This window comes from Acipenser ruthenus, chromosome 13 (genome assembly GCF_902713425.1).
Source record: "Acipenser ruthenus chromosome 13, fAciRut3.2 maternal haplotype, whole genome shotgun sequence".
NCBI lineage: Eukaryota > Metazoa > Chordata > Actinopteri > Acipenseriformes > Acipenseridae > Acipenser > Acipenser ruthenus.
The window spans coordinates 7566765-7638853 of record NC_081201.1 but is presented as its reverse complement, the minus strand read 5'-3'; the positions used below and the strand labels follow the sequence as shown (position 1 = coordinate 7638853).

Below are 72089 nucleotides of genomic sequence, written 5' to 3'. Positions count from 1 at the left end.
CACGTTTAGAGTCCACGAGCGCTGAATTGCTGCTGCCTTCGAGAAGATACCGCAATAGTTTAGCTGTTATTAAAGTGGAGTAATCATAAGGAAAGTATTCCAAAGAGGGATTGAATCACAGAAAATTCAGAAATCAACATCAGTAAAAGAGAGGGCGGGCCTTGCAGATAATGGGAAGTTGCCAGTATTAGTAGAAGGACCAGTCAGGTGGAAATCAGTGTTAATCAATAACATACAGGAAGAAATATGTTATAGTCCAGCAAGCACTTTAGGTAAGAAGCCACAGGTATTGAGAACATAAGAAAGAATACACGTCAGGCCACTTTATTGGGACCTGTGCCAAACATCATTTGCCCTGCCTTGACAAGGCTTGCCATAGACTCCACAAGGTGCTGTAAGGTATCTTGAGGGATGTTATTAATATGTCAAATGCAGCAGTCAGGTTCATTCCAAACATGCTCAACTGGATTAAGATCTGGGCGGTTTGGTAGCCATGGAAGATGCCTGAAGTTTCTGTCATGCTCCTCACATTGTCTGCAAACGATTCTGGCACAGTGGGCGGGTGCTCGATTGTTTTGATAGTAACCATTGCCATCAAGGTTCAAGTGCAGCATTGATGGGTGGGCTTGATCTGCAACAATACTTTAGTAAACCACAGCACCTTAATAGTGCTTCAGGGGTGCCAAATCCAGTCAGGGAGACAGGACCCAATACAATGGGCAAGCCGAGTATGTTCCCAGTTTTAGGGGCAGAGCTATTCCAGGCATTTATTATTATCCTGGTTTGTACTTTCTGTTCTGAACAGCTTATTTTTGTGTTCCCTCTCTGGACTACGAGTAACTTGGACTTCATAAACTTAGAACTGGAGGATGACATTCATTATTTACCACTGAAAAAACATTATTCTTTCCACACATTAAAGGGTCTTTTTGTAACCAGTCAGAAAATCAGCCTCATAAATAATGGAGGACCAACAGAAAGTGTATTCTTCAATTTGCCATGTAAAAATAGCCCTGGTGCAGTCTGCTGGTCCATTCAGCAAAAAGAATGCATGCCCCGAAAGCAGTTTAACGGACCCAGATAATCCACTTAACATTCAAGACCAGTCTAAGCCACTAACAGAGGTGTAGGGATCTAAATAGCTACCACTGAGAATAAACTAGGGAAATCTCTTAATAAGAATAAAGCAGAGCAAACAACCACCAGGCAAGCCAACAAACTGGTAGGACCAACCAGAACAAGGGACACTAGTCCTGCAGATGGAGACAGTCTCCTGAAGAACTATAAAGACTGAATGGCAATACTAGAATGGATCATACTGAGGATTGGGGAAAAGGGATAATCTCTGTAACAATGTCATGCCTAGAAATGGTCATTATGAATAATAGCTACCCACCAAAAGTATGGCCTTTGCACAGCCATCTGAAATTGCATTTGAATTGTGGGCTGTCATGCTCTGTATGTCTCAACCTTGGGATTCTTTGGGTTTCTATATGGCAATGTCTATAAGGATGTTAATGAGGGGGTAAGGACTATGTGCTGGGTTTCAGTATGCTGAGGCCACTGCATCTGAAACAAAAGTTGTGAAACCAGCTGCAATCATGTTTTTTGTATACCGTCATTTTGATCAACAAAATGTATTAAGTGAAAATGTATATTTTGAAGAGCACTTCAAAATTAAGAGAAAAGGCCATTAAAAAGAGAATATATATAATACATTATTAAAAAAAAAAATCATGTTTAAATAAAAAAATAAACACTGCCAATTTCACTGCTCCAATATCTACCGAAGTGAACCTACTGTGTCAAACACAATACTGATCAAACAACACATGTCCATACTGTGCCTAGCAACCAGCCCTCACCTTTTGAGGCCACAACATAAAATGCAAATTGCAATTTGCAATGACTGAACTACTGGATTTGCAGTGCCAAATCCTTCTTCTCTTTACTGAAGCCCATTTTAAAATCTTCCTGACTGCGCTCTTCCAATTGAGTAGCATAAAGCAGTAATTAAATGTTTCCAGAGCTGTTCGCAGGGGCTGCAGCTAGGATATGTGCCCAGAAGACAAGAGAAGAAGTCACAAGCAAACCAGAAGCACATCCCTGTCCTTATTATTCAACCTTGAAGGGCCAAACCAATTAACATTAGGATTTACTAACGACACATAACCACAAAGCAAAACGGAGGGACACAAATATCAGGGAGCTGTTAGCATTTTTTTTTTTTAAACAATCTATGTTTCTAGTTTTCCTTGAAGGAAAATACAGTAATAAGGTTAGTATGAAGTCACTGGTTTGAAAATATTGATACAACATGTACAGTACCTCTCTATGTGCCTGTGGTGCTGTTCTGAGGAAAAGTGGCTTAGTAGCATTTGCATATGGGGTTGTGTCAGTGTGCTTTGCCCCTGCCATCTTGCCACTGGCATCCCCCAATCTCTGCTCCAGCAGCAGCCAGGGGACTGTGCAAGAACCCAGCTCCTCCACGAATATTTACTCTCCATCCAGACAGGCAGCCAGACTGTATTCAAGACATCTCAACAGCAAACCCAAGCAGAATTTCACACACACACACAGAACGTTATAAATCACTTATAAGAAATCTACCAATTCCAGTCTTGTTTTTTTGTCAGAATTCCAGTACAATTTATCCAGTGTTTATAAAACACTAAATCACCAAGAAATCCTGCGATTTCTTTTTTTTTTATAGCATGTTATTTACAAACATCTGAACCGGTGTTTTCCAATATAGCTCGAATAATTGTGTGTTTCTATTGACCTGAATAAATTAACATTTATTTTTTTTGTTTGACAGTGTTGTATTTGAAATCTAAAATATATCAAACAAGATGTGTTTCTAGACCTGCTTGCTGTTGCTGTGGACTGAGATTCAAGGATACCTACTGTAGCCTACCACACTAGATTTGTCCAATGCCATAATTTAGTTATAAAGCATGAGAAATTATCATCACAGCAGAAAACGAGTTATAAAAATATTTGGACTTAAGGATGTCGAGTTAGCAACACACTGTGGAGCACAAAGCAATGAATCAATAAATAATCGTCACATAACAAAGAACAGCAAAGAGACAAAAAGGACAAGATTCTTGTACTGTATTAATAAAATGAGGTAAACAATCGCAATGGCAAAACGTTTCTTCTCTGTATCAATACACGGGTCATATGAACGCAAGTCATTCCAGGATTTAAAAATAAATCTTAATAAACCGAGTCGCTTGAGTCGCCTCTCACTTCTGACTGGTAACCCAGCGGCTCGCTGTCTCCCTCTCTCTTTCTGAAACCAGGTTTTCTAAAGATTAAAACTATACACCACACAGGTCACTTCATTTACACAAAGCTGTAAATCTGCTCAATGGCTTTAAGAATTAATCCCACTGTAAAGAGAGCCATCAGATTCCATTAAATGATACAGATGAGATTAATATTCCCAGCACCCCCAACATGCCCACGGATTAAAACAGCATGGCAGTACAATGCATGGTCCCTCAGCCTGACTGTTTGGAATGATCAATGTTGAAATGTTAGGCAACTTTTAAACAGGTTCAATTTTAATATGAAGCCATTGTGTTGGCTTAGGTGTATGATTTACAGAGTATTATACATACAGGGTAAGTCAAACAGTCTTTTTCTATGTGCACAAGAATGTAGTCATTTATAAATGCCCCAGCATTCCGTTTAATGGCTTTTCATGATGGGTTTTCTGATTGGTTCATCCATTACTTTGAGCAGTTAAATCTTAGACACAGAGCGAAACGAAGAGAGATATTCAGAAACAACATTTGAGTGTTAATGCCTGCTGACGCTTCCTAATGTGAAATTAACTTTGCACACTTAGGTGAGCACTGACACCCATGGTTTTGCAGGAAACAACTCCACAGCACCACCACCCACTCCAGTGAGCAGCAGAGTGGGTGCCTGTGGGAAATGTAGAGACAGTGTCCCCAGTCATGACCACATTATAACTGGGTAGTAAAATAGAGGCATCCTGTCAACGGCTATCTGATACAAGCCACCTGATACACACTACCTGATACAAAGAATGTTCAGATAGTTGTATCTCATCCATATCAGGATTAACTGTATATTCAATTACTGTAATTGGAACCTATATTAATTATTACCAATGTACAGAATATGGAACCTATAATAATTGGACACAAATGTGGAAATGTCAAGGAAATGCATGCACCGTGTAGTATACTTCAGGCTTCTGATTTTTGGTTTTAACCAATAAACCCAGATAAAACACCCCCGATACAAAAAAATGAAATTGGTGGACAGCCAATAAACACAGGAAAAACAGTGGAAATGGTTAATCAATTCACGTTGTCTTTACCCTTCCCATTAAAAAATAAAACTTACTACAAAAATAATAATAAATACATTTCCCAGTGCTGCTGAGCAATGTCCCGCCTTCCTGACTTGTATCTATCATTGATTCGTTCTGAATACTTTAAACCGCCCCAACTACTGAGTGACAGCACATTCCTACATTTCTATTGGAGACTTGAGATTACAATCAGGAATGGAGGCTTGTTAGTGGGATTTAAAGCTGTATTACAGTTAAAATACAGAGGATTTAAAACAGAATTGTGGTGAAATGTACAAAAATACCTACACACAAAAAACCCAGAAGAATGTGCCCGTGACCATAGCGATTTCATTGTGGAAGACAGCAAAGGAAAGAAGGTACAACTTAAGTGTGCAAGTACTTTCAAGTTACTCTATATATATTTGACGGAAGAAAAAGCGCAAGCATTTTGGTAAGTAATCGAAAACACTAATTTCATACAGTATATCAAAAACGAAAGCCCCCCCCCCCAAAAAAAATTTTTTTTACATAAAACTCAAATAGCTAAAAGCACCAAAAAATACAATTAATAAAAACCAAAAAACAGAAGCCCTAAGTATACTGCATTTTATTTTATTTTTTCTCACAACATTGTCCTGCTTTTACTAAACTAGCTCATTTTGGCCTTGACAAATATCATTCAGGTATAAAAAACATAACAACATCTGTCGTTTATTATCACAAGTTATTTATTATTTTGATAACAGACTTTATTTTTATTTTGCCTCTGGTGAAGCCAGCTGCTGATAATCGATAACCCAAAACTTCATTTCATTGTCATCCAATCCTAGTCATGTGGTAACCTATTACCTTCTGCACAGGAAGTGAATTTAAAGTGTGGTGGTGGTGGAAAATAAGGGAGTAAACAAGCTACAGACAAATGCTATGAAGTCTGCGAGAATGTTGGGGTGATAATGACAGGTAAGAAAATCAAGCTTATATTGCTCTTCTGTGAGCTGCTCCACACTGTTTGGACACTCATATTTCTGTCCACCACAGCACAGTACATCCCCTTACGATTGCAGCGATGTGGTCAGTGGGAGCTATTTCAGTAAATCAGCAAGAACATGGTATAAAAAAAAAATATATATATTATATATATATATATATATATTCTGCAAGAGAAAATAAGCACATTCTTAAAACTTTCTCTCAAGAGAATTTTTAATAATAGATCAAGTGTTCCGTGCTCATTATAAACCCTTGATTAAAATGAAGGTCATTTTAAATGAGATTCAACTCGCAAGGGACCACAGTGGTAACATTTACATATAATGACTTACCAATGATATTACTGTAGTAACCCAATACACAATGGTAATGCATTGTAGTACCAGGAATTGTACCATATCTATACCACCATGCTAACGTATCATGAGTGCTGGGCAATACTGTACTGCCATTGCTACAGCTGTAGAGTGATAATGATTTTTTTTGGGGGTGTGTGGGGGGGATGGGGGGGTTGCAGGCAATACGCTGGTATTATAATGGCATCCCGATAGCATTTTTCCAAATTTTTCATAAAAGGAATTGCCAGCTTGCCCTATACCAAGTTAGAAATGGTTTGGCTTTGACCCACTAGATTCCGAGTCACTAAGTTGTTCACCCTTACAACCTACATTTCATTTTAACACAATTAATCTGGTTACATTGGATAACATCAAATCTGTGCATACCTTGTTTCACTGTTTAACATTCCTCAAGCTGGGCTGGATAATTGCCCGAGCAAATGGAATACAGCACCCTGAAGAGCAATAAATTCCATCCTCGCGCTCCTATAAGAATGCTTTATATACTCGACTATTTCTCTGCTCTAACACACAGGAAATATCAAATGCAAAAACCCCTAAGGTCAGGGCTGGGCAAGTCCACTTTTCAGTTAAGGTAAACTGTTTTCCCTTCATACCTAAAAATGGTACCTTTCTTCTCTGAAGGCCTGGGTTCGAATCTGGCTAAATGAAATTCGTTGGGTAAGCTCAACTTGGCTCCCTATAATTATTTATTGGCATACTACTTGTTCAATAGAAGTCTCATCTCTTTAATGACTGACACTCCCTATCTGTTTTTACAGATCAGGTACATACTGTACACAGCTTAGAACCAGACAACGATGGCAATCTAGTGTTTTTAGACAGTACTAGATTTTTTTTTCCCGTAAGAGTGTATTAAGCAATACACATAGGTATTTTAAATAGCAGTTTTGATGATATGCAGGACATGGCACAAGTAAACTGATTTATCTATCCAGGATCAAGCCCATCAAAAGATGATTCCCTTATAAAAGTGTCCACTAGTAAAAGCATAGCAAATTGTAATGTATTGTATATATGTAATGTAATGTAATGTATATATAATAAGTATTGTAAAGACCAGCGAGGGATGGTAAAGCTTATTACTAAGCATGGAAAACCAGGATAAACTACGGTAAATATAGTATAACCATGGGAAAAGCATGGGAAAACTGCAAAAATACTGCGTAAACCTGTGTAAGATTTTTATAATATCAACATACTGTACGTCCTCATTGCACTTCGCTAACTGTCAGTGTGGTTGTGTGGTATGGGTAGCCACATACCGTACAGTACATATGCTCTATCAGGCCATGCATGTACTTACATCTCTGTATGTGTGTAAAATATGAAGACGCACTGTACATTCAAATTAAATTAATGCAATGTACTTCCCTATACAGCATTATAATAAAAAAAAACGCTAAGTTTGAATATTGGTGTTGTTGATATATTGGCTAAAAAAACAAATTCAAGGAGTGGATACTGAAAGAGTTACATTGCTACTGAGATGGTCACGTAATGTTTGCATCTATGACTGTATCCAGTTTGGCTACCGTTTCAGATTTGTATGTATATATACACTGGGGACATGCTCAAATATATGTATGCAAGTATGTATGTATGTATTATAAACACCATCACTTGATACAGCAAATGCATATTACTATTTGGTACGCCCAGTTATTTACCAGTTGCATTTATTTATTTATTTATTTATTTATTTATTTATATATTAAAGGATAACAATGTGTACGTGCACTACTGTGTAATGCTGTACATTCTCAGTATGCGTCGATCGTTATTTTAAGCTGATTTAATGACAATTAAGTACTGGAATCTGTTGCTGTAATACCCCCAAGCAGTGTCCATAGAACTAGTAATACGTCGTCCAACACAAACCAAAATAGGACCAAAGTCCCATTCAAAACAAAGACCGCATTCTTACCGTGTTGTTCTTGTTTCCTTATGCCATGCTGTGCCAATCGATGAGGTTTGTTACGCGGCATACGGAGCCGTTATCTTCTTGCAAAAAATAAAGAAAGAAAGAAAAAAATTTTTTAATACAGCCGAAACAAAAATGTCTGATCAAGTCAATTGTTTTCAACAGGGAAAAAAATCCTATTTATGGATTTATTAATTTTTTCCCCGCCGAAAAGCAGCAACGAAGCCCCCAAAACGAAGCTCAATTCCAATTCACTGTATATTCATCATCAGACAAAACTCGCCTCCTACACACTTACACACGCACACACACAGACAGACCAAAACAATTTAAAGAGACAGCTCCATATATCAGTTGTTCATCGCGTTAACTCTTTTTGTATTGTTCTTTTTTTTAAAAAAAGTCTGTTATCATGGCTAAAATAAAGTTGTGCATGCCTGTATGCTAGATTGTTCATGAATATCAAACTTTATTTTACCCCTAGAAATGCATGATACTTTTTAGAAGTTGTTTAAGATGCCTAATTAGAGAACAAAGAAGTCCTATTGTTTAGTTATGTCACTGATTACTGACTGTGAATTCTCACACCCAGAGGTTTTCATGCAGGTAGGTGTATAAAGGATATCAATGACTAATACATTTGCACACGACTATATACTTTTTTTTAGAAAGAAATAAAAGGTAATTTACACAATCCTGAAAAACAGCATCCTCTGTCCCAATTGTAAAACCAAATGAAGACCAACTGTTTTTCTCCTTCATAAAACAGGAGTAGATCAGCAGCAAAATACTCAGATTGGTAATTATAGACCAGCAAACCCTTCTACACCAGTGGGGTAACAGGTTGATACCTGGTGAAGATCAAAGTTGTACTGGCAATTGGATATAGAACTATACAACAAAAAGGACACCTTTCCAGGTATTAAGGTCTTTAAATAATCCTGTAGATCAGAGCCCTGTGCCCTCTATACACAGTAGCATCAAAAGAGAAAGCCTGGAGGTGAATAATACGTCTTACTTAGCCACCCCTAACCCTGACCCTAATTCTGTCTGCTGCCAAGACAATATTTTTCCATCGCTCTGATTCTCTGAATTTAGCATTAAATTGAAATTCATTTACAGGACTACCTTTACAAGAGCCGTTATGCATTCTGTGCGCATCCAGTAGCAATCGCCACTGAGAGAGAGGAGAGCGAGCAAGCATGCTTTCTATTTATAACTTCCACACTGATCCCTCCATCCTCCCCCTCGCCCCTCCCCCACTCCACACAGCATATTTAGAATCCTGCTCCCGGTCTGGTTTTTTTTTTGGGGGGGGGGGGGGAGGTTGGGGGGGGCAGAGCACCTTTTTAATAATGCATGACAGAGTGGATGTAACAGAGCTTCGAGGTGGTGCGTGTGTGTGTTTGTCTTTGCATGTGTACTGGTGTGTGAGCATGTGTGTGGCTGCATGGGCGTCTGGAGGTGTCAGCAGTAAATGGCATAAGTGTTTGGTGTACTGTATCTGTTTATGAGTGTTTATGTATATTATGTATGGATCCTGATGAAGGCACATTTGTGCCGAAACAGGTAGATCGCTATGTCTTTTTAGAAAAAATGCAATTCAGAAAGTATTTAATATTAATACTTTGTGTGTGCCATAAATCTGTTCTTTGCACATGCAAGAAATTGGATGTATGTTTATTCCGCTTGGCAGCACCTAATTGAAGATAATGATATACATTTTCTGATGAATGCTTTTGTTGAAGAACACATGTAGTGCAGTACGGTTAATTCCTATATATATATGGGGGGGGGGTTGAAAGGAGTTATAACTGCAGTGTATAAAAATGAAAAAGGTACAACTCGTTATTTTTTCATATATATATATATATATATATATATATATATATATATATATATATATATATATATATATATTTGAGGAAAGAAAATCCTTGTAAGTACAGTGAACATTTCCTAATGTAATCATGTTATAATAACTTCATTTTGATCACATAAAGTGGTAGATTTGTCGGAGGTTTTGTATTAGTTGAACAGCAAAGGGAATGGTTTTTTTTTATTATAACAAGCAGTTGATTCAGTTAACCAACTTAGCAGTTTTCTAAGTTGTTAAATTCGCATTCTAAGTGTGCCGTTTACCATGCATTTCCTATGCTTCTGCTATTCATTTATTAAGGCTGTGTAGTCCAGTGGTTAAAGAAATGGGCTTGTAACCAGGAGGTCCCCGGTTCAAATCCTACCTCAGCCACTGACTCATTGTGTGACCCTGAGCAAGTCACTTAACCTCCTTGTGCTCCGTCTTTCGGGTGAGACGTAATTGTAAGTGACTCTGCAGCTGATGCACAGTTCACACACCCTAGTCTCTGTAAGTCTGTAAGGTTAATTATGTATTTGTCTATGCGTTACCTTACCAAACTGTGACACTGCTTTCTCGAATGCTATAGTACACTTTGATATGCGTTGGCATTTGGTGATATTGGTGTGCCAGGCTTCCATAAAGGCCAGTGCAGTAACTTATCTCTTGGACTGATTCCTGAACAGTTTGTGGAGTGTCTCGTGTTAAAATCCTTAGAAGATGTGTGTAGCAGTGTGTTGTCCCGGTCTTTTTGACATGATAGCCTTTTGATTTATTTCACTAAATACCTTTGACTGTGACTTAAAACCCAATCAGATAGTGGCTCCAAGGACACACTGCACTGCGGATGACTCAGGCATAGCCGTTGCCAAGGAGGCCAACTTCCTTAGTAACCACAGTCTCCTAGTAACTCCGGTTGCTAGGAAACGGGATGTTTTTGTATGTATGCTGTTGTTTTACTTCCACAGTTTTTGGATGCAGAAGTGAGAAGAGTGTGTTTATTTTTAGAACATTGTTGGGGTTCACTTAATTGCACATGTTTTCCCTCAAAGAACATTCATTTTTATGTACAGTATGCTAACATTTCAGTACACCAATGAAACCCCCTCTGTCTCATCGGGTCAGGGGGTCAGTGCTTGCGTCAGGCTGGGAATTGTAGTAACGGGATTCATTCAGATCCCAACAAACCAAGGAAAACAAGATGTGTTCCTCTCATGGGAAGCCTTCGCAGTAAAAAACAATAATAAAATACAGTTTTAAGAAACACACAGCACCTTAGTTATTAATAAAACACCCAATTCTCAGTTCTCCAGCATTCTCAGTGTCACCCTGCACATTAATAATGAGCACCACACTCCATTCTCAACACTCAATCACTGTCACTCTGCACATTAATAATGAGCACCACACTTCATTCCACTGTCATGGAAACACACTATTGCCATTACTGCAACTCCAGAAGCACCACAGCATTTTTTAAAACTTGAATTAAAATGGGTTTAATCTGAGATCTGCATCTGGGTACATGGCAAGCTAGAAATTCACATTAGATTTGTCAGAGCTCCAGTGAAATCTCTTTTAGTGATATGTTTACAGTTCCATGTACAGCTGCTACATTTTTCATAGGGGTGACCATTTTTCTGCACCTACTCGTATTGTAGATGTAAAGGTTTGAAATTGGAAAGGACCTTTTGTACAGTATACACTGCATGCCCAAAGAGGCTGAATAAATATCTTTATACAAACAAAAGACATAAAGGGGGCGGGAGCAGGAGCACCCGGTTATCAGAACATGCTGATTTTCTAGTTGTTTTTTCATTCAAGCCGCTGCTCAGCCCACCCACAACCCTGTTTACCTACTGCAGGAGCCCCTCTCAGGCTGGATTGACGTCAGAGCTGACGCACACAGCTCCGGAGTGGACTGCAGATCAAAGACAGCCTCGTGCTAGGCCTGGGAGTAAGAGGAAGGAGGGGCTGGTCTTTGTCTGACACTTCAGTGAGCTTGCAGTCAGGCCATTGTTCAAGCCAGGACCCTTTCCTTTCTTATTATATATAGCTCAGGTCTATCTGAGATGCCTAACTAGCTGCACGCATGGTACTTTTCAGCTCAGAAATCATTTTCAACCTCTAATTTTCTTCCTTCCCTCCTTCTTTAGTCCCCCATCTCTCTCTTAAATTATTACAGCACACTGGGCTCCAATGCATTAGTATGATTTTTTTCCAAACATGAATGTATTTAATAGAGGAATTAAAGACTTCCAGAGATTCGGACAGTCCTTTGGTAGCGGATTCTGTAAGTATGGTGCTCTGTAATGCAATGTTTCCATTTTACTAAAACAGTTTTGGAAGGGTCCTGTGACAGGGAGGACCCTGTCGCTGGTTCTTGCTCGGATGTGTGCAGCTGGGATGCGTAGCAAGAGATGCGTTGCTAAGCAACCAATTGAGCAGGTAGGCTCGCCCGTCACTGAGCTGATTGGCCAGCTGGGGTGGGGGGCGTGCCCGGGGAGGCTGTGCGCAGCTCAAGGTGATGACATCGCCATGCTACACAGCTTTGTTTACATAAAGGAGGAGAGCGTCCGTTCTGCAGGATAGCTATTATGAACCCTTCAACTGCAAGACGGTGTCTGTGAAGGCTCTGCTCAGCCAGGACCGCCGCAACAACCCGGAGTCGCTGGGGGCCGGGACTTTGAGAGCAACAGCAGTAGATTAGTTTAGGGGATGTTGCTCCCAAACAGTATAGAGAGGGTTTCGTAGTGTAGTAGGTTCCTGGAGAGGGATGTCTCTTTTAGTGAGAGTAGTGCTCGCTTTGTGTGGCAAACTTTTATTTTTAGCTTGGTTTAGTTTTATTTTCTTTATTAAATCTGACACTAGGGCTACCTTTGCTGGTACCCTAGTTGCAGCACCTGTGTTTATTAAATCTGCACGCATGTGCAGCGCGTCAACAGCCAATGCTCTGTGTCTGACTCATTATTATTCAGTGACGACCCACGCACTCAGCACTTCCTCGTTACAGGTCCATTAATCTGCAACAGAAGAACGTAGGTTAGCTGAATGTACATCATCAGACAGCAGATCAGAAAGATACCAGGGAGCTACTGCATAGATTGTGTATGTTTTTTCATGATTACTTATGTCTACAACTCTCCTGTATCCCGGCACCCTACACCTCTATTCTTGTGTGGAATATAAAAACAGAAATACAGTATTTTTAAACTAAATTATAGTGATATCAGAACATTATATTCTCTAGTCCTCTCATTGCAGCTTCTTTCTCCCCCATCTTTGTACTAGTGTCTCTTTCTGTCTCTCTATGAATTCCTCTTCTGGTACTTTGCTTGCATTTTATACTTCAATTCCAATGCTGCTGTGCCTGTGATATAGTCCAAACTAAAGCAATCAGACCATGTGAGCTATAGCAAAGGTACCAGGGTTGAAACTATAGCGCTGCATTTTGAAATGTACAAACCAACAAAAGTAAAAAAAAAAAAAAAAAAAAAATACAAGCAAAGAACTTATTCTACACACAATAAAAGGGGGCCAGGATAATAATGTTAAAACAATGTGTTTAAAAGCCTCAGTGTTCAAGCTCTCCTTCTTTTCTCGCTGGCACTCAGCACTCCCCCAGTTTTGCACAGAACCACGTAAGTGCTGAACTCTTCAGAATCTCCTCACTCAGTTTCAAAGGAAAAATTAATTCCGCCTCTATCACAAACCCTCCAGGAGACAGCAGTTGATTAGTGAGTTAAATCAGCCACACGGCAAACAATCGGAAAGGCTATATTGGGAAAGAAAAACAAGGAAGGAAAAGGTCACATTAAAATAATTATTCAGCTTTCCATGCATCAAGGTGTGAAAACCGTATCAGAGACATTTTGAAAACAAAAACACCACAAAAAACCCACTGAATAAACACTGACAAACGACACACTGTAAAAGACACCTCTGCCAAATGTTGTGTTTCCTCATTATATAGTTGCTGGGAATTTACTTTATATATCGGCAGGTCAAAATGTAGTTTAAACAGGGATGCAAAGCAGTTTCACCCATTCCAGGTTTTATGATGAGCTTGATTAGTCACCGTGTATATGTAAAAAGCTCAGGCGTTACTATAGTAAAACCAAGAATGGATCAAACTGCTATGCAATGGGAGTCTTATTTCCATCCCTGTCAAACAAATTGTATGAAACTTGTGAGAAACCATTTTGGAAGCAGCAGGACTTCGCTGGGGGTCGTGTAGTGCAGTAAGGTATCTCAGTCCTTGACGATATTGCCTCAGACCTGCACTCCTCTGACTGTATGACTGACCCCGCACACCAGGTGAACCACTTGGGGAACCTTGACCAAATTATGTTGTGTGTCTTTGTCTTTGCACTTAAAAATAGGGACCTGCATGCCTTACCCACTGCCCCAATTCACTCTAACTTTGAAATGAATCTGCCTCTCCAGTCGAACCCCTCCAGCATTTACGCAATTGCGAGAGAGAGAGAGAGAGAGAGAGAGAGAGAGAGAGAGAGAGAGAGAGAGAGAGAGAGAGAGAGAATAAGCTCTCCAAGTGTCCCATGCATGTTGTCTGCTGGATCTGGTAAATGTCAGTTTCATAAAATGCATGTGCGCACACACACACGCTTTCTCCCACTTTATGCAAGAAAGAAAGGGCTTTTTTTTCACAATCTGCCTCAGTCCAGGAAATACACAGCATAGTGCTTATTTCAAAGAGAATAGCTTCTAGCCTTCAGCTCTTTCAATTCCCCAGTTTCAATATTGAAACATGTTTGTGTATGTTAAAGTATATATTGCTACCATAGTTCTTTGGTGACATTTTTATATATTTTCCAGAATAACAAATTAACCGAATTCCCCATATTTTGTTTGCGTGTTTAGGTGTGTCTTACAATGTCTGGATGTTTGATTGAATTTCACCATATATTTTTAGATAATATGTAGTGTTATGAGATTTTAGATAAGACTGTAGTATCAGCAAGTATTTACTGTAGTCTTTGTAATCCAAGCGATTCTGCCTCAATAATATGACTAAGCAACCCAAAACTATGAAGTGTTTGTTTCTCTTTTTGTAACATGAATCGACAGTTTAAGACTGGTACTGTAAACGCACCAGACTTCTTTAAAACTGACTAGGCGTTGGTTTTAAGACTCTTCCTGAATTATTACTCATCACTGACATCTTGTGGCGTATTGCAGTAATTTCTCCAATAAGATGGACACTGTAGAAAGCTGTCTCGTTTCTTTTGAAAAGTTGAAAAAGATACTTCAACAAGTGGAAGTAGGATTCAAACCTAGGACTGACAGATACAACTTTTGATCACAGGCAGTCTTTGCAATCAGTAGATGGAGTGGTTCCTATCCCCTCCAAGGAGAAGCTTGTAAAGGCAGAGGGGAATTTTGACAAAAGATTGCATTAAGATATTAAATTAGCATTGGCACTCAGCAGGTGGCACTCTAGCTCCATCTTGTGGTGACTTTGCTGCCTAGCCGACAAGGAAGACGTTTGACCAATAAAAGAGCAGACATGCTATTTCCGATGCTGTTGTGTGGCGATAGTCATGCTTGTAATGATGACAAATAACTGTATATCTGAGATCTCAAAAAAACTGAGAGATCCTTTACCATGTACTAGCTCACTAAGAAGGCAAACAAAATGCAAAACTGAAACAATTATAATTTTGTGCACAGTATTGACACAGCTCACAAAGACTGTGCTTTATCAAAGATCAAGAAAGATAAATGTGCGTCTGTGTCAATCGAAACTTACAGTACAGTGTGTTGTTTGAACAGTATATACATTTGCTACAGATCTGGGATATTTACCAAACAATTTTTCATGTTCTCCTTATACCGTGAATTTACAGTGCTTCACCATGCCTAACAGGAAGGGCTGTTTTTTTTAGTTATTAAAAATATATCAATTTGCCAATTTTGGATAAATGTAATATTAAAAGTCTAGCTCATAGTTGGATAATTGGATAAATACATTAAAACGCAATTTCCTTTGTTAACCACTGGGGGCGGTAGAGTGTAAGTAATGCTTCGCAGAAACAAACCATATGAAGGTCTGATGTTCAAACTACACAACACCACCTTTCACCTGCTGTGAAGACCATTACATGTAACAAGTGTAATTTCAACACGGCAGCTCTTATATTGAGGAGACAGACAACAGCCTTCTATTACAGTGTTAGAGATCCTGAATACTCTGTGTAAGGATAGGTAAAGAGGGAACATACAGTACATACACAGTATCTAAACTGTGGCTGTATGTTGTGGTCTTTTCAATCCGTGTGTACTGAATATCTTTGAGAGAGTTGTTGTTTTTACTGACAGTTTTCATGGGTCTGTACAACTAAAAGCACCTGCTGTGATATGTCAGCAAACTGTCAACAGGGATGTCAACAAGGCCTACTTTCTTTTTGATAAAGTAGAACAATATAGAAAATATACACCAAATCATTGTATTGTTATTTAACTAGAACATGATTGTGGGATACTGCAGCTACTGTTTCCTCTGCTCCCCTGCTCTGTGCAGATTAACGTTTCTTTTCAAATGATATTTCTCTACTCTAAATTCTGAAACAAAACAAGCAGATCTAGCCTAAATGATTAATCTTTTTGCTGGGCAGAGAGTATTTTCCTGTTCCGCTTAACATGTAGGGCTGGTTTGACAGACCCGGATTAACATTAATCTACCCAGTGGTGGAGTGGTAAAAAAAGGAGGTAAACTAACATTTGTATTGGTGTTTCAGGCCAGGCAGTTGCATGGTAGGCACTAAGGGTGTGCAGGGATATTATTATTATTATTATTCATTTCTTAGCAGACGCCCTTATCCAGGGCGACTTACAATTGTTACAAGATATCACATTATACATTATTTCACATTATACAGTTATCACATTATTTTTACATACAATTGCCCATTTATACAGTTGGGTTTTTACTGAAGCAATCTAGGTAAAGTACCTTGCTCAAGGGTACAACAGCAGTGTCCTTCACTGGGGATTGAACCCACAACCTCCGGTCAAGAGTCCAGTGCCCTAACCACTACTCCACACTGCTGCCCTATATCCTTCGTAGATGATATCCTTCGTAGATGACATGCCTGTCAGTTGTCGTGATCGTACAGAATTGGGGGTTCAAGGTTAATCGGAAGAGATTCTGCCCATCATTAAATGCACTAAGTCACTTTATCTACTGTAATACATTGGAATATGCCTTGGCTTTAACCCTTGGTGTAGCCATGCTATTACTCAAATGAGAAGTGGGTGAACTCAGTTCACTTGCAGTCACCCTCGATTACACTACTGAATCTGCCTTACTGGAGGTAACATTAGGAACAGTAGTCTAGTATTAGTGCTAATCAGGTCTGTGAAACCTTACAGTGGTACTTTTCTGCTGCTGTGCGACCCAGAGTTGCCGATCTCTTCTAAATAGGTAGCATGGCGCAGAGAGGATCTTTTATCAAAAGCTTAAATCTGGTTTCAACTTGAATTAATGCCCTGTTTTGCCCTGTTTAGCATTGGTGTTGCTGAACAAAATGTGATTTACGTTTTGAGTCCCTGTTCTATTAGCAACCATTAAAGACAATTCAGCTTTAGGCTGTATTTCTAAACACGATTCATTCAAAAAGACCCTGAGATACCTACGCTTGAGGCTTGTCTGGCATGGGTGATATTTGTTATTACTGCTATCTAATGCATTTTTGACAAGCAATAACTCCTGAACGAGGTGATGGAATGGAATGTAGGTCAAAGGTTTGGTGTTGTGGACACCGATTGCTAGCCCTGGAGGAAAGGTCTGTGTAGACAATGAATGAGACGCAGCAGTCTGGGTGTCATAGCCCCCATTTACCTTAGTGATTGTTGCTACATGGTTCTATACAAACTCGTGTTTACATCTGAACCACCTGGCTCGGAATCAAATATCAATAAACAAATTAAAATACAGTCAAACCCATTTAATATAATTTTGTTAATGTCACCCTCTGCTTAGTACCACCATATTGAAATGCCCTTATGATATCACTTTGGTTACTGTCACACCTCAGGCAATTCAAATCCAATGAATGTCACTTTTGGAAATAAAAGCATAAGAAGGTTTACATACAGTATAAGTAAGTTGAAATGTTTCAACATTAGCGCAATAGAACACCCAGAACACTGCCATGGGTATGTTTATTCTATATTAAATATACTTTATTAGTATGCAAATGTTATCTTTCTATCTTCAGCCCCTCTTTTGTGTCTTCAGAAAACAGTAGCAAAACAAAAACTAAACAGGAACTAGAATACTTTTCATATTTTTTTTCCCCCAATGACACTTGGGAAAATTTAAGACAAACATTAATCTAGTTGCTGTAGTATTTCTTTTATCCCAGCTGTTGCAGTTTCTGCCTAAATTAACATAATAAGCTTAGTTGTCTCAATGGGAATATTATTACTATTGCAGGGACTGGAGTGAAGGTTTGTTTTTAAGAGAGTAAATAGTTATTTGACCAGCTGTCTCAGTAAAGGAACCTGTCTATATGTACTGAGCAAAGCAATTAATCCGTGGAAAAAGCTTGCAATTAGGCATGTTTCTGTAAACTCAGGATATTTTGGAAGGGATCACCTGGGACCCAGTCTTGCATCAGTTTCTTTCTGCTGCCCTGAAGCCTGAATGCTGCTGTTGTCTAAAGACGAAATATATAATAGATTGCGGGCCATGTTTACGAAGCTGTTGTTAAATAAAGCTGTCTGGTCACCTTATTCAAACAGTTCTGTTGTCTTAGTCCATAGAAGAGGCTATGTGGCCAGCCATCAATTCCCCATTCGGTTAATTAAAATTCTCTTTGAAATCCTGTCATTTGGTCTTAATCCTGCTTCCTAGCCAGTAGATCACTTTTCCCCTGTTTTAATTTAGCTTTAATTAAACCTGTAATTGCACAATAATTACCAATCAGGGTCAAAGCACGCCACTTATTAGAGGAAGCAAGTGCTTTGTTAATGACAGGAAAGAAGACATTAAAAGGGTGGGGACAATTTCACTCTCCAGGTTAAATGACCAAGGTCTACCTGAAAGTAGGGCATGCATTTTTTTTTTTTAAAGTGAAATTATATGTTTGCTATAGCAAATGCTTTTTCCAAACTGTAAATACAAAATCTACAGATTTTTGAAATTATTTCATTAGGTATCACATTTTTTTTGTTTTGTTTATTGAGGTTTTTCATTTAGAGTTTATTATTTTTATGAAAGCTAACTCAATTGAGTCTCATTCCCTGCTTGTAGTTAAATCAGGGTCTTCAATAATTCCTGTAGGATGTTTGGACCCTGCAAGCCCTTTGCATTAATTTGCAGCTTTGCATTCAAATACCTAAGCAGCCAGCATGCTCCAGAAAAAAAAAATCAATGTACTCATATAGTACTAAAGTTTTATGATCATACATTGTTATTTGGCTCAAAAGGCATTTTGATTAAGGATAATTTGCACTTATTTCCTCAACAGATGGTATCCGAATGGCATCTGCCACATGCTTTAAACATAGAGGAGTATGGCTGATCCTCAATTTAACACATTAAATCAGCTATCATCATCAACATTGATTACACGCTGGATGTATTTACAGGAATACAAATTGCTAGAGCTGCAATAGTGAATATGATATATAAGCGCCAACTACAGAGCCTCACCGTTATTAGCAATAAGCAATGCAGATCCGTCTAATCCTGTGATTGCAAAGGGCACTGTTGATTTAGGGTTCTAAATAGTTTGCTTCTCTTGCCAGGAGTATGTGTGACATGAATGGTATGCACAGGCATTTAAATTCACTATTAGTGAGGATCCTTAATATTTACTTCCCCCAGTTAGTCATCCAGCTAATAAATGTGTGTGAGGGTAATAAAAAGCTTGGTGCATCTTAATGTACATGATGGTGCCCTACTGTATGTGCATTAGAGCTCCAGTGTGGATTGAGCCTTCCATCAGATTGATAATTCACCAATTCAGAATCAGTTTAGTCCCCCAAATAATGTGCATCTCACCCGCGCTTCTCAACCACAGAGATGTTATTTTTGATGAAGTGAGCCTCTGTTCGTGACTATCTGCTATTAATATGCACGCATCGATAATCAAATACTGAGTAAGTCTTGGATCAGACTCCTTATAATTAAGTGTGCAGGTCCATTGTGACTTTATGATATCGCACCTATTGAGTACTTCATTTGACCTGGATTTTTATGAGCGTAGTCATTTTGTGACGTTTGATAATTTAATTCCAAAATCCATCACTAACCAATCTCTAAAGCAAGTTCATTAAGCCTACATCCATGGACTGTAATCTGCAGGCAAGATTCACAGTCTGTCCAGGAAGCAAGCGCTCTACTCACACAGCCTCTAACACTTTCCTATGGATCAGGATACATAATGACTGGCTGTGAATAAATTGCATAGAGAGGACTGATGGGACCCATTCAGGACCTGCTATTTTGAGAGGGCTACAAATCAGCATGGCAGGTGTAAATTGGCTTTCAGGTCGTGTCCCTGAACCTCCCCTGACCCAAAGACAATCTCCCTTCAATTTAGAGCAAAGTGTTACTCTGAAATGGTTTGCAGCTGATTAGCTGATTTTAAACATCCTTTAAATGAGGGCATGTGGAAAAGGTGAATTGAGAGATGACACCTACAGTAAGGTACATGTAAATGTAAGTGCTAATAAAGCATTGCTATTTTGTGGGTCCTATTCACAAATATTTAACTCGAGTTATTTTAAAATATATTCTGTTGATTTAAATAAAGCTAATCCCTGATTACTGTAGTGATTCCATTAATTAGGACAAATAACCACATCACTTCATAAACTCTGTTGGAGTATTCTGTTTATAAAACAAGTGCAACGTATGGACAAGAAAGTATGTTTAAACCTAAATTAAACAGCTGAAGTTGGAGGATTACTTTTCTTAGATCAAGCTCTGCATCTGCTTAGCAATGCGGTGTAATGTGGTTCACCCAGACATCCTGACGTTGGATTTGAACTTATGCACGACAGATCCCAAAATAAGATCCATATATATATATATATATATATATATATATATATATATATATATATATATATATATATATATATATAATTTTTTAATTAATTAATTATTTTTTTTAAAAGCATTAATTAAACCTAGATTAAACAATGAAATTTGTAGCTTGGACATGTTCATATTTCCTTTTGTTTATGTATCATTGAACTGAGTAAGAACAGTTGGCATAGAGCTAGCTAAAGCAAATTAATAGAGCCTGTGTCAGAAACTGACATAATAAACCCAAAAAGCAAAGGGACATAGCACAGAATTAGCATATATCTAGAGTTTATATAAAATGTTACACAGAAAAGTTTACTGCCTTTCATTTGCCCTAAGATAATGAACACACCAACTCGCGCGGGCACTTTACTCTATAAATGTCTGCTCAAATAATGAGTAATAAACTGCACATACCATCAATTGTTTGCAGTTAGTTTTTTATGACTACATTAACAAAATAGGAAATAACAAAACAATGCAATGCATATTTACTAACTTGATATACTAACTTAGTAATGGTAGTTTTCATTCATATTAAGTTCCAAAAGCTCCTTGTCATTGCTTTTAAAGTAATACCATTTTCTATACCCAATGCATTTGTATAACCATGGTCATATGAAGGACTCCACATACAGTGCAGATGGGAACACATAGGTAGATACTACCCTTGAACACCATAGGGACACTATCATTATACCAGCCTATTATCCTAAAGAAAGCAGGATCATTCAAAGACCACAGCATTTTCACCAAAGGCAACGCAATGAATTTGTAATAAATGTTTGGTTTTTTTCCTGGCACAGTATCACACTAGCACTGACATTGTGCATGATACAGTACTTCAGCGTGTGGAGTCATTGAAATGCTGGTCATTCTACCAATGGTCTTACTCAACTTTAGCTTTAAGAGAAACAGAGTAAGTAATTAGGAATAAAATAAGTACGAATTTTTTTTTTTATTTAAGTCACCTGGTTCGTTTGGAGGGGATAATTCACATTAGAGTTCAGTTAAAACCCAGGTGTTTTGGCAGGTGTGAAACGTTAAAAATATTTGTTTCGCATCAGAGTGCGCACTTTATCCCCTTTGTGATAATGACGCTAGACCAATGCCTCTCCAAAATAAGTCAGTCTGTCACCAGGTGACAAATCACTGTTTGATTATTTTTTTTCTGCTCACTTGTGCTATTTTTTGTTTTTCTATATCTCCACTTTATTTCTAAGTTATTCTTTCACAAGCAATGATTGTTTTGTGTTTTATATTTTTCATGTGTGTTTTTTTTTCTTTTTTGATTTGTTTGGATTGCACTAATTGATTTTGTCACTTCCTGGCAGGAATCCCCGTGCAAAATGCACGTTGCTAACTTGCATATTTTCATATTCCAGCGTGCTTGTGCCAAGCAGGTGTGCTGGGAACACCAGCCTGCTAGGATCAGCTTTGCTTTCCTACTCTACAGTTTACCACAACTTAAAAAAACAGGGCTACCTCCCTGTTTAAACCCCCAATGCTGAAAGCAGACTACAGTGCCACGTGGGTTGGCTGCAGTGTTCTTTGTCTTTTAAAAATGGCAGTGCAGAAGACCAGCTCTCTTTTTTTTTTTATAAACCTTGAAGGATTGGCTGCACACCAGCAGCAATTTGACTTTTTTTTGTTTGTTTTGTTTGTTAGTTTCTTTTAAAATAATAATTTTATCATTTCCAGACTTTTGGATTTTTTTCTTCTATCTGCACTTTGTAATTCCCACTGCATGCAAGTTTTTTTTATTTCCTTGTTTTTATTTAATAAAAATACTGTTTTTATTAATACCTGTATTTTCGCCTGTTCAAAGTCTATGGTGTGGACCTAGATAGACAAACCTAAAAGGAAAAAATTAATGGTAATTAAGAATCCTAGAATATTTTATATAGTACCTGAAGTGTCAGAAGTAGTTTTCCCAACCGTAATTTACTGGGACCTGGTGCCTGCAGTTTCTCCACCAGGGGGCGTAGTCTGGCTCTAAGTCGCGACATCTGTTTCTATGGAAACACATCCTACTTCCTGGTCGGGTTAAAGAGTTAAAAGCAAAGGGATTTTAGCCCCAGTCTTTCCTTAAGAACATCATGTTAATGGCTCCTGCATTTTTCCCAAGTCAATTACATGACTGAGGAGTCATATGGTATCACTAATCTTCATATACTAAATCATTTGAGCCCTGACAGCATCTGACGGAAATATCATACAGGTAGTACTATATCTTTTCCCTTTGACAAGTGTTCTTACAGAGTGGACTGTACAGTACTTGGTAAAAACATTTAACCATTAGATAAGACAAATGACTGGAGCTGAAGTAATGTGTTTACATTTCTGACACAGCACTGCTGGCTGATGCCATACATTAGCTGTAACACAAGCTGTAACAAGGCTGTAATGCATTTGTATGTGTTACCATCAAGATCAGCCAACTGCCGATGTGATTAATGAAATGGATAACCAGCCATTTAATCTCAATGTGTCTTTCCTGGTTATTTAAAATGGAGAAATAAATGTGAAAAATAAAACTAAATGGCAAATCTATCAATCCATCTCTATCAATCAGGTCTCCTAGGGAAGCTTTTTTAAACTTTGCGACAGTAGTTTGCTAATTCTCTTATTTACTATCTGATGCTTGTTGTGAAAGATATGTGTTCTACAATAGCATGGACAGTTCTCCAATTCATTTCCTATTTGATGTCATAACCATGACAATATCTCTTTAAACACAGCTATAGTATAATCGCATTATGGCACTCCGGGTGTATGTGATTGTGGGTTATCGACACTTTAGTGTCGACACTCGGATTGGTTGAAGACACTCAGCCTGTAGTGCTATATTGTAGTGCTATATTGCTTAAATGTCCTTTTGCGCATGGGTAGCGAGTTAGCTAGACGCCCATTGATTTTGTGGTGACAGCCCCTGGAGAAAGGTCAGTTGCATAATTTAATAAGCAATTTCTCATTGAGTGGTACAGCAGTAAGTAGTTACCCACCACCGTACTTACTCACAACCTAAACCAGCTGTTTACAGAAAATCGAATAAAATGCTTTAGGCACGTTCATCCAAATAGTGCATTATTTTCAGTACAAGGAAAATATGTTAGAAATACATACAGCGTCAAATTGACTATATGGTCTTGAACCTTTAATAATTCCTCTGGAGTCTGCATAGCCAGCTGAAAACCAGCAATAGTCATAGCTGTGGGACAAAAGTTAAGGTAGCTGAAAGCAGAACATAATTCAAGTGTTTGTTTTTGTTTTCCATTTGTGTAACCAGATGGTAGTGTTTAATTGAATGTCTTCTCTTCAGATTCTGGATGCACTACACGTCAGGACTGAGTAAGCCCTGTTCATTGATGATAACTTCCCAGATGACTAGCCCCACTTGAATAACAAGCGTTTGTCTATCAGGATATTTACACAACTCTTATTCACAAAGTTTTGCAGACTGTCAGGTAAATAAACCAACTTGCCTTCCACCGTGCTGGCTTTGTACAAACTGCTCATCTAAACAAAGTATTCACGCTTCTCTGGAGAAAGCTGTCAACTGTCCAAACTGTCTGTAAGCAGACTTATGTATGCTGTACCTGCTTCCTTTTTACCCTGCTTTCAATAAATCATACACAATTCCTCTGCTTCTTAGCTGACACCTCTGTAACGTTGGGCAGCCAAAATCTGTGGATTCACACAAACCTTTGATTTCTTCATAGCTGTTTTGGGGGCTATGATGAGGGAACATGGACATTCTAAATTAGGGAGAAAAACAGGAGTGAAATGGTTGGGCATTCTGGAGCTCATGGATTAAGATTTGCAAGCTCTGTGGGTGCACAGTACTGTGTATGCCAGTACTATACTGAATCTTGGCAGAAGCAGACCCTGTAATATGTGAACCATGGAAACCAGCAGTATATTTTAGGACTATTTAAGTTTATGTAGAAAAATATATATATATATCTATAAGTGTGGCGAACCTTGGTTCCATCAGGCAGGGGCTTCTCACAGGTGGAGGTCGGTCGAACACAAACCCAGGATCTCCTGCTTGGAAGCATAGCACTGATACCGCTGTGCAAAAGAGCCGGGCTCCCTTGCAGGAGCAGATATCAGGCTTATGTGTTCCTTTTCAGATTGCATCACCTACCAGCCCTGACCCCTACCCCTGTGCATGCTACAATCTATCTATCTAGCTATATATATATTAAAATAAATATGATATATAACGATTATAAGGTCATTCCAAATAGGACACATGAAATAAACATTGCCTAATAACAATAGTAATGATACTAGTCATTGCACATTTACCCATTGGGAATGCATTCTCTATTTCTCAGTGTATCGAGCACAGTGAAAGCAGTGAGTTAGAAGAATAGTGAAGAATTCTCAAGCTGTGCTTTTGAAGAAAGAATTGAAATAATACATCTCTGTTGTTACTGTTTGGGGACTGTCCCCCCACCACCCTTCTACCCCGTTACACTTCAACTGCTTCTGTGGGCGATTGCCTTTTAACCAAAGGGTCCCATTTCTTTCTTAGATCATTTATTAATGTAAAGAATTACTTCTGATGTCCTTTAAAACTTCTTTGTGTCAGTCATCTAGTCCCAGGTGGCTCCATTGTGGAAAAATGTAAACAGTTTGTTTACTGTCAATTACTTTCAGAAAACAAAAATAACACTATGTAACACAATTTTTGTTCCTGGGTAGTAAGTGTTATTTCCTAATTGCTTATGCCTCAAAAGTATAGAAAATGGCTATTATTCCCCACAAACTTTGCTTTTGTGACCAGACAGTGATATTTAGAAATTTACCTATTTCCAATGAGAAAATGGGCGAATCTGTGTCTTTTCGTTCACATAAAGTCAGAAAAAAACAACATATGAATCCAAATTAACATGTATTTATACTAAAGTAATACAAAAATGACTACAAAAGATTTAGAAGCGAGTAGTTTTTCGAGATTTACGATTATACTGTAAATCACTTTCACGAATCAGCCCCCAAATGTAGTCTCCCATCATGTTCTCGTTATACTGTCCTTGGTAGCGGCGTTCAAAGTCCAGTATATCCTGGTGGAAGCGCTCGCCTTGCTCCTCCGAGTACGCTCCCATGTTCTCCTTGAATTTATCAAGATGAGCATCAAGGATATGGACTTTGAGGGACATCCTACAGCCCATTGTGCCATAGTTCTTCACCAGAGTCTCAACCAGCTCCACATAGTTTTCGGCCTTGTGATTGCCCAGGAAGCCCCGAACCACTGCGACAAAGCTGTTCCAAGCCGCTTTCTCCTTACTAGTGAGCTTCTTGGGGAATTCATTGCACTCCAGGATCTTCTTTATCTGTGGTCCGACGAAGACACCGGCTTTGACCTTTGCCTCAGACAGCTTAGGGAAGAAGTCTTGAAGGTACCTGAAGGCTGCCGACTCCTTATCTAGAGCTCTGACAAATTGTTTCATAAGGCCCAATTTGATGTGCAGTGGTGGCATCAGCACCTTCCGGGGGTCCACCAGTGGCTCCCACTTTACCAAATAGGTAAATTTCAAAATATCACTGTCCTGGTCACAAAAGCAAAGTTTGTGGGGAATAATAGCCATTTTCTATACTTCTGAGGCATAAGCAATTAGGAAATAACACTTACTACCCAGGAACCAAAAAAAATAAAAAATTTGTTACACAGTGTAATCGTGGGCAACAGTGGCACAAGGGCAAAGGTGTGAGCCATTGCAGAGTGGTAACGTTTTAATATTCTGTACCATTGGTATCGCAATGGTATGAAAATGAATTGCACTGACATGCCCTACCCTGTGTGGGGGTTCCACAAGGAGCATCACGTGGACTCTGGCAAAATCATTTGGGACTGTTTCACCTCACCACACTAAAGCAGACCTAACTCGCCAGGCATCTAGAGAGCCCAAAGCGGACACCTCAATTCAAATATGGATTACTGGATGCAATATCTTAACTCCAGATAGCACATTCTACATATATTCAAGCAAAAACATTACAATGAATTAACTCCTTGCATTATGTTTTTCCAACTGCGGAAACAATCTTAGTTGTATGGCCTATTAGTATTAACAGGCAATTAGTTAAAATTGCCTACTCCAAAAAAACAAAAACAATACATTTAATGAAAACAGAAAATAGAATATATTGTATTGCTAGGAGGATGTTCAGTACAGTAGATGTATTGTACTTATCTAGATGCTTGGCAGCAGTGCTGTTCAGCTGAAAGTGTTAATCCTAGAAATAATAGCTTGTTAAGGCTGTGAGCTAAATAGCTGAAATGTGTCAGTATAACAGGGTATGTGGGTGAATCACTGAGGACATGGACGGCGGAGTGTCATTGAGATCCCACCCAGGCGCATGAGATTTATTTACAATACAATGGAGGCAACAGGGTGGTAATATTCCTCGGTACCCTCAGGGTTGCTACCAACAACGGTATCCCCCTGAGGTACTGTGCGTGTTGAAATTATATTCCATAATCAAAAGGGAAAATCAAAACAGAAAACAAAACACTAATAAAACTACCAAGTAAAGTGCTGCTGATGCAATGTCTCGCCACCTCCGCTAACCTGCGAGGTACAAGTGATTCTGATGTTCTCCTGGTCCTTATCACTTTATTGGGGTGCCCAGATTCCCCCCTGAGCTAAAACTAAATCACATCCCCTGTACTGTACTGTCTCCAGTATGGGGCATGTAGAACCTAATCGTATCACTGTGGACTCTCTTTCTCCACGGCCGCCTGCAGCTGACTCTGCAACAGGCAGCTTTTCTTTCTTTTCCTTCATTCTGTCTCTCACTCGGTATGTGGTGTATCACCAGGGTATTCCACAGCTCCGGCCAGAGCTTCCGCTGTGCTATATCCTGCAAGGGCTGACCAAAGGAATAGGAGAGCGTCACTCTTATGGGATCGACCGTCCCACCAAGACCCACCCCCCAACCAATCAAAGAGGTCTGAGCGAACACACCCCTGCTCAACCTCCTTGTGTCATTGCCATGATTGGCAGGCGGGTCAAACAGGGCTTCCGATCCCCCGCCTGCAGGATCACGCATGCGCCTGATAGCCAGCACTGATCTCCCCTGTCACAGTCACTAAATTGATCAGCAGCTAGCAATCAGATGTATGGTAACAAAACATTCCTTAAAGTTTCGTTACTAAGGATCAATGTTTGTGTAAAATACATATAAATACAAGAACAAAAAGTAATTCCACCCATACCACATAACTACTTATCCAAGCATCATGCACCCCCAATCATACACTGAAACAATATCGGCAGTGAACGAAAAGACACAATATCGGCAGTGTTGATATAAAATCTGCAATTATCAATTGTTCAGATTGCATAACTGTTTTATATAACACCAGTTATAACATATCCATAAAAGCAGTTTAAAAGAAAGCGATGTATGTACAAAATAAATAGAGGTAACTCACAGAACCCTGAGACCTATACAAAGTAAAGAGAAGGGTTGAACCTGGCACTGCAAGTCCTGCCCTTTTCCTTGGCTCTTAAAGGAATATTAACACTTTAATATGATCCATAAACAAAGTATGTTACAAAGCTAATAATAATACAAATAAAAAATAAACATGAATGTTACATTCAGGATTATTATGATCTAGTTAGCTCCAATTTGGACTGCAGGCTGACAGAACTAAATCTCTCAGAGACATTTTGTTTTTTATAGGGGACTGTGAATTAATTATAGTTTCAAGGAAATATTGGCAGTGAAATATAATTATACAAAAATGTGGTACATATAAGGCTGTCCTTTGTGTAAAGTCCTGTAGCGGATGGGATTGCAGACTATATGGAACCGACAGTAGCACCAGTTTGATACTGGAATGAGATTTTACAGACTGGTTTCATGGTACAAAGCTAAATTGGCTGCTTTTATTGAAGTGTCTGCGCAGAGGAGGAAGTGGATCTTGAGACAGTGATAGCTTTTCTAATGCACACTTCATCAGTGGTATAATTGAGCCCTTTCACAGGCATCCATCTGCCAAAGAACAAAGTGGAGAATTCAATTGAGGACGCGAAGGATTGGGGCAGGGGTGCACTCTCTTGGCAAACAGAAAAATAAAGCATTACTGGTTTGCATGAGCAAACCAGTAATTCAGGATTCCTTCTTTTAAGATGTAGCTACATGGTTACCTAATAACATGTAGTTTTCTGTTGTACGTTCTAGAGCATTCAAAAGAATGTCATTGATATACCATTACCGACGTTCAGTTACATGTTAGTAAATATGTAAGGGGTGCTTGTGTGACAATGAGTTTGTCACAGTGTCCTTTGCAAATCTTTAAATTGCTCACAATTTCACAGGGGAAGAAATTATCTGTGCACACCCCACATGTACCCCTGGTGGTGATTTCCGATATTGGCCTGATAAGTGATTCCTCCTTGCTCAGGCCTGGTCAGGGCCCCAAAGGTAGACTATGCAACAATTGAAACTATATTCTCTATACTACAGACGCTATTAAAAGTGTGGATCCTGCAGTACTGCACCTGATCAACAGTTAATCATAACGCCTTTAATCATAACATCTTTAATCATAGCACCTTTAATCATAACACGAATGACAGGAAAAAGAAAAAAAAGCCATCTGAAAACACAGTTTAGCCTCTGACCTTTGAGGTTACGTTTTTTCAACTGCAATCACTTTCCCAGGTTTACTGAGAGGAATACAGTGTGGTCTAGCGCATAGAACTGAAAGAGTGGGAGCCAGGGGCTCTATTGTACTGTGCCTGCGAAACTGCTTAACTTTAACTAGAGAAAACTGCTCTGCAATTCCTCACACGACCTGTTTGATAAATTTGCTGTAAAAATCATCCAATTATTCTTGGAGCCCATATATCAGCCTGTTGTGTTTCAAACCAGAGCTGAAATTAAACTTGGACAACTTACTTACAATGCCCCATTGCCCCAGATGAGATTAAGACTTGTAATATTATGAGACCTTTCCCAGGCAAGCTGTAAGTGATGTGCATCACAGGCTCATGTGATCACAATTTACAAAGGCCACACATAACGATGTGCCTACCAATTCACACAATGTGCTTGCAATTTCCATGGATTGCTGGGTTCCACACTCTGACAGCGGCTTTAATGTTAGGATCAAGTTAACACTTTAGTGTAAGTCTGGAAGTTAAGGTTAGGATTGGGTTCAATGCTCCTGGAAGGGTGCATTTTCCTGGAGCACTAAAAACTGGAGGAATCGACAACCTGTGATTAACGTCATCTCACCTATAGTATAGATATTCGGTGACAGTGCCGACAACAAAAATAGGCATCAACCATACCATCCTTTAACCCAGAGCTTCCTAATCTGTGGCAATAGAAGCCCTTACAACTGAACATTTCCTGTTAAAAAAAGCCTTCAACCAATAAACCTTAAACTGCATGAAATCGCAATGTATTATAATTATTTATTATTTTTTTAAATACGAATGCTATTACTGCAACACACACACACACACGCACACGCACACACACACACACACACAAGCTATATGAATCAGACATTTCCATTACCTACACAGGATTAGCATATTTTCAGATATTTCAGTCACCAATCCCAGACTTCCGTGCAAGCAATTTGTTAAGCTTTTAAATTGTCAAGCTGGCAGAAATGAATTACATTATTCATTTGCCATTGGGGGTTGTTCCTTCGTCTATTGCCGAATGCCATGCAAATATGATTAAAACAGAAATGGTTTTTGATCCCTCTCCCTTATGGCTTGCATACAAAACTCCTTGATGAAAATTCAATGATTGCAATACAAAAAGATCAGCTTGGCGCTCTCCACAGCCAAACCTTTTTCTATTTATTACTCGAGGAGATCAAAATAACAAATTGAATATTAATCAGTTTCATTTCTTTAATTGCTTGCTTAACCGAAGCCCCTCACCCTCGTCTCTAGCTTGAAGCATTTGTATTTTGCTGGCTATCACTAAATGAAGATTTAGAATTTCACTTCACAATCAGAGTAATTAGACTGATTTAATTAATGCGCCTCCATTTTATTGTTACTTTCTGCTGCTCCAAGCTTCCGACCTGTCGCATGGCAGGTTGAATTATGCAGTTCAATGAGCACTGGTTTTATTGCATGCTGTAAATACTGTGGAATTACTGACCACATGTCTTCTTTTTAACTGATTTATAAACTCTTCCTTGAAGTGCTCAACAGTAAGGGGGAAAAAAGGTAATTCCAGATGTGGGGAAGGCTTTATTCACAAGCAGGGAGGTAAATATCATTGGCTCTTGGCACCAGCCTTTCAACAGATGCTGAGGAAAGAGCCCAGTGAACCCTTTTGTTGTGGTTTGTAGTCTGTAATAGTTTGGTGCAGATCATTCCAGAATTTGAAGGTTTTTTGGAGCTGAAGTACATTGGTGGCACTCATTTGTTCTAGATTTTAATTTATAATAATGTTTTGTTTTCAGAAGATGTGTGAATAAAATTGATAAACAATCCATTCTATTGAGCTTGTCAGTGCTGCTGCTGTACTGTATAATAGACACTGCTGAGGAGAACATATTGTTTAGAGATGTACTGCACTGCTAAAGAGATTATTGTAAAAAAAAAAAAAACCCAAAAAACGCCTTTCACTCTTGAAGGATTAAAAGCTTAACTATTCAGGCACACTTTCTGCAAGTTTGGCAGTTATAAATGAACATTGCAGTATATGACCTAAAAGATGATCCCTGTTGTATACATACCCATCAGATTCTAATTACTGAGGAAGCAGAATTGTCAAACCTTTTTACTCAGCAGCGAGGAGCATAGTCTGACAGGAAGGTGAAACCCTAGCTTCTTCTATCAGGTGTCTCTGTTGCACATGGAATGTGAAGCACCACCTAGAGGGATTCACTGCTAATGCAGGAAATGTATTTGGAGCAGTAGCGGACATCGTACACCTGAGACAAATCGTAACTTCTCCGAGCTTCAGTACACCTCATTAGGGCAAAAGTTGTTTTCCTCTCCTGGGTGTTGTTCCAACCCTGTTCTAAAATGTTTTCTTAAACCACTTAAACCTCCATCCAGACCCTGAAGTAGTTCATGCTATAATTTTACCTGTTAAACCTGGAGTGGAATTGCCCCCCAGGATCGTGATTGGACACTTCTGATTTAGGCTTTGAATTACACAACGTAAACTTGCAGAATTTTACACATCTTTTTATTTTCAATATAGTTCCAGGAATGGGTGAAAAGAGAAGATAGTTGTGCTTGTTGGACACACATTGACATCTTATGAACATCACAAAGAGCAAGTCCAGCAAAACATTCAGATTCTGTCTGCATACTTAAATGTTCTCTATATGGACAATGTAATACAGTAAATATAGAAGATCACCTGATATAAATTAATAAAAGCCATTTAAAATGCATTTGTGGTCTGTTATATTTTATAGCAAATGCAAATCACTGTAAATTATCACTAAATATTGAAACTACAGGTTTGATTTTATCATAATATTTTTATAAGGCAATATCCATGTGTTTTTGATTAAAGCAATACATAGTTTTAAGATGTTCAAATGTAGTTTTTATTTATTGTACTTTATCAATGGCTTCCAGTGGGACATGTGGTCTACTTTCTAATAGCCTGAACTGTACTTACATTAATTATTTCAGCTGCTTCACAGTACATAGCAATTATACACTTACACATGGTGACCAGTATGTGACCCCGGTCTGAACTGAAAGTACAGTAGTAACATGTTTGTTTTGTGGTAGTCAAAAAAACAATGATATATGTAAACAGTAACTGAAATGGCCACAAAATATAAAGGGCTGTTCTGCTATAGTCAACTTCTTGCCTCAATTTAGTTCGAAATTACAAAAGTACAGGCCATGTCCGAGTGGAGCTACCCAGGAAGCAAGACCGGATGCATAAGCTGTGATGGTCCACCGTGCATGTGACTGTTGCTGCTTACCTACTGTATACAGAGCTGAGCCTGGCCTTTTCAGAGAGCCTTCCTACAAGCTGCTGTATTTTCCATTTCTCACAACCACTTCATAAAAGGAACATCACATAGTGCGTTTGAATTTGCTATCTGAAGGTCGTTGATCGACGGGTAAAAAGGCAGCGTAGCTCCATTCCTTGCTCACATTTCCACGGAGATGTATCGGTCTCAGCACTGCTCCTCTCCGAGCGACTCACGGATCTCTCCCATGTCTATTGAGCCTGAGGGGACCAGCGTCTTGCCCCCACTGTTGCCTGCTGGCCCCGGAAAGACTTCAACAGAGCTGGAGATGGATTGCACAGAGCGGTCCCGGAAGTAGTTGAAGGCCTCCTGGTCAATGAATGTCTGTTCCTCACGGAGGCCCTGCTCATACAGCTTGCGCTTGTGGCGAAACTCTATGACTGTCTTTGTGTAAGAGTTCAGGGTGGTGACAGAGGCTGCCATGCAGCAGGTGAACGAGCCCCAGGCCAAGCTGTGGAGGTACAAAAAGAAAAAGAACACACTTAGGACCAGAGTTTCTTTAATTTATTTGACCTTTATTTAACCAGGTAGTCCTGTTGAGATTAAAATCTCTTTTACAAGGGAGACCTGGTCAAGAAGGTATATGATACAAAAGACACACAAATTCAAATGAGCCCACCAAATACAAACTAGTTAATCAAAGAACAGTTTAAGAGCACCAGCCCAAACAAAAAAATTGTCTCATTGTTTTGGTTTGAACTCCTTCAAAGGAATTGCCAGCAACAAAGGAATAAACTGGACACTGACTGTTCTAGAATGCTGAATCCCTTTTAATTCTATGGCTGATTCCACCAGTCTGTGTTAATTATTTTATAACATTCTAGTTGTACAAAATGAACAGGTGTTTTTCCCCATGGGCCTTACAACAGAGCCTCAAACTATTCAGTTAATATCCTAGAGTTCCAGTTTTAGGTTATACCAAAACAATACAAGAATCACTCTGTATCCCAACTCTGTTGTAAATTAAAAATATTTTTATTTGAAATAAATTATTGAAAGATAATCTGTTGACTCTCACCATTCATTTTAAGCATTCTAGACCATCAACAAGTGTTTACATTATCGTTAATGGTTAGTAAATATAATCAACAGTCAAATAATAAGGATTTGCATTGAGTCCCTGAGTGTCTATGCTATCAAACAGTATCATCAAAGAGGAGGAAGATCCATTGAGGTGCTGCTGTCATCTGATTTTAAAAAGGTGGCAGGTGACAGGCTAGAATCCTCTAGATGGCTAAGGAGAAATGAAGCAATTCTAGCTTTTGTAATAGATGCCAATAGAGCAGCTGCTGTAACGCAAATATAATTTCCAAGGCTTTGTAGGAATAGTACGTCCATTCACAAGGTTTAATAGCTTAGCGTCCAAATAACAACAGAGAGGTAATTTGTTTCCAATTGAGCAATATCTACAGACATATAACTTTGTTTTCCTTTCTGCTTCTATTTCATGGTGGTATGGATCACTTATTCTCTCCTCTGACAAGACAGAAATCAAATAACTTGGACATGTACAGCATGCTAATTTTGGTTAATACCAAGCGGTCCTACACAATCAGCAATGCTGGTTTGAGGCTTCCCCTTACAGGAATTTAGATTAAAACATCACTGCATTACCCTGAATAATCAGCCAGAATCATTAGCAGACCACAGCACCGCCAGCAGCATAATAACATGGTATATTGCAGCACACTGGCATTCCGATCGCTCTGTTGCCATAGGATATGTCATGATACACAACAGGTTTTGATTTATGTAGTGTATGAAATGGAACTATTGCAAGACACTGCTTCTTTGTGGTTCTTTAACAGAGCATTTGTTTTTTAAGGTGCAGTGAACTCTGAGGTAAACATTCCAAATTCCAATGTTTACCTCCTTGTAAACAACACTTATCATTTAATTAACTGCAAAGCAGCAGATTTCTCCAATCATGGTCAATTTTAGATGATACAGGGTTCAGTTACCACCTTCTTCCATAGTTCAGCATGCTGTGGACTCTACAGCATTAGAAAGTAGGTCTTGTTAACATATTCCTAAAAAAAAAAAAACCTACCGGATGGTAGTTTAAGCCCAAATGTTGTCTTTCAATATTGATAATGTTTAAGAAGAAACAGCAATTGAGCTGACATTTTCAGCATAGTTTAGATGGTAACAATCGTATTAATAATATTAAAAAATATGAGGCTGTCTGATAAAGTAATTATTTTTGGATTAGAGGCGACCAACCACTTTTTGTGATCCACCACAAGCAACATTATTGTTCACTACCGAAACATCAAACTTCATTTTCATCTAGCTTCCACTAAAATATTTGCAAGCTGAATATAGCTTTCATGTTACCATTGTCTCTGTATTTAATTTAATTAATGTTGGTTAAGGCAGCAACACTCTTGGGGTCAATATTTTTAGTTAGAGCTTGCATAAAAACATCAGATCTTTTTTTTTTTTTTTTCCCCTGCATGGTAACAGTGGTTTGCATAATTGTTTCCAAAAAAATTGCAATCTTCAGAATATACAGATTGACACATTTTCACTGTGATGCAGGTTTATTTATTTGAACAGGTTGCATTGCTATGGAAACAGTTTGAAAGACATCTGGCAATACTTTCAGAAAGTAGCTAATTACTGTCTTCGGAAGGAATTTAATCAGTTCATACATGACCTTCTGTTGGCATTGCCGCTGTACTAATGCTTCCTAAGACTTTAGCCCTTTTTATTCCAATGTTTAAGACATTTTTGAATATGTATGTTTGTTTTTTCACTGAAAATTGTGTGTGTGTGTGTGTGTGTGTGTGTGTGTGTGTGTGTGTGTGTGTGTTTGGGGCAGCAAAAACTTTAAAACCGACATTTAAAATGTAAAGTTCCGCAACAATTGAGACTGAGATTGCTAATTACAGTGTTTCTTTTTTCCTTTGGCCTTAATTGTGACTTCCTCTTATTGTTGTTTATTGCAGCAAAGTTGCACAGTAATTTTGCAGTCTTCTTTTCCCATGGCTATATGCATTTTACCATAACATGTTTTATAAGCTTTACTTTACCTCGCTGGGCTTTACAGTGTTTAGCTATGCTTTACCAAGCTTTTACAATGCGTCAATGCACTTTTGCTATAAAATGGATAAGCTCAGTCGCACAGAAAAAAATTAAAATTGTGCTCAATGTACTTTGCTAATGAGCTAATCATGCCTCCTACATGAGTTTAAGTGATTCCTGAAAACTGGCAATCAGCAAATAATGCTGGAAAAGATTGCCAAAGTTAATGAGGTAATGCAATCAAAATGAGGTTTGGTTAAACAACAGCTAATTAGGAATCAGTACAGAGTGGAGAATCGCTGAGTGTGTTTAAAGAGCACGACTGGAGAGTTTTGTTTATTTCTAGTTTAAAAGCTAGAGAAGGGAGGGGGAGCTTGCTGAAGGTCTTATCTTGGTAAAATAAATACTTTTGAATAGGAATGCATACCAAAACGACCAGCCGTAGTCCCACGTGTGGGGTCTCCAGTCCTCTGGCCCAAGGCTGACTGTCACCTGGAATACCTGAGTGTACATCATGTGGGCCACCATTCCTAGGAGTCCTGAAAAGACCACAATTAAAGTAAGAAAAACAAAGCTCTATGCTTATAGCCACTTCTTTAGAAGGACCACCTCACTATTGGGACCACTCTGCTGTATTCTTGTCCCAATACTTGCTGGAGGGTTCGTTTTCATCAATAAATGGAATGCCCCACAATGACACAATTGTGTGGATTCTCTGGCACTACAGAGCTGCTATATTTTGATCACACACTTTATTTCACCTAGTGCCATACAACACAGTTGTGGCGGTGTTGGGTTTGCATGGGATAAGTGAGGGTCTAGTTGTCCAGGGTGTGTTCTTCTGTGATGGGATGGTTGCTTGTTATACCATGCTTGTTCTTTTTAGTTCATGTCATGTTATGACTGGTAAAGAAGTTTACTGTAAAGCATAGCAAAGAGCAGTACAACCTAGTGAAAGTATGTGAGACAGTCGAGCATGGTAAAGCACGAAAAGTGTGGTAAGGTAACATATGGTATGAATATTGGCAAGGTGTAACAGATTGCAAATTTACCATGGTAAACTTGGAAGAAAAACATCCATAACTTCATCACAAAAAAGATATCCAGTAATAGTAAAAAGAAACTAAGAAAATTAGACATTTTGATTGGATGTTTGCCGATTGAAAGTAGCCACAATATCATTCTACACAGGTTAGTCCTCTTCTTTTATACTGGATACATATTTTCGCTGTGTGCATATTTATTGGTCAGTCAATCATGTGCACTCCAAGATGTAATGCCAACATATCAGATTTAATTGAATTTCTAATTTGATCCTGTCAGCAAAGGATTGCTTTTCATAAGGTCCTAACTGTGGTTCTAATTAAACAACCTTGTATCGTATCAAACATCACATTGCATAGCAGCTTATGCTATCTACCCCATTGTCTCAGTCAACCATGCCTTTTAATCACAGCATTCAGATTCTATATTGCATTAGAGACCAAACATCTAATAAAAAGATGGGAGATGGAGAAAACTGATACAAAAGTGCGTGTGTGTGTCTTTATGCTTTCTTCAGATTATTAATGGCATAACAAAGCCTCTTTGAATCCTGCTCATGTAATCAGTGCAATGGTCTTTAAAGAACTTTAAAAGCTGCAGATGGCTTTTCAGGGTGAGCAGTCAGAAGAATTTAGTTGTATGTCATTGAGCAACAGCTGCCTGTTGAGCTTACATATGGCACCAGCACCACACATTTTCTTATCTTAAAAGGTTCTTAAAGGGACATACAGGGGCACTGTCATGTTAGATTTAGTCCAAAAAAGGCACATTTTTTCTCTTGAGAAATTTCCCAGAGTAGCAAATGGCGTTCGGGCAAGTCACATGATGATTTTAAACAGGTGACCAGAGTTTTCGTTCATTTTTATCTGTATAGATTTTTTTTATATAATAAATGAGAAATATTTTTTATACGTCCTTCGGATGAGATGAGGTCTTATTGTAAGTGACTTGGCAGCAGCAGTTGTGATGCATAGTTCACCCCCTAGTCTCTGTAAGTCGCTTTGGTGAAAAGCGTCTACTACATGACTAAATAATAATAATAATAATTATAATAATAATAATAATAAAGCACTGCAATTATTTCTATTTTTACACTATATTCGTGTGAATCATATTATAGTTAAATGTGCCAGTGTATGACTTGGTATAGCAACACCACCTAAATTTCAAAATCCATATATCAATATGCTGTTATTGTTGTAAAAACTGTGAATCAGCTACCACTTTTGAGGATCTGAAGTTTTGTTTGATCTACAGGACTCGAAGACTCTCGTGGTATTCAAGTGTGAGGTTTGCACAGCAGAGTAGAATCTAGTGAAAGGATTATTTAATTGTAATCAGTTTTTTTTACTAGCGTAACCCACATTGGAAAAAAATGAGTTAAATCACTGAGTTAGAGCCAATTTCATCTAATGGCATTTGAAATACTTACATAAAAACTACGGTCTTAAGTTTCTGAAGTACATTTATTACAAAGAGATAACTGAGACTTGCTAATTGGGCCATTTTACTTCATTAAGCAAGCTGACAGAAAAACACTGACTTGTGTTGAGTGAGCTGCAGAGCTCTGAGCAGGCCACTAATAGTGCATTGCTTCTCTAATTAATCATCCCCTTATTCACCAAAGTGTAATAAAGCATAGTGAATGTAAAGCATAGGAAGGCATTTAAAGAATAGCGAGGTATGGTAAAGCATATTAATAAACATGGCAAACCAGGATAAAGTGTGGTAAAACACATAGTATAACCATGGGGAAAGCATGAAAAAACTGCAACCATGCAAAAATACTGTGGTAACTTTTATATGGGTCTTACTGCATATGAGACTAATGAGCTTGTCCATGGAAGGCTGAACTTTCAATTTCACTGTGCAAAATTCTTCTAAATGTTTAAATATATAACAGGACTGGGGCATAATGTTTTAAATTCCCCAGCTTGGTTTATGTGACTTTTTCTAGCCCCTAATAACTCTTTAATGCATCTTTTGGGAGCACTTTGCAATAAATTGCTGAGCTATGTAAAGGAAAAGGTTGTAATTAACTTATTATTATTTTAACAGGGTTGTCACTTCATCCAGGGAAAAAGAACAATCAATCTTATGCCAATTAACAGTTATTTAAGACTTGGGGGAACGGTTATGAACTTGGGGATTACACCACTGCGATAACATGCACAGTATCAGTCTAATATGTCTAATATGAAACTGACAAGGGAAACTTGAAAAAAACATCTCCCAAAAGAAGACACAATCCACAGTCCTCAGTTTACAAATAATGTGCAATATCATGTTTTGAAAACAAGATTGAGAATGCAGTAAATGGTAGACATTGATCCACGCACTGAACACTATTAAATATGGTAGGAATTTGCTAAAATGACAAACGTATGCAAAAATATAGTTATTTGTGTTATATAGAAAAGCATTCATGGGTTATAAAGTGCAAACATCAATGTGATTTTGAACCCCCTAATGTATGTACTTTTAACCAACTTATATTGTTACAAGCTTTCAAGGTGACATGATCAGTTTAGGTACACTTGGAGGTTCTGAAACTTTAGTTTGCGCATTCTAAAATGTTTTGGTGTTTCATCTGTAGCAGCTTAGAGACCACTTGCAACATATTTTCCACGCCAAAAAACAATAATTTCAGATTTCTCACAAAGAGGATTTCTCACATTTATCCTGAAGAAAACACCATCAATGCATTTTAAATGTTTTGTGAACTGTTAAATTTAAACCAATCCACAAGGACATCCACTGTTGTTGAGAAAGTTCTTTTTTTTATTATTCAAAGATTCTGAGAACTACCTTTTGTGTATAATGCTTCTGAGGCTGGATCATGCCGGAATTCAAAATACAGTGAAATTGAAAAGCAGCTTTGAACTTAACGGGGGGAAAAAGCTGAAAGCTGCACCTCCCAGTTCCCCAGTTTACTGTTTCTGCATCACAACCAGACCCTCCAGTTATCAGGGAGGAGGTGGTATTCATTCCAATATAACACGGCTTCACTCACCACCACTGGGCTCTGAGTCATCAACTCTCTACACTGGAAAGCAGCAAACTGATATACTTATTCTGAAACTTGTTTCTGAAGTATTTTGAATTAAAAAAAAAAAAGAATCTCTCCAACTTCAACTAGACATATGATTAAAAGTATGTCTTATCTATTTAAAGAAGAAAATGTACAGCAGGTATGGCTTTTTCGCTATTTTAAGTTGAATGAGCAGTACAACCTGAATTATTCAGCTGAATAATGTTATGTTAACATATTGAATTACACACCGCTTTGTAGTTTTCCATGCACTTAATGAAAAACTGACAACAATTGAAAAATGTAATAATTTGAAATCTAACATGAAATACTGTACTACTATTATGGCTTCCGGTAGACTTTTGCGACATTTTGTAGTTTCTTTGATTACATGATGTTAAATAAAACATCTAGATTATGTCTCAATCCTAAAATTCTAGGTGATGCAACTTGTGGCAATAGCTGTGAGCATTTAGGGCCACTGGAGTTGCTCTCACATTGTTAATTAGGCTACAGAAGCCTCTGGGGAACCGCCCCAGAACATTAACAAAGAAGATATAAAGTTATGGAAGAAACTCCAGGAGATAAATGTTTAGGCTGATGCCTTCATCACAGATTATTTATGATGGATCCATAACCTAAAGTGTTACCACAAAAAATGAACTGTCAAGTACCTGAAAGCACAGTGAACACAGCTGCAAAGGCATTCAGTTTCAGCCCATCTATCACATTGCTGGAGTGAAAGAGCTCCAGGCACATTAGACTGAAGCCAACGACCAGCAGCATGATGTACAGCACTTCAGACACCACTGACAGCCAAAGGACACCTGCAACACAAGGAAGACACACATTTCAAAGTTTGCTTAATTTGAATGGGGTCTCATATTTGCATAAAATCCCTTGGTCCCCGCAGTGTTTAGTAAAACTGCCCCTGACCATAGGAACACGTTAAAGTAGGCTAATCTTTGTATCGAATCAAAACTTCTGAAGGACTAGGATAGAAGCCATGCTGTTTTTGTTTATGCATACTGTAGCTGGCATATGGTCCAGTTATCAGGGAGGAGGTGGTATTCTGATGTTGTCCTTCAGATGAGGCTTTCAGTATGGTTTGTGAAGGTAAATATCCTGTTTTCCATGACCCCAGGTTTCAATGTACCATGGGGCTGCAAATGAACTGTTGCTGGATGTTTTCCCATTATGAGCTTAGCCCTTAAAGGCACAGCTATTATGGTAATTTATATGGACAGAAGGAATCGACAATGTGGTGGAATGTGGAGGAATGGGGATTGTCCTCAGTCAAGATGCCTCATGTCATAGGGGGCTTTGAGAAATGTTGGGAAACCCTGTGTTAAAGCATTATTGCTCTCTTTCTAAGTGTCTGCCTTCTAGTCACTTCTCCAGTGCTGTCTAAATGACCATTTTAGTAAGAGCTAGTCTGTGTTGACTCGGCTTGGATACTGGAGGAATACTGTACAATAAACATTCTAGCTTATCTTATCTTATCTTTTTTTCTCTTTTTTTAAATGCTGAACGGTCGGTGTTGCTGAATTCCTCAGCATTCAGACATTCAGCACAATGGACAGTTTTGTTTTGCAGAGGCACTGGGCTGGAGAGAGCACTGAAGGATGGAAATAGGCAAGAAGATGTCAACCATTGCTATTCAGTCAGCTAAGAATTTGTATTTATACTGGAATCATGCTAATGTCCTGATCTGGTTTCTACTCGGGTGACTTTCAATATGAAGTCAGTGTCTAAAAATATTGTCCAATAAGTTCATCTGTTGCATTTTACTGACCCTCTTTCCGACTCTTCAACTGATCGGTACTTTTCAACTGTAGTATTGGCTTTGAAATATCTAGATATTCCAAGCTGAAGTATAATTCACAAGCAAAATAACCAAAAGATCTTCAGTAGAAGAAAAGGAGAGCCAGTGATGAATTTCTACTTACAAAGAAAATAGTTTTTAAAAACTTAGTTAGCACTCTGTCATAGTCATGTAGTCATACAAATGCCACAGTTAAAGATATGTGAAAATGGCTTGGCTTTGCAAATTAAGTGTGCATTTCACATTTGGATAAAGTCTAATTTTTCTAGTGTAGCCCTACTGCATTAAAGTAGAAGTACATTTTCAAGCAATGGTTCTATTTGCTAACATGATATCATTACAGTATATTCGTATAATAATAAATGTGGTCCTTTATTTAAAAAAAAAAATACATGAGCAGAAGCATGTATAAATCAAGTGCCTGACCTCCTGTCTTGAGTTCAGTTAATGCCCTGGAGTTATTGGCAAGTTTGTAGCAAACTAGATGAATATTGGTTGGGGAGGCTGCTAGCTGTCTTCCATGAGAACTAGAGGGATTTAAACACTCATGGGGTACTCATGGGTTCTGTGTGCAACAGTGTATTATGAAGGGATATATATATATATATATATATATATATATATATATATATATATATATATATAGATAGATATAAATATATATATATATATCCCTTCATAATGGCACACATTATATATACAGACGTGCTCAAATTTGTTGGTACCCCTCCACAAAAAACGAAGAATGCACAATTTTCTCTGAAATAACTTGAAACTGACAAAAGTAATTGGCATCCACCATTGTTTATTCCATATTTAATAGAAATAAGACTTTGCTTTTGATTTTTTATTCAACATAATATTGTAAATAAGAAAACAAATGAAAATGGCATGGACAAAAATGATGGGACCCCTAACCTAATATTCTGTTGCACAACCTTTAGAGGCAATCACTGCAATCAAACGTTTTCTGTAGCTCTCAATGGGACGTCTGCACCTGTTAACAGGTAGTTTGGCCCACTCTTCCTGAGCAAACTGCTCCAGCTGTCTCAGGTTTGATGGGTGCCTTCTCCAGACTGCAAGTTTCAGCTCTTTCCATAGATGTTCGATAGGATTCATATCAGGACTCATAGAAGGCCACTTCAGAATAGTCGAATGTTTTGTTCTTATCCATTCTTGGGTGCTTTTAGCTGTGTGTTTTGGGTCATTATCCTGTTGGAGGACCCATGACCTGCGACTGAGACAGAGCTTTCTGACACTGGGCAGTACGTTTCACTCCAGAATGCCTTGATAGTCTTGAGATTTCATTGTGCCCTGCACAGATTCAAGGGTGCCAGGCGAAGCAAAGCAGCCCCAAAACATAACCGAGCCTCCTCCATGTTTCACTGTAGGTATGGTGTTCTTTTCTTTGAAAGCTTCATTTTTTCGTCTGTGAAAATAGAGCTGATGTGACTTGCCAAAAAGCTCCAGTTTTGACTCATCTGTCCAAAGGACATTCTCCCAGAAGGATTGTGGCTTGTCAATATGCATTTTAGCAAATTCCAGTCTGGCTTTTTTATGTTTTTCTTTCAAAAGTGGAGTCCTCCTGGGTCTTCTTCCATGGAGCCCACTTTCGCTCAAAAAGCGACGGATGGTGCGATCAGAAACTGACGTACCTTCACCTTGGAGTTCAGCTTGTATCTCTTTGGCAGTTATCCTTGGTTCTTTTTCTACCATTCGCGCTATCCTTCTGTTCAGTCTAGGGTCGATTTTCCTCTTGCGGCCGCGCCCAGGGAGGTTGGCTACAGTTCCATGGACCTTAAACTTCTTAATAATATTTGCAACTGTTGTCACAGGAACATCAAGCTGCTTGGAGGTGGTCTTGTAGCCTTTACCTTTACCATGCTTGTCTATTATTTTCTTTTTGATCTCCTCAGACAACTCTCTCCTTTGCTTTCTCTAGTCCATGTTCAGTGTGGTGCACACAATGATACCAAACAGCACAGTGACTACTTTTCTCCATTTAAATAGGCTGAATGACTGATTACAAGATTGGAGACATGTGTGATACTAATTAAAGAAACTAATTAGTTTGAAATATCACTATAATCCAATTATTTATTATCTTTTCTAAGGGGTACCAACAAATGTGTCCAGGCCATTTTAGAATACCTTTGTAGAATAAGCAGTAATTCATCTCTTTTTACAGCTTCTTTGCTTTATTCTATGACATACCAAAGGCATGCAAGTATACATGATAAAATAGCTTTTAATTTCATCACTTTTCAGGAGGAATGAAGCATTATTTCAATGAGCTGTAAGGGTACCAACAAATTTGAGCACGTCTGTATTTAATGCAGTGTAACTATTTAATACTTGAAGTTATGTTTTGTTTTTTTGTTTTTTAAGAACCACCTTAAGGATAACCATAATTCAAATGTATTACTCAAATATATAAACAAATATTTCTCCCCGGATCTTCTCTTCGCTCATTTTTTCTCTTAGATCCACTTGATGGAATTAAACGTTTTTATAATACACAGGTCCTCTTGTACTAAGGATGAAGTGTGTTCCAGTGGTTGAAGTCCAGGGCTTGTAACCAGAAGATCACTGGTTCAAATCCCACCTCTGCCACTGACTGACTCACTGTGTGACCCTGAACAAGTCACTTAACCTCCTTGTGCTCCGTCTTTGTGATGGTGGTCCACTATGAAAGGCACTATATAAAGATCTTATTATATTATTACACTACTGAAAATACACATTAGGTTCTCCTGGAGAAGACTTGCATTGCAGCCCTTCAGAAGGGTGATTCATAGGCTGCCAGACGCTATATTGTTTGGTTGCTACTTGGCACTGTCAAACGTCTATTCAGCTGTGAGTCACTTTTCATTGAACAGATGCTGAAGTGACAGACTGACAAAAAACAGTCGAAGGCTCTAGTTAAAATTACTCACTGAAAAATACATCAAATGAAAGGTAGACATAATGTGAAGGGCCTTGAGGGTTCCGTAGAGAAATGTCAGATAAAGAACGCAAGGTTAGTACTGCCTTGTTGCTGAAGCTTTTTTTGTTTCACATCAGCTCCCCTGGTGAAGGCCATGTAGCTGAAACATAATTTCTTACCTTGATTTTTGTTTGTTTGTGTGTTTGTTTTTGACTGGGGGGTATTAGTGTTTTTAACCAGAGCATTTTATTCTACTAATTCTTTATTATTACTAAAATTCAATGCAATGACTATACTATATCGGTCTTGAGTGCTTTCATTCTGTAGTAGCCGTTGCCAATGGTAACCTGCTCCGTCAGAAAGATACTAACAGATTGATTCAGAACTCTCAGGCAAAAGGAAAAGGTTCCATGTGTATTTGCATAAAAAGATTGCTTGTAATACTGCATCTTCAATAGCGGAGCAGAATATAGCAAATAGAGCTGAGATGCCTCATTAACCTGGGGTTGATGGAATAATAGTGTTAAAACTCACTATTAATATACTGGCTCTGCTTGTATATTATTGAATGAAAACTGTGACTGGAATATATTAGACAGTGCAAGTTCTTGTGAAACATTTCGCCTCACCCCTTCATACTTTAAAAACCTGACTTGGTTTGTGGTGCTAGAGTGTTGCCCCATTTTGGTATTTAATGCAGTTTTAACATAGCTTTTGTTATTTTAGACTTTTTAAAAGCTACAACAAGTTCACACGTAACCTTAGGGCCAGTCTCCACATATGCATACAGTATATTTATGAGATTCAACATATTTGTATTCCTCCTTCAGATCCCCTTGATAGAATTATAGAGTCATAATACACTGTTTGCCATTTGGTGTTCTCAATATAGTTAACTAGTGTGATTTGGCCACTAGTGTGGAATACTATTTTATCAGTCATATAATAAAAACTACTGATAATACTGCTTGCTTACTAAATACCCATTCATACTGTAGATAACCGTCTGCTCTTCTCTTTAGTACCAATGCAGAACTATTTAATTTTACACCTGAAAAGACAATTATGTGAAAGGGAACATACAGACTGACTGCAGTGATCCAGTTTCTCCATGCTTATTGCAGTGGCTTGAGATATACAGTACAATTTATTTCACTTTAGATTAGTCTCATTTGCTACTAAATCTGGTTAGAGGACACCACTTTAAAAAAACAAGAAACTGTTAAAGACATTGCTGTGGTCATTAGTTTTGTTCCTTTACAATGCCATTTTAGTTCCCTTGCCATTGACATCATAAACTCAAGCTTCAACTCATTTATAAGCACAACATACATTTGTAAGAAACATAAAGTGAATTTGGATTGTTACTGTATGATTCTGACGTGTTTTACTTTTTTTTTTTTTTTTTTTAATCTTTGCCAAAATATTGCACAGAAGTATGCTCATATTATGTGTCTTGACCTCTGAAGCCCTGAATTTAAAGAACGTACAATATATTCGGTAGGGTTAGACATTCAGGATTAATTTTCGTGCACATATACTGTATATATTGAATTTAGATTAATTACGCTAATAATTATTCAGCTATGACTGCCACAAATCCTTTTCACCTACTGGAATATAGATTTTTTGTTATCAATCATGCAAAAAATAAATAGAAAATGTAGGCAGAACATCTGTTGGACACCAGAAGATTGGGATTGGACGTGTTGATCTGAATTCAGCACTCGCTCCCAGTGAATAATAATCCATTACATTGATGAACCGCTGCCTGACAAGGATAACTGATCTGCTATTTGCACAGGTTCCAACGCTCCTTGTCAGACTAGTCCGATAGCTGGCTTAATGATAACCATACTCACCCCTCTCAGACGCTGGGGCCAGATCAATAAAGCTTCTGCATTTCTCACCTGAGAAAACACAAAGCAACAAAAATATGAACGTTATGCAGGATGTGAAAAACACCATATTATAGGATCTTCTTGCATCCCCTGGTTTCAACCCCCCCCCCCCCCCCCCCCCTTGAATTCTGAAGGTCATTGGAGTTTATTTCGAGGCATCTTTGATTAAGACCTGGTGCAACAGTTTCAGTAGCATTAATTATAATTAGGGCTTCTGATTTTCTATTTTAACTGATAAAACCAGATAAAACACCCTCGATACAAAAAAAATGAAATCGATGGAAAGCCAATAAACACCGGAAAACACCAGAAAAACGTGGAAATGTTTAATAAATTCACGTTGACTTTACCCTATTCCAATTAAAAAATAAAACCTACTACAAAAATAATCATAAATACATTTCCCAGTGCTGCTGGGCATGTCCCGCCTTCCTGACTTGTATCTATCATTGATTCGTTCTGAATACTTTAAACCCGCCCCAACTACTGAGTGACAGCACATTCCTACGTTTCTATTGGAGACTCCGCTTGCGAGATTTAAAATGAGATTTCAATCAGGAATGGAGGCTTGTTAGCGGGATTTAAAGCTGTATTACAGTTAAGATACAGAGGATTTAAAACAGAATTGTGGCAAAATGTACAGCAAATGAAAGAAAGTACAATTTAAGTGTGCAATTACTGTCGAGTTACTACTATACATATTTTGACAGAAAAAAAATGCTCAAGCATTTTGGAAAGCAACCGAAAACATTAATTTCATACAGTATATCAAAAACAAAAGCCCCCCCCCCAAAAAAAAGATTTACACAAAACTCAAAAATAGCTAAAAATAAGCACCGGAAAATACAATTAATAAAACCCAAAAAACAGAAGCCCTAATTATAATATTATCAAATGGTATGTAAAGCCAGAAAATGTATTTAGAAAAATACTACTAATAATAAGGATTATATTATTAACATTAAAACTAATATGACTACTACTAATAATATTAATACATAGTGTACTCTATTAATGTTGTACACCAGCAAGCGAAGTCCATGTAATGCAACAACATACATTTAATCTATATGTATTTTTATAATTGCTACAGTATATAGGCCCACACAGACTGGCTCTTTTCATTTACGCAAAAAAATATCATCCTGTTCTTTATTGGGAGTGAAGTTTTGCAAGGAGTATTAAGGATTTAATCCACTGCTGCTAATACCCTAATCATGGCACCATCGTAATTTGAAAACATGATTGTGAAGGGCAGTCATGTGCTTTAAATGCACATAATTTAGGTTGTGTGGATAGCTTATAGAATAGGGCAGCAGTGTGGAGTAGTGGTTAGGGCTCTGGACTCTTGACCGGAGGGTCATTGGTTCAATCCCAGGTGGGGGACACTGTTGCTGTACCCTCGAGCAAGGTACTTTACCTAGATTGCTCCAGTAAAAACCCAACTGTATAAATGGGTAATTGTATGTAAAAATAATGTGATATCTTGTAACAATTGTAAGTCGCCCTGGATAAGGGCGTCTGCTAAGAAGAAATAATAATAATTGAATAATATCGATAACGCTACATACCAGTCTTTGTATGTAAATGATTAGTTGCATATTAATTAAATATGTATTTATGACACTCAAAGTAAAGTGTTACAGTTCTTTACTTGCATGGAAGATAGTTGGGGGTAAGGGGGTTTTGAGGACAAGAATTGTCAGGTACTGGTAACGACAGCCTATCTCACATTTTCAGTTCTCTACTAAATTATGAGGGGTGACATTTGAGCGCACTGAATAATTGGCAGTTTTTTTGTGTTTTTGCAGGGTTATGGGGGTGAGTTGCTAGTGGCATGGAGACAGAGAGTGGAGTGTAACATTGCAATTCCCTCCTGGCTTCTTCAGGGCAGACACATCTGTGCTTACCTCAGTCATGGCTAAGCACGCAGAGCTCATTACTCAGTTTAACAGGACGTCTTTTTTGTAAGGAGAGCAGACACCATCACAAGAATGGACCACATTAGCCATGCTGGAGAAGCTTCATCGGGTACTGTACATAACGGTTAAAAAATGCCCCCTGGCATTTATAAAAAACAATAAGAAAACTTTATGAACCAAAACTATTTACATCCCTTCTGATGAACTTTCTCTTTTCTGTAATGAACTGCGGAACTCCCTGACCCTGTCGTAACTTTAACCTGAATCTCTCACCCTTAAAACTGTTAGGTATGCATTTATCATCTTTTTTAACTCCATATGAGGCTTTTTTTGAAGTGCCTGGTTTTTTTAAGTACTTTTGACCTGTATTACTAAGAATTGTTTTTCATTGACAACATATTAAACATGATCAGTTTTACCTGATTAATTGATGAAAAGTTTAAAAAAAAACACCCTGCTTAGACAGGTCTCATAAACAGGACTGAAACTGCAGATTCCACTGTTGTAAGAAAGATATTTAATAAAGTTAAATGCATTTTAATGTGTAATGTCAACTTACAGAGTAAACTGCAATTGACAGAGAATTAATAAAGAAGAACAATTATTGAATACTTTATGAATCTTAATTTGAAATGCAAGCAATTATTTTGGGTAATGTTTTGAAATGAACAAAAATGTAATTATCTTTGAAAAATAAATCTTGGATTGTTCTAATTTTGTTAAATACAACAGACTACAAGCAAGACCTTAAATTAAATGCCTGGGTTGTTTAATTTTGATTTGGTAACTTTATTGGGTGCATTTTTCCTTTCTGGAAAAAACACGCTAATGAAAATTAAGAGCAAAGAGCCCAAAATGAATCTATTCCTATCATGTAAATAATATGTAAACCTGCCAATATAGCCCATTGTCCCCAAACAAAAAATCCTGTGTGTTCTTTTATTTTTTGGGGGGTAAAAAATAACTTATTTGTGACCACACAGTACAGAAATCCTAGAGTGGCTCTGCCTTATTGCATCCAGTGTCCAGTGCTCTTATATCACTAATATTCTCACAGAAATGTACTTGCTATGAGCTATCAGAATGAAGGAATACATTCTAAAGAGAATTAATGGATTTAATTAATTTATAAAGGCCGAGAGCCTTCAAGCTGTGCACACCTGGGTTGAGTCTCAATTTATTGGAGGAATTAAGGCGGAATCAGAGAGAATAGATTTGGAATATATATATATTTTTTTTACAGCATGTCTTACACTCTAAGTTCTTGAGCACGGCTTTTCTTCCAGGAGAGCAGCAGAGGACTCCAGGGTTATGCAAGACATCAGAGGCTGAGCTGGGATTGAAAACCTGCATCTCCCTGGTCCTCAGCATGGATGGCAGGGAAATCGGCAGTTTAATCGTGAACCATGTAAAGGGAATGGGTAACATGCCGGATTGTATTCTGGTAGTTTGAGAGAGGTCTCCACGTTTAACTTTCTCTCCTAATGTGCCAGTGGCGAGAGTTTGCGTCATAAAAAAAATATTGTTGAACATAAAGATTGTAACAGGTGTCCAACCTACAGCAAAATAAGTGTGGTCTCTTCAAAATCACATTGCTTCTTAAGTATAACCCAAACAGGACACATATAAAATACACATTAGAAATCATCTTGTATAGTGTAATTTGTAATATACATATGTGTAAGAGATCAGGGTTTGACAGCACTGGTTCTGAAACTGGCAACACACTTGATCATAAAGTACTCAGTTGCTACATATTTCCATTTTCCCATCCAAATATATGTGTTATTAATGCACGGGAGTGCTTTACCTTAGTGTACATTAACAGTTTGGCATTTTGTGTTTGATATTGTGATATTAATAATGTAAAAGATGTAAAAGTGCAATTTCTACCATCGCACAGCAGGAACACAAATGTTCTATCTGTGTGTCAGTCAAAAAGTTAAAATAGTCTTGTAAAAGTTGTATGTCTAGGACCCATAATGTCAACAGCATGGTTTTCAAGCCAAGAAACACCCTGCTTTGTTATAGAAACTGTTAGAAAACTTATCATCCAACCAAAATGTTTTAAATATATCACTGATCTATAGCAGGTACTGCCTTGGGTTTTACTGTATATTCTCTGCCTCATATCATGTCATACTCAAATCAGATAAATGCTGGAAAGGGTAACAATCCTGGCTGCCATTGTAATGATGGAACACTATTAAATCTTAGTATTGATTCCCTCTAAATAAAAACCTTAGTGAGACTGACACCTCCATTTCCTAACACTTCCCCGTATCTCAGCGTGCAACACAGATGGCGAAAGTGTGAAACAAATTCAGTAGAATATGGAATAGTAGTGCTGCACAGCAACACCGGCTATAATTCAAAACTTGTCAGATGCAGACAGCTCTATTTATAACACCATTTCCAGCCTGCCCTGCTCTTTAAAATGAGTGCACCCTTTGCCATTATCAAATTTAAAGTTACAGCTTAAAATATATTTTACTTTACTAACTAATAAATCAACATCCTCAAGCTCTGGATTAAGTTCAAGTTTATGGCACCTCCATTGCTATACTTTATAATGGATATGACCTGCCACACTTTTGACTTCATTTAGGCACAGGTCACATTTTGTATGAACTGGACAATGTCTGGACAAAGGAAATAATACAAATAGATGAAAGAAATCTAATTGAGTAGAGGGCATAGACAGATTCACCTAGTTAGTAATATTGTTTACTACAGTCCTAATGCAAGCCGTTCAGTGGACTTTCCCACAGTTATTAATAATGAGCTATTCAATACAATTAATACATGCCTTTAAATAATAGATCCTCTAAAACGGTGTAACCAACTTTCATATTTTATTTCATGATAAACCAGGGCACCCAACAATGGTGCCTTACTGTACTCCTGTATCACAAAAATTTGCAGTAATTGTAGAATTATATGGATATATTGTCATTGTAGAGGATAGTAACATACAGAATACAATATAGGAAATACAGAATCTACTTTCACGTAATTTAATAATGCTATGTTTGTTCAGCTTTAAAAAGTCAAACAACAAAAGCGAAGGCAATGACAGTTAAATAAAAAAAAAAAGTATATAGCAAGTAGAAACAAAAGAATGTATTTTTTAGGTAACATTTTTTTCTTTTTATAAGAAGTATCAATGATTTCAATTTAATTTAAACGGTGTGTGTTGTAATTATACTAGCTCGTCTTGGGTGTACATGTAAAAATGACAGCACAGCTGCAGAAACAGGAGAGATTATTAGTGTTCAAAGGCACCATTTATTTTACTTGTCAGGGTAACTTCCAGCGCTCCAGTTTCAATCACAGACATGAGCAGTGGCATTTGTGTGTAGCAGATTGCTAACTGACAACCACCAAATACTGAATGATCTGTGGCAAGCTGCAAATGGTATCGCATTGGTGTGAAGTAATATTTATTCACAATCTATGTGCGACACAAGGACCGCTATGCAATATTTGCTCCAAATTCATTTTGTTGCCTTTGCTAGTAAAGCTTGTGGTCTGCTTGTGGTTCTGTTAAGGGTTCTTCAGGGAATACAAGCCAAGCATCCACTGAAGTGCACATTGAGTATGGATAGATAGACAGATTTATATTCTACGCAGAACCTGCAGCAGGTTATGTTAGCAATCAAACCTGATGTGGACAGATTGGGAGCTGGGGGGGGGGGGGGGGGGGGGGGACGACGACGACTATGATTGCATGTTTTGTGTTGAGGCCATGTAAATCAATCTGATGCCTCTGCTCATGATGTTGCATATCCATTGGGGATTATAAGCAACTTGTACAAGTACAGGTTCAAGTAGACTTCTTCCTTTTTCTTTATTTTCTATTTCAGTATACCAGCCTGATCAGCATGGGAGGCTAAAGTTCTGTGCTAAAAAAAAAGAATTGTGTCTGAACCATATTTTCTATTGAATTAATTTCAAGTAAGCATTCATTTAGGATACATTCAAAACTCATACTGTATCTGAGCTTATTCATTATTAACTAACGTCAATCTCAGGGTTATAAGTATTCAGTATTTTTTACTTTAATAGAATTTAATAGTCAATCATGCGTTTGTTTGCATGCAATTACATTAGAGTTATAAAAACTTATTATAAAGTCTGCCACAGTTTTAAACAACCCATTTTACATGTTTTCCTATGTTATTCATGCCGACTCAGGATTTAGGATTTCATAATAAGTGTGCCAGCAGTTTCGCACAAGTTTTAAAGACTCTTAGGGAATGGGAGTTTGCTTTGACTTAGCTGTGCGAACCAAAGTGTAATAACTGTGAGGTCAGCAATTTTGACTTTTTTTGTTGTTGTTGTCATTGATTCATGATAGAAAATATGCATTTATCCACGACAACAGAATCCTAGCAGCTGTGCTCATCATCCAGTGCTGCTGATGGAGCATCCTATGGCTTTCGCAGAGCTCAGTGAATTGAGTTCTGGTAGTTAAAATATAACTCCAGCACAAAGATAAAGGGCAGGCCAGTGACACAGCTTCTACTGTTAATAAGAGGTATGAAAATCTATCGTAAGGTCTGATTATCACTAATATAAGATCACCTTCAGTGAGTTCAGAAACATCTGCAAGCCTTTCTACACAGAATTCTGCATTCTGCTTAATAAAGATCTGGTTGTTTCCTTGATGAAGGTCAGAAGATTGTTACCTTGACAACTCCCTCTATTCTGTCTGTGTTTCTCTTGGGTAATAAGACAACAAAGGAAAAGCTGTATATTTTATTTATTTGGAGTTTTTTTTTTTTCCAGACCAGGGATGTGTGGAGGCAGCTATTACCAGAAACACAAGGTTAGCATGTTTTCCCATGTGGACAGGTAATTGATATTCTTGGAATTTCTCACGTTTTGTATTGATGAAATATGAACAGGGGTTGTAAGAATGTATCTGTTCATATTTATGCTGACGAGTACACTGACACGTAGCGTGACAAAAAGAGAGTGGTGATAGTCAATTTCTGATACCCTGTCATGTAAACTCAGGATGATTTGTATCTTTTGGCTATGTAACTTTACCCCTTTGTACAGTTGCTGTGAAATAAAATGAAAACTGAAAGGTGGAGGCACCAGGACCTGAGGAACACTACACAGTCATTGTACCACATAAAGGAGGCTGTGTGGTCCAGTGGTTAAAGAAAAGGGCTTGTAACCAGGAGATCCCTGGTTCAAATCCCACTTCAGCCACTGACTCATTGTGTGACCTTGAGCAAGTCACTTAACCTCCTTGTGCTCCATCTTTCGGGTGAGACGTAGTTGTAAGTGACTCTGCAGCTGATGCATAGCTCACACACCCCAGTCTCTGTAAGTCGTCTTGGATAAAGGTGTCTGCTAAATAAACAAATAATAAATACAATTGTCATTGGCTCATGCCATTGGAGCTGTCTTTAGTTTTGTGACAGCACTAATAAATATATAATAGCATTCTATTAAGTAATTCATTTAATTAATTTACCTTTGCTATTTTAAATCAACCTGGGATATTAAACTTAAACGAAGGGTGTTTTTCAACTCTACTTTAACTGTAACGAAAAACCAATCAACACGACAAGTTTATATAAGGCAAAGGGTCAAACTCATACAACAACATACAATACAAACCCATCAGTGTTGCAGTGAATGGATAGAAGTTCCATGCACTGTAGCCGCTGGTACAACAATGATTTATTAACATGCTTGAAATAAAAAGTAGTCCTACAAGGAACTGACAGATAAATGACCAGCTGTCATGAGTGGAAGCTGAGACCTTTATTTAGTTTCTAGGACTGCTAAAGTATACAATACATTTGAAATCCAGTGTTAGTAGGGTTGATTCATAGAGCAGACAGTAGCGATTGCTGTGTAATATCATGTGGCAAGCTAAAGCGGTTTCAAAGTCTATTCTAATAAATACACTCCCTAAGGTATTTCTTCTGGTTATCAATTTATCAATCTATCTGTCTGTTTTGTTGTTGTTCTTTAAATATTAATGTGCTGGCCCATTTGGCAATCTGCCTTATCAGTTTATTTCAGTTCTTTACATTGATGTCGTTCATTCACGTCTAATAAAGATTGATCTGCTTATACAAATGGCAAATCTGTATTCCTCATGCAAATGTGTATAGCTATAGCACGTCAAATGTCATTTAAGATGATATATAAACCAGAACCACAAAATGCATACAGTGGTTTGTGTCTTTATCACTTAAGAAAATTTTTAGAAAGTTATGGGACAGATCTTTTTTTTCAAATGCTTTGGAAATGTTATTTATAAACTATTACTGAGAATTGGAGTAGAACATTCTCTTGGCTTTTTAGGAGAGTGGAGCTGGATGATTTCCTCATCATTCAAGAGGCTGCTTTCTGAGGGCCATCAGTCTACACTGCCTAACATCCCACGGAAGGCATGTGGCTGATATAATTTCTCACCATGTTGCGCATTGTTTTTCTAATACTTGCTTTATTCTGCTCTACCAAAAACTTGAAATCTGCATGCCATTTGTGTTTGTTTTGGTGTTCGCGTTTTGTTGTGTTCATGTACTGGTGGTAGAGTTTGTTTTTAAAAATATTATGCACAGTCAATCTTATTATACACAGGTCTCAAGCCACCACCAGGTATAATAAGACTGTGAAACATTTATAGGAAAATTATTGTTCATCATGTATTATAATAGTAATAATTCCTCTATGTATATTTTCCTCTTTAACTGTCTATGTAACCTGGTACTGAGGCACATTGCTCATTAGTAAGAGCACTGGGGACTGTTTGCAGGGTTGCACAGTTTGCTGTCTGTTTTTCTCACTTTTTATATCCTTATTGGTTTAACTGTCTCTCTAATTTAAGACTGTTTTACCCATCAGCCCACGCGTCTGTCACTGTACTCACACATGTATTTATGGCAACAAACGCAATACGTTTGCAAACAGTCATTGGGGGCAAGAGCAGCATCTGTTTTAAAAAGAAAAACTCATCAAGACTCATCTAGCCTCTTCATGACACTTTTTCTTTCTCCTTCCCTTCTCATCTCTGTATCTGTAGTACAGTATTCAAAGACACATTACACAGCTACATAGGGATTAGGGAACATGTCTCCAGTTTCTTAGGAAAAAACTATAAAATGTACTAAACCAGAAGCAAAAATGCAACAGAAATATAATTCAGGGGCTTTGTATTTATTCTTATGGCATTTAAATATATATATATACATATATATATATATATATATATATATATATATATATATATATATATATATATATATATAATTTTGATTGCAGTTTTATCCTTTCAGGAAATACTGCACTAGAAATAATTAGCAGTTACCAGCTTTGGGAGTTTTACCAATGGCGATATCAGCATTCACGCTTATAGTATACACTGTTAAAGCTTTGGAAAGTAATATTACAGCCAATAAACTACCAAGACACAAGTAAATAACTCAGACCTATTGTAGGGGCTTGCAAGTAGCTTCTTACTTTTTTAAACATATGGGACACAATCCTTTAATAACAGGATCACAAAAAAATCAAGGAACAGAATAAATATCCTTCATTTTCATTGCTGTTTAATCACCCCTGACTTGCTTGACCACTCTTAATTAACCACACTGGAGCTCTTTCACCTTGACTTTACAGGTAAATTACTAAACGCTATGCCTTCCAAGGCTTGATTGAATTGAAATGCAATTTCATTTACTAAACTGCCCCATAGTGTTTTTGAAATATGTTAAGGGCAGCTGGGGAATGGGTGACAGATTATAATTCGCCTCAGATTTCAAGGAACAGTCCACAAACATCCCTGTTTGGATTGAGCTGACTCACTTTCAGGTGACAAACATGCATGATTTACAGCATTTATAGTGTTGACATTTTAAAATAAAGCCAAAAAAATGTTTTATAAATGAATATGTTAGCAATCCAATTTGCAGCGACTCAAATTGCAGAGTGTGGGTTTTCAAAGAAGATGCCTCTGTTCTTGTGTTGTGTTTTTCAAGCAGAAGGTAACTTTAATCAAGTTGCCAAAACATTTTGTAAACCTGTTTTTATTTGACCGCCATGCTGTCGGTTTATATGGAGGCTGTGTGGTCCAGTGGTTAAAGAAATGGGCTTGTAACCAGGAGGTCCCCGGTTCAAATCCCACCTCAGCCACTGACTCATTGTGTGACCCTGAGTAAGTCACTTAACCTCCTTGTGCTCCGTCTTTCGGGTGAGATGTAATTGTAAGTGACTCTGCAGCTGATGCAGTTCACACACCCTAGTCTCTGTAAGTCGCCTTGGGTAAAGGCGTCTGCTAAATAATATGCATAAATTAAATAGATAGAAACTTAGCAGTCAGTGCATCTGGTATGGAGAGACTGGGCAGAAAAATCATTTTGGGACACCATTATAAAACATGTGTATTATCCTTAAGGAACATTAGCATATCACTTTATTACCTAAACATGCAACACATTGATTTTAGAAATGTATAGCATTGTGAAACCATTGGACTGTAGCTGTCTTTGTGCTAACGTTTCACCTAATTACACAGCCATTGCTATTGTAATGCCACTTGTTTGCCATTAAAGGATCCATTTCAAAAAGTGTTTTTTTTTTTTTAAACAAATATAAATCAATGATATGGTAATGATGAAAAAATTCTATTGATCCACTTTCACCCTGTTTATCAAATGATTTTATCACCTTCCCAAAATGCATTGAAGCTTGGGGATGTAGCTAACTCTTATACTATAACCCATGTTCTTTTAGTGAAATTCCGCAGAATAGATTTTTTTTTTTCTAAGGTATTAACAACAATCTAGATTCTGATTACGAAACTTAAGAGGCAAGGAGTACAATGTGCCTGTGGCCATGAGAACAGTCTATTTTAATCATGACCAATGACATTCAATTTAAGAGAAATAGTAAAATAAATAAATAAATACATATTACATTCCCCTAGAAATGCAGTACTAAAAAAAATAATAATAATTTACAGTTAACATGAAAATTCATATTCAGCTGTTTTGGAGTTATTGCTCAGCTAGTTCTATGTAAAGATGATACAAGGGATGTCCCGAGGTGCTAATTTCATTATGGATTTGTTACGAATAACCAGAAGTGGTCATACATTAACCAGGAAGTGCATTTAAACAGGTAACTTAACTCATTCACACTCTCTGTGAAATAAAAATGATAATGAATGTGACTGGACTGGCTGAATATCTAGTACTGTATATATCTATGTTATTCTTTGCTCACAGTTAAATTGTCTTCCAAGGATCCCTCGTTGCTGAGAAGGGTTTCATTTACTCTGTTGTGTTTAATGCATTCTTGTTTCCAAAGTAGCTCTTGTACAAGGATACTTAACCCATTAAGTGCCATTGTCCACATTTGAGGACAGCTTAATTTTTTGGAGACTTTTTATTGTCTACTTGTTTTTAAAATGTTCTCTTTAACTATATTGTTATGATAACTTACTTTAATTTTAAGTTTAATTGTAACATATCAAATTACATAAATACAGCTTGTGTTCTGATTTTTTTCAAAGGAAAATCTATTTGGTTTAATGGGTTAATAATTCTGTAATTGAAATGGAATTGTGTATAAAAGAACCCCCAATTCCTGATTGAATCCCTATGAAGTAACCCTCTATTCATGTTACATTGCACAATTTACAGCAAAGCCTTAATCACTGTGAATTCATACAGTAGTGGTGGACAGGCACCGACGTGGGGACCGAAACTGGTTGGGAGATGTTGTTGCTTTGAAATCACTTTATGATTTTTTTTTCTACATCTAATTAATTCAATTATTTTCAAGACTGTTTTACGGATCACTGCACTCACTAGACAAATAGCAGTCTGTAACAGAGAGGTTTGTGGTTGTTACTTAGAACATATGACTAAAACATTTATGCCTGTTCTTTCTGTGTTTGACTCAACTTCAGAAGTAAGGAGCACACACTGTGGTGCTGAAGCTAGCTGAAGATGTTTTATAAAATGCACAATGTATCTTAAGTTTATCACTGTGAACAATTCTAAATTATCAAAATGTAAGAAGAGCAGTACTGATAGTTAAAGCTCAGGTATGTTCTGCATGTATTTTTTTCATAGTCATAACTTACAATACTTTGCATAGCTTTTCTAATCGCTTACCCACATTTTTGTGATAATACCTCGCAGCTGGCTGTTAATTATTAGATTCAAAGCCATCATGTTAACTGTAACTGATCTCTTAGGCTAAAGTCATTCTTTTAACAGTGCAACAAGTGCTGTATGAGATTAGTGTTTGCTGAGATGATTATTTAGATTAACAGTATACAAATCATTGCTTTTACGCTAGGTCCTTATTCGTAGTTAGCCGGAGGACCATATTTTACTGGAGTTCTAATACAGGCAGCCGCCCAGCTACACCCACCCCAGATCCTTCAACCCCTCTGTCCAGCTCTCCGGTCAATATACCGGAGCCACTGCCTTTCACTTTTTACTCCCAGCCCTGGTATTCTCAACATTCCTAGACCATCTCTTAACTACCCCCAGATCTAAAGGGCACTCGCTGATTGTTTTACCAATTTTATCCAACTGGAACATTAGTGCGCTCTTCATCTAATACAAACTTATATTAGCAGATCTTTCTAGTGGCTTAACGTTAGTGCTGATTATTACTATATACACTTATCTGGAACAATCATTGTCTCATAACAGAATTTTTTTTTTTAATAGGGTATTATACTTATGCATATCAGCCTTCTCTTTTCAAATGCAGCAAACTTTTTTCTTCACCCCACTTACCCTAATAACAGATGGGTAACATACAGCTTTGATATTAAGTACAATGAACTAATTCAATTAGAACCACCAATGGGACCAAGCACAGTGGTCTCAATATGAACCTTATTCCAAATACTGCTCAAAGGCTTAATGTTATCTGTATTCAAGCTGGTCTAATGGTAGGAGTTTATTTCTAAAGTGTTTGTGTGGTTAAATACAATCAGGTAGGAGAACCCTTACCTGCACCATTGATGTTTTCCTCACAGGAGTACCAGATGCCTGTGTGGAAATGCCTGAACAGAAACCTGTCATCTCCTGTCTCCCAGCTGTAGTGCACTTTGTTCTGGTTGGTATCATTCCCATTGTAGTTAATGCAGTTGTGCTTCCTGTCCTTGCTGCAGTTTGGCTTGGGGACCCTCTGTGTCCCCTCGCACCAGTAAGTGGTGATGAAAGCAGTGGTGGAAAAAAAGAGAGCTACCAGATTCAAACTGACAGCCAAGAGCGCTCTACATTTCCGAGTGGTCTTCATTGTCCCTGAAACTCTTGACCATGGATAAACAAAACTCAAGAAATAAAAACTTGAAATAAATATCCCCTCCCTGCCCCCCAAAAACAGTAAAAAAAAATTTTAAATGAGAACACAAAAGCTAAACATGACTTTCTACTTGTAAGCTACTACATGTCAATCCAGTACTGAAGAAACACAGTCCTTTTTCATCACACCTCATTTCATGCCCTTCCACACACAAAACCCCTAACTTGAGCACTGGTAAGCTGAGCACAGAATCACAGAGTGCCAGTGTGCTTTGCTTCCTCCTTGTTAAGTTGCCTGGAGTAGAAGTCAAGTCGTGATGCCTGCCGCTGCCTGCTCTCTCTCTCTCTCTCTCTCTCTCTCTCTCTCTCTCTCTCTCTCTCTCTCTCTCTCTCTCTCTCGCTGCAACAGTATTGACAGCAACAAACATGCTCTGTCTTAAATAGCTGTGTTAGTAAATGAGCATCAGCTTGCATTAGACAGACGGTACAGCGGGGGGCAGTGAGCCTCCTTGGAGAGACACCTCGGGTAGCTGCTTCACAATGTCGTGTTGGAAGATTTTCCAGTCTCTTGCCCTTGTATGTTTTCAATGCCTGTTGGCACTGTGGGTATTATTTTTATTTCTATTATTATTACAAATATTATTATATTTTTGTAAGTAAAGGAAAACTTGGAGTTTTATTACGTGTAATCCTCTTGTTGACTATGAAATATTTTTAAAACTATCAAGTGCATCAATTGGAGCAACTACCTTCTTCCCACTGATTTAAAGCAATATAACATTTTAACAATAAGATTTGTGATTTATTTTTTGTTAAACTGTCAATTAACGTTTACTTCAAACCACTTAAAATGTAAATTACCCAAATGCAAGCAAGCTGCTGTACTTCTACATTAAACTTTTGTAAAACAATCTTTGTGCCTGGTTTCTGGTAATATTGTACAGGATTTTATCACAGTACTGGAGCGACGGCCAGGGAACAGGAGGATACAGCAGCGGGCAGAGGCTTCACCTGGGGACCGGCACAGCGATGTTCGATCACCCAGGGGGAGCGAAACAGTGAACAGGGGGAGCATTAGCGACGTCTGGCAGCAGCCCAGTGACGTCTTGGTGTTCGGGGTGAGCGGAGTCGGGAACCAGGGGAAGAACTGTGGTCGATGGTGCAGCCTCCTGGGCTTCAGGTCTAGCACAGGGAGGTCCAGAGAGACTGGCAGGGTGTCCAGGAGCAAGGGGCAAGTGACCGTACACAGCAGCACCGGACTGGATCGCAGGGGTGGTGGTCGGGGCTATGTTGGAGGTGGGCTCCTCACCTCCTCCCCCTTCTCTGTAGCCGGTGGTGGTACCTCTCGCTCCATCGGCTGCACCTCTCACTCCGTCAGCTGTACCTCTCGCTCTGTCGGCTGTACCTCTCGCTCTGTCGGCTGTACCTCTCGCTCTGTCGGCTGCACCTCTCGCTCTGTCAGCTGTACCTCTCGCTCAGTTGGCTGCACCTCTTGCTTCGGTGCTGGCCACACCATTCTCGCCAGCACCCGCTGCAGCTCCGAAGGATCCGGTTCTGGCAGACCCCACTCTTGCCTCCATCTCATCGGCTGTACCTCTCACTCTGTCGGCTGCACCTCTCGCTCCATCAGCTGTACCTCTCGTTCTGTCAGCTGCACCTCTTGCTCCATCAGCTGTCCCTCTCGCTCTGTCAGCTGCACCTCTCGCTCCGTCGGCTGTACCTCTCGCTCCGTCGGCTGTCCCTCTCGCTCTGTTGGCTGTCCCTCTCGCTCTGTCGGCTGCACCTCTTGCTCCATCAGCTGTCCCTCTCGCTCTGTCAGCTGCACCTCTCGCTCTGTCGACTGCACCTCTCGCTCCGTCAGCTGTACCTCTCGCTCCGTCAGCTGTCCCTCTCGCTCCATCAGCTGCACCTCTCGCTCCGTCAGCTGCACCTCTCGCTCTGTCAGCTGCACCTCTCACTCCGTCAGCTGTCCCTCTCGCTCTGTCAGCTGCACCTCTCGCTCTGTCAGCTGCACCTCTCGTTCTGTCAGCTCTACGTGCTCTCTTCCATCTAGAAGTGCTTTCTTCCATCTAAGGGTACTCTCTCCCATCCAAGAGGTGCTCTCTTATCCATCCAAGACGTGATCACTTCAAGGAGCATGCTCTCCCTTCATCAAAGGTACTCACTACCGACATCCTATGAAGTAGAAGTCACGTCACAGCCTGAGTGAAGTACCCGTTGCTATGGAAACCGTCTGATAAGATCTTCCAAGCAATGTGCCTGCCTGCTGGTTGAGACCATTAAAGCTGTGCCTCTCCAAAAGAAATGTAAACTAAATCAAAAGCTTTGTTCTAGAAACTGCCGTTTCTCCACTCAAGTAATTGAGTGCACCTTCCGAGATCCATAAGAATTTGGTACTAGTGGTCTTGTAACTAGTGGTCTTGTAAACGACTGCATCAGCTAAAGTATCCTGTTCCTGCTGACAAGATTGCAGTTCTGTTTGAACTTCTCGTTGCTGACATCACCACAAGACATCCAGGTGCAACCCTGCTGCCTGGGAACCTTGTCACGTAACTATTAAATATAACTCTACTTTTCATATTACTTCAGTTGGCGCATAGATTAAGCATATGATTCCTTATCTAGATAATGTTTTTTGAAATGTATATTAATCCAGGTTATTACATATTCTGAATTCAAAGGTTATATGAAAGCATTTCTGACTGTTATGTAAACGTATGGTACAAATTCAGGTGTGATACGCAATACTGAATGTTAAATCTCCTTTCTTCTCACATTAAGCTAGTTTGACCACTAGTATTTAGAAATTCTCTATTTTGTGTTGTTAGTCTGTGCTATGAATAAATTAATGTAGCTATACTTATAAAATAGTGTCTGTGTTTGTTTTTGATCTGTTACTATGCACTGTACTAATTAATAATCCAGTCTAATTTTGTATTGATGTTAAATTTTCACCAGGATTGATGGATCTGAACTCAACTCATTTACTTTATAGAGTCCATTTTGCGTATTCCTATTGCGATGCATGGAGGCATGTCACAAGGCTGGCTGAGTGGTGACACGTCAGACCCGGAAGAAACACAGACAGACAGTAGTGGTGAGTGAAACTGAGATGCATTGGTAGCGTTCAGAAGGTTTATTGCAAAATAAAAATGTTTTAAACACAAAACAGGACACGGCACATTCGCCAAAACAAAAGAGACAAACAAAACGGACTCTACAGACAAAACACGGTGAGAAGATATTTTGACTAACGATTATTATTGCAACTATTACCTCCGTCTCCAATCCCGTTCTCCACTCACCGAACACACAACCCCGAGTGAGTAAAACGTGCATCTATATATACTGTTGTGCCGGGATTCAATTACTAATTAATTATTCACTTGAATCCCAGCACGTGAATTAATTATGTGCAACCTCGTGCTCGCATATTATATGCTTTAACTGCACGTGAAGTGATGTGCCATCCTCATGCCTAAATACAATTATACATTTTAAATACTCGTGCTGCACACACCCATTTATATCCCGTGTACCAACTACAATACACCAACATTAACACACGCAACATACAACACAGAAATGCACACAGGGGTGGAGCACATTGCCACAAGGCAATAATTGGAATACAAATTAAAATAAAATTAGTAGTTGGGATTAACTCCCTAGAGTAACCTTTTTGAATACTGGAAACATCAAAATGATAATAATAATAATAATAATAATAATAATAATAATAATAATAATAATAATAATAATAATAATAAACATCTGTTTGAATACAGTTATGTTAAATGTGCTTCATGCTGCAGGATTCTTTGAATCATCTATTAGCCATATTCCGCTGTTGTTGTTGTTAATGTAATGTTGTTCTTGTATTGATTCAGGGCGATGCAAGGGTTCCAATAATGGAGGTTGTATTTATTTTCTCAATCGGAACACAGCGTAGTTTACACAAAACAAAAGTTTTGAGAACTTCTCGTTCTCTCACTTTTCCTGTGTATCCCTTTTTGTCACATCCGGTTTGTTCTAACTTAATTGTTCACTGGTCTCTCTATGGCAAACACAATAGTCCAAAACAAAACTTAAAGGTGCAGTCCTCCAAATCCGAACTGATGTAAAATAAACGTCATTAACATGGCATCCAAGCAAAGCATTGCGTGGAATTTCTTTATCAAGCAGGAGAAAAACGGAATTTGCAAACTCTGCCAAGGAAATATTTCATTTAAAGTAGGATGCACTGGCACACTTTAATGTGCTCCACAAAACAAAATAGGTACACGTTTCATGAGTGTGAGTCATGTTTTTCTCATGCTGATTTAATTTTGTACTTTGCACCTTACACATTTTGGAGTGCGTATGCTTTTTCTTAGTAAATCTACTTCATTAAAATAAAAAACATGTTTATGGTTTTCAGTCTGTTTTCTGGGGTACACCGCTCACAATACTTTATTTGTTTATTTAGTTTTAAATAAAGGCTACTTATTTGCTCTGTAGGGTAAGAAACTATATCTGTTCAATAACTCTTATTAATTATTATTATTAATGGATTATTAAGAGTTACCACTGACATAAACCCAACACGGTGTTGTTATGTTGTTTTCTTTTTTATTTAGTTCCTGAGAAGAACAGTCTCCTCATTTATTATTATTGAGGTGTACTTGCCGCTAATGCAAATCTTGTTTTAACGTTGTCTTTATTACGACGGCCAGAGACCTGCATTGTCATATTTTCTACATTTTCTTTAAATTCTCAAATTAATAAATCGATACCCAGGTAGTGAAAAGAGACCCGACCTCTTCTATATATATATATATATATATATATATATATATATATATATATATATATATATATACGGCTTCTCAGACATGTCGGGTTCAGTGGCCAAGAGTTGCGTCACACAGTGAAGAACTTATCTGAAGCAGCAGAAAGGAGCAGCAAGTGGCTGTGGTTGACATGGAAAGATTCTGGCTGGGGATCTCAAGCACAAGAGAAAGAAAGCAACGCTGATGTACAGGTAAGTAAGCTGGGCTGAGTTGAGTGGGGGACGGAGGGAGGTGATGCTGGGATGCCAGAATCACTGTCGAGCCCTCTTGAGGTGTCGTGGGCTAGTCGACGAAACACCGAGGACGGAAGGTGCCCACTTGAAGACCCCAGAGATGTACCCTACTTAGCTCAATCCAGACGGTTGTCATGTAGTTGATCCCCAGAGCCAGCATCACAGCCGTTGTGTGTGCTGATGCGCTAGGGAGGCAAAATAAGCTGATCCCTGGAGTCAGCATTACACTTCAGCCATCAACACCAGGCAGATGGATATCTACATCATCAGATGGAAATAAACGCAAATGGATGGAGATGCACATGGATTACATTACTTTACTGTAAAGCTACGTCTTAGTTGGTGCTTATCTTGGTGAGAGCCGAGTTAAAATCAGCATGAAATTTTAACATCCACTCTCATGTAATGGAAATCATTATATATATATTTATAAAATGGGTATTTTAAATACTCTATCCCAGTGGTTCCCAAGCAGTGGTCCACGGACCACTTGTGGTCTGTGAGTAAACTCCAGGTGGTCCGCAAACAACTCTCAAAAGTTAGGCAGTTCTAAGCAACACAACAAACAGCTTGTGATCATGTAAACACGATCACACTGAAGTGTCATTCTGGGCCGGTGATAAGGTAAACACGATAAAAAACGCACTGCGTTTCTGTGACTTGCTGGGCCACCATGATTTGCAGTACAGTTTGTTAATGCATATCATTGAATAGGGGAGGAATACATAATTTCACTGCCTGCTTGTTTGTTTCTTGTGTGATGTCACTGAAACAGGCATTTAATGTTTAAAGGGTGGAGACATTTTCAGCACTACAGAGAAACAAAACATGACACAAGAACTTTACAGCTAAGAAAAAAACCTGAAAACACTGTAAATCTGATGCACTTGACTATAGTTATATTAGAACATTATTCTGGCTCATGTGTTTTGATATATATGTTTTTACAACATATTCAAGAAACAAGTGGATATAAGCAGATACAATTTCATGAACTAAATTTGTCAGGTACATTTTTTTTCTCCTTATTACTGATAATAATGGAATGAATGAAATATTATTTTATTTATAAATATTTGAGAAAATAATCGAGAGTAGTGTCCATTATTGCTTATACCCTGAGAATAAAGTGTATTATGTCATTCAAATCACTCATGTGAAAGCAAATATGTTATAATTTGCACAAACATCAATCCAATAAAACTTTCAGGACGTATTATAAGATCCCTCGGCCCATAGAATACCACGTTTTTATACATATATATCTAAGCAGAATACATGATAATAAATAAATACTTAGCATTTAAAATAAAATAAAAAATAATAAAAATAAAAAAAACTAAATATGTTAAAAAAAAAATCAAAAAGTTGATATACTGTTTCTGAAGTACTTTATAATGTTCCCCAGAGTGTTCTGAAAAAAAGACACCAATTACAAGATGCTACTGTAAAAAATAGTTTAGTGAATTTTTATAGGAAGTCAACTACTGCCAAGCTGTTGCATGTCTTGTGAGGAAGGGTCTGCGTGACTTATAGGCAGACTCATTTGTGCTTTGTCATGATGAAAATAGGCATTAATATTTTACTTTAAAATGTAATGAACAAACCAAGAATTATAAGAAATACAACTAATCAAATACAGAAAAACTGTGCTTTCAATGACAATGTTCAATTCAACATCTATAAATCGCTTTTTTTTTTTTTAATTAACGCATTTTTGGTTTTATTCTTTTGTAAAGTTATTGTAAATGGAACTATTTTTTCTTGCCTCAGCTTTAGGCGGAAGGATATTTAATAAAAATAACTTTTTTGTTAATTAAAAAAGTTTTTTCTTCTTTTTTTCATTGTAGTTGGTTAAGCCAGTTTATAAGCGCAATAAGGCACTTCAGGGTGTGTGATATACAAAAAAGGGTATGATATTGATCAGCAGTACTGAGTGGACTTTCGCCTTGTGACTCGCAACACACCAAGGGTGTGGTGATATTAGGGGTTAAAGTCCACTGAATACTCCTGATCAATTTCATACCCTTTTTTGTTTGAGCCTTTCACTTTGTGTTGATTAGCTCACATTGTAGACATTTAATGCTTTCTTACTGTGCATCAATTCAACCAAGGGGTCTTGACAAAATTAGCAAACTGATGAAAATCACTTATTCAGCCTGAGAGCCCAAGAATTGGTCGAGGAGTGGAAACAATGGATTTCAATACTCTAATTACCAGTATGAGGATAAGGAGTTGTGACTGTATTTCTGATGCTGGTGCTCTTAACATACTTGTTGCTAAAGCTTTGTCAGATTTCACTCTTTTTTTTTAATATGTGATAATTAGGACTCCTATCTCCTTCGACCATAGATTTCTACCTATTATGTGGATAATTTCAGTGATACAATTTTCAGTAAATTGTGCTGTACCTCCACTAGTAATACACCAATGAGTTTATTGGAAAAACATAATCAGTGTGGAATGCAATTTCATACTTGCTGTTAAAGCTCTGCACGAGTCTCAAAATTATTAAATACCTTATTTCTCCAATGGCATTTGGCTGTATGATTTTAAAAAGATTCATGGTCTAGCAGAACACTTTACCTGAACAAATCTGGCATTAGTAATGGTCTCAGTAAACAGGCTGAACATGAGAATAGTGACATACACTTTATGATGTTCACAAGCTAGGCCTTGAGTCAGAGCTCTGATTTCTGTGTTTTTATTTTGGAGTTAAGCAGATTTAATTTGCAAAATAACACATTAATTATCAAGTAAATGTTGCATCCATATTGGTGCTGAAGTCATCAATTACAAACAGCAGATGCAAAACATAAACTGCCAAGAAAAATAAAAAAAGCTGGGGGCAGGGAAGTTCTATGGGTAGAGTTCAAATTCCTCTTGCCAAATCGTTGATAGCCACTAAAACATAAGAATGAAACCTCAGATCAGGCAGTACTGTGTGTACACCAACACTCACAAAATTCGGTAGGGTTCTGTGTTTGGAATTCAACTTCTGGCACATTACATTTATTTTTTTAATACTGTAGGATCCATTTTCAATGTTTGTTCTAAATGCCTTGAGGTATGATTCTGAGTCTACTCAAGCTACATTGTCAAAGTCGTTAAACTTACACTCTGTGATTGCCAATCAGTTAATCCTAGGGCTTGCAGAGGAGACACCGCACAATCACAGTCTTGGATTCCAGTAAAGAATGTGAAATTAGTTATAAAGGGAATGAACTGAATGACTTTTCAATGATTTTAGACTTTTTCAGACATTAAAACATGAAGTGATTCCATAACATCTTTGTTCAGGGCTGGGTATTCATGTTATACCAGGTTGCCCAGGCAACATGTCTTCCATTTAAGATGCACTTGTCACTTTGAAAATTACACTGGAAATAAAATGTACATTTCTGGTGCTAGATCAGAGGTATTGATGAAGATTAATACCATAGCAACAGATTTACAATCGTTTATAGCAACTTGTAAAGCTTCATGGAGTCTGTGTCAATATTAACTGAAAGCAAAAAGTAATGTCCAGGCAACTGATTTCACAGTGCTCTACTGTATTTACACGCGTGTTGTGTGTTTATAGGTGCAATATGTGAGAAAATATCTTAAGTGTCTTATTCAAATAAGATAGTAGTTGCATTTGTATCTTAAATACCTGGGGATTAAAGCATATTCCTTGCAATTATATTCTGATGTTACAAAGCTTAATACATGACTTCATTTAAATCATATATAGATTGTTCAGTCATTTTCTTGCTTTTTTACTGGATGGAGCGAAGTACAAAGGGGAAAAGAAGCTGACTTTTTGATCAACATATTTATTTCTGATGAATTGGTTAACTTCAGGGGCATAGCTATCATAAGTGCAGGTGGTGCAGCTGCTCCAGGGCCCACGAGCCTTTGGAGCCCAGTCGCACTTCAAAAGGGACAAATATGTGAACAAAATACTCCGAAAATAAAATAAAACTGTAGGTCTAACATATAATGACAAACGAGTTAAAGGACTAGCCGGCACCTTTCCACTAGCCAGCACACACCGCCAAGTACCCTACCGCTAGTAGCTTTGGTTTTAACCCTATATTGCCGTATTAAAATGACCACATATGGGCGTGGATATCACAATCCACAATCCAGCATTAAGTAGCTGTTTCCAATGATATAATGTTTTTTGATGTGAAATGATTTTTTTTTTTTTTTTTTTTTTACATAAGTAACTCTTTCAAAGTTGGCTGTAACAAATGCTGAATTTTATAAGGATTTCAAATCAAAAATCATATTTCCAATATCTACTGCCGACCGTTGCAGAGACACAGGACTTTGTCCAAACACAAAACTAACAGATTTTCAGCACTGAAGTGTCAGCAATTATGCGGAGTTAGTCAAGACAAAGCGAAGTATCACAAAGTACATTGACAAATCTTATAAGAAATGTTTTAACCTTTATATGAATGAATAAATACTATGAAAAAATAGTCTGTGTTGTTTTTATATTTATTTATATATATATATATATATATATATATATATATATATATATATATATATATATATATATATAGACTAAACAGCGCTTTGAAAGTCTGAATCAAGTACTGTCTACATTCAAAGCTCTTCAGCCATCAATACTGATGTCGGCAACTGACGATGAGTTGTTCGCAGCTGGAGAAATTCTAGTCAAGCAATACAACACGGACTTGTCATCCTCTCTACCTGGCCAACTTCTTTCATTTCGATTATGTATCAAACCCAAACTCGCCAAGAAATCAACAATACTGGAAATAGCTTCACTTTTAATGGTTGAAAAGTACTTTCTCTCTTCGAGTTTTCCCAATGTCTGCACTGAATGCGTGCTGTTTCTTACCATACCGGTTACAGTGGCATCTTGTGAGCGCTTCTTCTGAAAACTGAAGCTCATTAAGAACTATCTAAGAAGCACTATGTCCCAAGAAAGAGTGGTCTGGCCGTGTTATCAATCGAGAATGAACGTGCAAAGAAGCTGAATGTGTCAAATCATTGATGTTTTCGCCAAGCTGAAAGTGAGGAAGAAACCACTGAAATAGGTGAGTGTGTACATTTCTTTAAAAATTCTGCACCAGGAGAAGAGGTTTTTTTTTATTTATTTATTTTTGTACCTCTGTTAGTAACATAGATATGCCACTCTTTGGGGAAATAATGGGAAAAGAAACAACACACATGGAATGCGTAGGAAAAAGTGTCATTATGGCTATATTAAAAAAATGTGTTGATGTGAGATTGCTCATTCACAGCAAGCAAATGGTATAGCCAACTCCAACCCCAATACGTTAGGCTCCTTATAACTTGCTAGGAACATTGAACATCTGAAAGCTATCCTGCTGCGTGGCGGAGTGGAGTGTACAGAGGAGAGTATGGAGAGAGGAGAGAGGAGAGAGCAAGGAGACAATACAATTGCTAAAACGTGCTGGATTAGCCAGCACGACACTTACTTGTTTGTCTGTTTATTTGTTTGGCCCTCATGCCCTTTGGTTTCTGTTTTCTGTTTTGTTTAAATCTTTTGTTTGTTTATTTATTAAATACGCTGAATGCAGTTGCATTGAGCTTCACCCGCCCATCCATTGTTTTGGTTTCAGTTACTTCCTGGTCCATGATGTCACCACACCTCACCACTGCGAGCCATCCTGTCACATGCTGCCAGGACTGCACTTAAATGCATGCTTCAGACAAAATTGCTATTTGTGCCCTTTTCAAGTATACTTGCTGTATAATGTCAGTAGAAAAAAAGAAAGGATACCAATGTGCCAAAATGATACCAAATGATACAGGTTACAAGAAATAACTGCAGGGTTTCTTTAACTGACAAGGGTTTGCGGAGAAAGGCTTATCTCTGCTGCTCATCATTGTAATTGAATTCACTTAAAAGATAACACTGTAATAATATAGTTGTATCCTGAAACTACCCTTATAAGTCTACCATTTAAAAGCGTAGAAACGTGTAATAAAGTATAGTGAAAGCATGACAAAGCATACAACAACAAATAGCTTATAAAGACTAACTTAACTTATAAAGAGCTTTTTGTGTGAGACACACTTTGGAGCGTTGTACATATCAAATACAAATCTACGCTAGTAAAATGTAATACTTAAAATTTCTTTCACACACAAAGGCATTCGCTGAAACACTTGTCTGCTTGATGAAGTTTGAACTCAATATGTTACAGTTTTCAGAAGTATTCCCTTCCTCAACAGGTTGTTTGGGAATAAACAGTCTTTGAAACTTTATGGGAACTGTTTCTCAGAGTGCAATGTAATATTAGCTAGATACAGATATTGAAAAATAAATCAGTATCTAGGCACTTAAATGAACTGTCTGGATATATGGCTGGTAAATGCTGCTTGCTATTGATCCCATCCCACCGCTGTCAAACTAGATTTAAATGACTAGATTCATAAAGCAGACAACAAAGAGAATTAATTACAGAATTGTTTATCCTCTGCATAATCAATATGCCGCTCAGTGCATTACTTGTTTCAATGTCAAGTCAGTACTACGGTCAGGTTAAAGAGTCTCATTCTAATAGTGAATATGTTGCCAAGGGCAGAGCTTTAAGATTAGCTCAGTAGCTTTAGTGGCTTAGCTTTTTGCGAGGAAGATAGATGGATTCAGCAAGCTTGCTCCAATATACTGCAAGCGTATCCAACTTTCATGTTATTGATTCAAACAAGACTTACCGTAAAACTTGAAATAAATGCCCCAGTGTTTATTCACAATATTTGCCAGTAACCCCGGCGACTATTGGAGACCAGCGACTATTTGAGACTCGTGTTTATTATGTAAGATCAATAACATCTGCAAATACTTCAGATGCAATCATGAAAAAGCTGCCTGCACACAACCTTATAGAAACGACATGATAAATTACAACACTCCAGCAACGTCATTAAAGGTTGTGTACAAAAACAGTAAAATCCACTAAAGACAGCCCTATAAGTATCGGCACACAAGCATGTATTAAGGTAGGCTTGCAGCACAATAAAAAAACAAACATGTTTTTAAAATTAACAAAAGCAATAAGTATTATCTTTATTAACACATATTATATTTCAAATTAACAGTACGAAGGTCACTCTTGAAATCAGGACTTAAAGGATATGTTGCAGTAAGAATACCTCTGTTAAGAAAGGGGAACAAGACTAAAAGGCTAAAATATGCACAAGAACACAGAAATTGAACTATGGAACAATATTCAAAGGTGCTTTGGACTGTTGATGCATGGACAACGACACCTGTGCCTTCTGCTAGTTCTGTTGTCAATTCAGTGCTTGTCTTCCTTCTATTCCTTAAGGATATTATCTTCAAGTATTGCTCATCCTTGTTAGCTTTTTGGGTCTTCCAGGCCTGGTTTGTCAATGCTTTGGATGCCACACCTTGAAAATCAAGTGATGTGAGCTATTTCACTCAATGTTTTTCCTTCTTTATGCAAGTCAAGGTTGTTATAATAGTAGAAAACACTAGCGGAGGCTTTGAGTAAATTG

The 72089-nt window shown here is 38.0% G+C and overlaps 2 protein-coding genes across 3 annotated transcripts in view; both read right to left on the bottom strand.

The window, feature by feature from the left end:
* The window catches only part of LOC117417951 (F-box/LRR-repeat protein 16-like), a 35035-nt gene extending 26223 nt beyond the window's left edge, over nucleotides 1–8812 (bottom strand). The window contains exons 1-2 of one of the 2 annotated variants that reach the window (XM_034030388.3): nucleotides 8738–8812; nucleotides 7613–7689 (exon numbers count right to left, since the gene is read on the bottom strand). The gene's annotated coding sequence lies outside the window, so the exon portion shown is untranslated. The remainder of the gene's footprint in view (nucleotides 1–7612; nucleotides 7690–8737) is intronic. The other variant, XM_059035604.1, reaches the window with a different exon arrangement.
* A 22902-nt stretch (nucleotides 8813–31714) lies between these two features.
* On the bottom strand, nucleotides 31715–59873 carry LOC117418086 (germ cell-specific gene 1-like protein). The gene is made up of 5 exons (XM_034030664.3): nucleotides 59219–59873; nucleotides 46252–46299; nucleotides 40313–40465; nucleotides 35991–36102; nucleotides 31715–32987 (listed from the first exon to the last, which is right to left on the bottom strand). Exons 1-5 carry the CDS (start codon nucleotides 59505–59507, stop codon nucleotides 32684–32686), a joined length of 906 nt encoding a protein of 301 aa, XP_033886555.2. The 5' UTR covers nucleotides 59508–59873; the 3' UTR covers nucleotides 31715–32683.
* Between the last annotated feature and the right edge of the window lie 12216 nt (nucleotides 59874–72089).

What these genes read in the sequence shown, in the direction of transcription:
- LOC117418086 (XM_034030664.3), bottom strand. Translation starts at nt 59,507, where the DNA reads ATGAAGACCACTCGGAAATGTAGAGCGCTCTTGGCTGTCAGTTTGAAT. An exon ending in GGAAAACATCAATGGTGCAG is followed by an intron (nt 46,300 to 59,218) that starts GTAAGGGTTCTC and finishes GTGTTTTCTCAG; the next exon opens with GTGAGAAATGCAGAAGCTTT. An exon ending in GGCCCCAGCGTCTGAGAGGG is followed by an intron (nt 40,466 to 46,251) that starts GTGAGTATGGTT and finishes CTTGTGTTGCAG; the next exon opens with GTGTCCTTTGGCTGTCAGTG.